At 34.7% G+C, this 72089-nt stretch overlaps 1 protein-coding gene across 1 annotated transcript; it reads right to left on the bottom strand.

Annotated features, from left to right (window-relative positions):
• Nucleotides 1-47678: 47678 nt before the first annotated feature.
• Nucleotides 47679-68927, bottom strand: RGS18 (regulator of G protein signaling 18). The gene is made up of 5 exons (XM_044266851.1): nucleotides 68559-68927; nucleotides 67734-67835; nucleotides 66620-66681; nucleotides 50621-50787; nucleotides 47679-49153 (listed from the first exon to the last, which is right to left on the bottom strand). Exons 1-5 carry the CDS (start codon nucleotides 68675-68677, stop codon nucleotides 48896-48898), a joined length of 708 nt encoding a protein of 235 aa, XP_044122786.1. The 5' UTR covers nucleotides 68678-68927; the 3' UTR covers nucleotides 47679-48895.
• Nucleotides 68928-72089: the final 3162 nt, after the last annotated feature.

Here is a 72089-nt window from a genome sequence, read left to right as displayed (position 1 = left end):
AAATCTATGAGTTTTGCCTTTTTTACTTCCAGATACTAAGAAAAGTGAGAACTGCATGAAAGAAAAAAATCTTGGATTAATACTTGCTCTTTATTTTCCTAACTTTCAAGGAAAATGGTCCTTTTTAGGACCTCAGTTCCAGGCATTCAAATTATTATTAGTTCAACTTTTTTGGAAATCAATATATATTTATTAATGTATTGGCTCCCACAGGTACTAAAAGTAAAGGAGAAAACATTCCATGCAATAATAATTGTAATATTGTTTGATGTTTAAAGCTGTCAGACTATTTTAAAAGTCAATTTCACAGATAATAAGCACTTAAATAGTAGTTATTCTACTACTGGAATGCAATTACATATAAAACTTAAATTTTTCTTTGATTTTACAGAGATAAAATTGGGTATGGCTTGAGCCTTCGATGACATGATAACAAATGCAGCTCACAAAACCACTTTTATTGATTCAATACCTGTACATAGAATGGAATCCCGGGAAGTAAAGACTGAGGTAGAGATTAGTATGTAGGATGTTTATTATGGAGTGCTTTGGGGATCAACGCTGCGGAAGGAAGAAAGGAAGCAGAACTAGGCAGATGTTCAACTGTGAAATCTTTCCAATAAAGGCCTCCATTAATCCTCACAGGGACATTAGAAGTGGGAAGTGGGATTCTTATGTTAATGGCAAGGGATCTAGGCATTTCCCTCTCTCATGTTTATCAGTTATTAAATGAAGAATGCCAGAGGGACCGACAGTGACAGTTGTCCTTTGGCAGGACTCCCAGCAAACAGGGAATATTTACTTCATCCTGGAGAAGGTTCTGGGAGGTATATGCTGTGTAGGGCTTATGCAATGACCAATTAGAGAATCATAATCCAGATCCCCAGTGTTCTGAGTAAGTCATACCAAATAAAATGGAGAATTATATACTCTTTGAAAATCAGCTTTTGTGTTATTGGGTCCAGGCATGGAGAGAGTATCTGAACAAGAAACACTTAATAACCAAGAAGCCAGAACTCCAAGGCATAGGGTATATTCTATTGGATTTACCAAGTCACAAATTTGGGCAGGATCTACAGGTGCACTCCACCCCTACCTTCTGGCCTAGAGAGGTTCCACCACCCCTGCACAGCATCTTACCCCAACCACTGATCCCTCCCAAACAGTAGACTCTGATACGTCAGATGGCTTCAGCCAGAGATGCTTGTACTATAATCTGGATCTGCTGCAGAGCTCTTTCTTCCTTTGTATTTTATACATGTATCATAGCGATTCCTATAACCTAGTTCATGGGTATATTAGTGTGCTAGAACTGTCTAACTTAATACAACAGACTGGGTAACTTAAACAACAGAAATTTACAGCCCAATATTTACAGGGGCTAACAGTCCAAGATCAAGACACAGGAAGGTAAATTTCATTATGAGATCCCTGGGCTTATAGGTGGCTACCCTCTCTCTGTGTGATCCCTTCTTTGTACATATACAAGGAAAGAAAGTTTGAGTGAGCTTTCAGGTGTCTCCTCTTATAAGAACACTTTTCCTATCAAATCAGGATCCCACTGTATGGCCTCATTTAACCTTAATTTCCTTCTTATAAGGCCCTGTATCAAAATACAGGCATCTTGCCTATTAAGGTTTAAACACATGAATTTGGGAAGGAACACAATTTATATATTTTAAATATTTATTTTTATATTTTATATATTTGTAATTTATATTTTACCCATTACCTTCAGGCTGTGATCTCAGAATGCACTCTCCCAGACTCTGCTAACTGTATTTTCAAGGTCCTTTGCCATTCGTTGATGGTATATTCTTTTTACTCACTTTGATTGGGATGTTCCTCTTTGGCTCTTACCACCTGTTATTGGTCTAATAGCCATGGCTGGAAGAAATTCATGATGGAAGCACTTGTTTTCTCTAATAAGTTCAAGAAAATGGGAATCCCAGCTTTTAACATAGAGAAGTGGGCCCATTTTTTGTGTTCAAATAATTCAGGGGGATTTGGAAATTAAAAATTAGGGGGAGGAGGTCAAACCAGAGATTCTTATGCACATTTCAAGGATGTACATTTTCCTAACCAGGGCTCTGAACTTAGTTTGGCAAACCTCCCTTGTTTGGGTATTTCACATCTTTAGAGTTGACTGTATAAGTGTCCTGTAAGAATGACAAAATATAATTCAAGGATGGTTCACAGAGGAATATGCGGAACAATATTATCATCTCTCAATATCCAGCTCACCTTCTCTGTGTTGTTTCTTGGATTCACTCCTTCTGCAGGGGAAGGACATAACTTGTTCAAGCCAATCAAGTGATACGCACTTCCTTTCCCTTGTTGATTTCTGCTGAAAAAGTAATTTCTTAGCACAAATTAGTACAAAACATTTCAAATCCACAAGGATTTATTCAAGAATAAGCATGCAATCCGATTTTGACCAATAAGATGTAAAGTCAGGCTAGTATAGGGATTTCTAGGAAAGGAGAATCTATGATCTTCTTAGAGAGTTTCCAGAAGTGACTCTCTTCTCTTTCTTTGGACATTGAAGTTTGTAGATATAAAATGTAAATTTTTCAGTTCCCACACTCTTAGAAAAGACTGGATATTCTGCAGCTATTGTAACAAGGAATGTCCCATCATTAGTTATAATTTATTAAGTTAATCAAAGACAATACTCCTCACTCACAATACTTCTGAAAACTAATCAAAGACAAACCCCCACTTCCAGAACACTGGAAAGTCAGGAAGAACCAAACTCCAGGAGACATATTCCCAAAGTCAAGTCTTAAATAATGGCCAACAAATAATCTCACCTCTGAAAGTCCACCAATCTCTGAATTCAATGTTTCCTAAAACACTATATAGAATCAACTTTTCTCAGGAAGCATCTGCCTAAAAAGACAGTTCTTCCTTGCTTACTTGCATAATAATTTTATCTCAGATATTGAATGCCAGTCTCTACCTTCAGTGGGATCCAGGAAATGCTATAGCCATTTTGTGTCTATAAAGACTGAGAATTAGAGCAACTCACAGAGCTATTTAGAGCCAAGAGAAACAAGAAGAAATTGATTGAGCTGGAACTACTGGAGTAAACTCATTTAGAAATATCTCCTTCCTTTGGATTTCCAGCTTTGTGAGCTGATAAATTTCTGTCATTATTTAAGCCAGTAAAGTAGTGTTTTCTGTTACTTGAATGCTGATAAAAGAAGTAATGTTTAGCTAATTCCTGAAAGATATATTGGAGCTAATATTTAAGACAGATGGGGAGGGTGTTAGAAACAGAAGGAACAGCAACTAGAAAGGTAAAGGAAGGAATGAAAACGACTGTGTTAGGGAACTTTAAGTATGATTACTCAATATAGTTGGAACTACAAATATATGTGGAGAACTGGGAGAAAAGAAATTATAAAAATTTGAAATTAAAATATAATTTAAGAAAAAGCACATCCAAATCTGTTGTATACATTCTAGGCTCTTATATTTATCTGCTCTCTTGACTGTCCAATTGACTATCTCATATTCCTGATTTATTCAAATTTTTTCTCTCCCACTCCTTTGGGTATTATGATATTCACTTCTCAATAAACAACTCTGTGTTCTCTCTGTTACTCATACTAGATAGCCTCCTTTTTAATCTCCCTCATTTTTCCCCTGTCTATATTTCCCTCTTCAATTTTTTAAAAGATTTATTTATTTATTTGAGAGAGAGAGGTGGGAGAGAGAGAGTGTGTGAGTCAGTGGATGGGCAGAGGGAGAGAATCTCAAGTAGACTCCCATGGAGCACAAAGCTCCACACGGGGTTCCATCTCATGACCCATGAGATTATGACCTGAGCCAAAAGCAAGAGTTGAATATGTAACGGACTGAGCCACCCAGACACCCTCTTCCTCTTGGTTTCAACCTATTCTCCTCACCCATGAATTATTTTAAAGTCATATTATCTTTGTAATACAGTTTCACCTGACATAGAAATGAAAGAATGAAGACTTAAGCAAAACCGAAGACAATTCTGTTCCTTCTGTTCCTGCAATTTGAAGCTGTGGTTCTGAAATTCTACTCAGCCTAGATTGATTATTTGACTTTCATTAACATCAACTTGGAAGTTGAGGTTGTCAACTTTGGGAAGGAGGTGCTTTGTTAGACAATGTGTATGAAGAAGATTTAAAATTACATTTGCGGAAGGAAAGCAAAATAAAATTAAAATGAAGTATATTTGCAGAGAAATAAAGATGGGGGACCAATATGAAAGTAAGAGAGAAGGACAAATGGGATTTCTAATGGTTTTACAGGTTGAGTTCTAGTTCTTTGGGAAGTCTAGTTCAGCCCTACAGAAGGGAAACAATGTGGTTGATTAAAAACATCAGTTAAGAAGCAGAAATGGAATGACCACTCCTCCCAGATCTAACTGACTATGAGAGAAAGAGCCTGAAAGTGGGGAAAACATCATGGTACACCTATGTCTTCACTTGCTCTTTCTTAAGTCCCAGAAGTAGAATGTGTGTTATATTGCTTGTTCAAATAAAATACGAAACCAAGGAGCTTTTTGTCCCATTCACATTTTGGTTTCTGCTAGGAGACTTTCTCGAAGAATGACTCTACTGTGTCATTGATGGCCGCATCAAAAACAAAAACAAAAACAAACAAACAAAAAACAACAACAAAAAAAAACACACAAAAAAACCGGTGGTGTGGAGTGCTTACCTGAAAGGATTGCCCAGAATCTCTTATCTATCTCAAGTAATATGAAATGTACCAAAGTCAGTGAAGCTAGCTGTCCAGTTGGGAGAAGGGGGAGGTTGTTCTTACGGAGGGCAACTGATCCTTAAATTGGAGTTTACAAGCAGACTTGGCAAGGATTAAATCTGAATTATACCCAAACTTAGGAAAATATACAGAGAAGGCCTGAGGAAGAAGAGTTCAGCTCTCCAGAGGTTGTTGCTCCAATGAGCTTGCTTATCAGGTGGTTTTCTGCTCACAGAGGAAACCCTAAGCAAGTCAGCATGAAATATCATCTCTGTAGGGCCAGCAAGGACCAGAGAGTACCATTAGCTACTGAGGGTAGATCTGGGACCTATAACCTCTCATGACCACGTGCCAGAGAAAATTCCCCAGTCTGCGAATCTACCTGAAAGAAACAGTTTAAAAAGGGAAAAAAAAAAAATTAAATTTGAAGGTACTAGATATCGCTAGTGGTCAGGTGGAGTTGGTTTTTTTGTTTTTTTGGTTTTTTCTTCTGCTTCCTATCCTGTGAGGGCTTTAAGGAAGGTCAAATTCTTTCGAGACACCAAGGGAATTACATTTTCTTTGTATATGTGCATAGTAATAGCCAGTACAGTCAGAATAGATTATTTTTGCTGTGATAGCAAATAGTACAGACAAAAATGGGTTACTTATACAGTGTGTCTACCATGGGTCAGCAGAAGTGTTTCCTTCTCATAGCCACTCAGGTACACTGAGGCAGCCAGCATCACAAGCTGTGTTGGTAGCCTGCCAGGGGGAGGAAAGAGGGTTTTGCAATGGCATTTAAATGGCTCTGCTCGGAAGTGTCATTCACCACTCACTACTCATTGCTCAGCACTAGTCAGATTGCTTCACCTAATCACAGAGGGTCCAGGAAGTACCTCTCTACCACATGCCTGGAATGGAGATGAATCAGAAATATTTCTGAGAAAGCACCGATGACTATAATGAGTAACACTGATATCAAAGAAAAAAACATCAATTATCTTGTTGCTCTTTTCCATTTAAGAAACTAAGGTGGAAGGAAATCAGACGGATGTGCTTTATCAGGGTGCATTTATACAAAGGAAAGCCCCAGAGCTGAGTGGAAAGAACTGAGCTCAATTATTCTGCTTAATGAAGTAAGGGAAATACAAAGGTGAGAAAGTCTTGAGGGAGAGACCTGAGTTTCATGCCTATGCGACTAAATGGCTTCTACGAACAGAGGCATCTAATATTTATAACCATTAGTGCTACTGTGAGCTTATCCCTAATGTAACCCAGAACTCTGTCAAGTCTGTACCACCATAAAATGCCTTTTATGAAGGTTTGTTGTTATATGTTTGTCTTGAGAAAATTAAAGGGTTACTTAAACATCTGTGTTTAAAATCTGTTTAAAATTCAAAACCAGGATCTGAATAATATTCCAATATTTTTTCTCTTTGTGCTAGCCCAAATTGCATGCCTGTTAACCAAAACCGAAGTAAATGTTAATGAGGCACTTTATAGAATACATGGTAACCAAGAGAAACTGCATAGATTTCCTATGTCCATAACAAAAGAAGCATGACAATAATATGAGAAAAATTTTTCTAGTGTATTTTACACACTTAACATTTATCCAGACTAATTTTGCTCCATGACCAAGGTAATGATATTTGTTATTTATGGTCTACCTGTATTTTGGATGAGAGGAAACTGGATCATTTCAGTTTCAAATACTTTTTAGTTTTGGACACAAGCCTTTAAATTCACAATACTCTGAATTGCCAAGTAAAAGCTACTATCAGCCTGGAAAATTATGCTCTATAAGAAGAGAATGATATTCTTTAGTTAAATTCTTTCACACATGGAGGATTTTAATCCTTCTATTTCTCAAAAATGTTTTATGAAGCTTAAAGGAGGTATTTTTTAAGAACATCAAGATGTATTATTTAATTTTCCAGATAACTCACATAAACAAACAAACTAAAAATTATTTTTAAGGAGATGTTTGTAAGAAGAAATAAATGTGGCTGTTTTGAAAATGTTCAGTGAGGAATGTAATTCCATTAGCCAGGCTTCTGACATGTGGAAGGGCCAGATGCTCGCACAAATTAAACAGTCAGACAGTCTGCTTTTAACTTGCTCCCTTGGCCAACCTCTCCCCCTCGCCCCCCAGTCCTCATGATGAACGTACAAATGTATGTGTGGCCGCTGTGTATCACAGGCATGTGCCTCCATGTGGCTTGTCTATTTACTCAAGGTATATCGTCTCCTTTGTCCTGCAAATGCAGTGTGGAGAGAGGTAGCCCCTACGCCTCATGTCAGTGCGATGCACTCAGGCTTCACACTTGAGAAAGTGAAGCTTATAATGTCTAAATAAGTATTCTAAGTGGGCAATTTCAGTAAATTGAATGGCAGTCAATGGACCTTTCTACTACTCCCTTCCCTTCATCTATTACCATTACTTCTATGTGGGAGGTTTTCGCTCAGGGCAGATGTTACCGAAGAGCTCATGAATGACAGAAATTTTGAACTCTCTTCCTCCTACAGCCCCAAACGATTCCAGGGACCATACTTTCCGAAAGAATATAACAAGGAAACAGTGTTTTACTATGTGCCACTTTTGTAAGGAGTTTTAAAGTTTTAAAATGTTTTCAAAAGTAACATGTAGATGTTGCTTTACAAAAAAAATGATCAAGTGTTAGATCAGACATTACACTAATTTTTTTTCCTTGAAGGAGGTTTTTTTTTTTTTTTTCAAGTTTTCATTCAAATTCCAGCTAGTTAACGTAGTTTCAGGTGTACAATAGTGACTCAACTCTTCTGTACATCACCTTGTGCTCATCTCGACGAGGGCCCTCCTTTATCTCCATCACCTATTTCAACCCCTCACGTACCTACACTAAATCTTTAATAGCAAATATATTTAAGACCTATGATGTTTTTGTTCAGATGTGTAGGACTCATGATCGTGCTGAAATTTGTAGAAAAGTGAATGAAAACTACATAGACTTGCAAGCACTGTAAAGCTGATTACTAGATTTTATTCCTAGCTCAGTATCTCTCAATTTCTATTTAATTAAAGCCATGAATAGTCTTAATTTTTCTAATTGTTTATCAAACACTTCACATCACCCAGTTATTTTACTGTGACGATTTGATAAAGTGTGTATTATGGTTTTGAGATTCATAGGAAACAAGATATTTCTAAAAATCAAAAGAGGCCAATTTATTTGATATGGTTAATAACTTTTTTCTTCTCAAATAGGCCATAAACAAATTTAATAAGGCTTTAAAGAGATCATCTTAGACCTTTCACTGCACCTTTATTATGTATCTATTTTTAAAATTTGCCTTATAAAGTCTGAGACCACTTTGTGCCTTCAACTCCTAATGAGACACTGAAATTGGAAATATCAACGTATCTAAGTAATAGGACCAGCATTTTATATGCTTCCATGTTTGTTTCAGAACAGTTTGAAATTTTTTGTATTTTTATTATATATATAGACATAATTGGATTAAATCCAACATATCTTGGCTTTGGTTATAATAATGAAGCAGGGAAAATGTTATTGTGTTTCTCTTTCTAAAATTTCTTCCCGCTTGTTATTGTGTTTCTCTTTCTAAAATTTCTTCCCGCTTTAATATTATATATTTATATATCCACACATGTATACAAGTATTAACATATACACATACACACATGCTTACATAAATACATACACATACATAGCCACTTTTAAAATTTATAATTCCTTATTGTTCAATCATCCCTTGGTTCTAGCCTGTCCCCTGCTAGGTCCTTTTTTCTGAGGATATGGAAAAGCAAACAAAAGAAAACAGAAGTAATGCCTTTTCTAATTTGTTTTTTTTTTTTTTTTTTGGTTGTGGTTTAAAAAATATATATTTTTTCACTTGCTGGGAGGCAATTTTTGCTTACCTACTATTTCCAGTTAAGAAGACATCCAAATTGTTAGAAGAGTAGGGTGTGAAAGTTCTTGTCTCCATCAGCTGCACCAGAAACAGTTTGAAGAAAGCAATGTTGGATGGGTTTTGAAGTAAGGGCTTACAAATGAAGTAGAGAGACTCCGCTCTGCCCTAGGAGAGGAGGCTGTTTAAATAACTCTCACTTTGGAACAATCTTTATTGGAACCAAGAGAAAAGATAGATGGAAATTTGGTAAACCAATTTTCCCCTTAAAAAATTACCTAAATTTAGGTTTAAAATGAGACTCTTAAAGAAAATTGCCTCTATTCTTTGCGAAATTTAGGGTTTGCAGATAACAGCAGTCTTTGTGTCAATTGTGACATCATCTACCCTACTTTTTCTAGGTCACGTTATAAAAAGTACCACATTATGTTTCTCAATTAAATATCACCTTTTTTTGAGAACCAAATAATGGAACAAGTTAAGGTAAAGTAGTTGGAAGTTTTAAACCAAAAAGAGTCACATCAGTATGGGTGATTAACAGTATTTACTATAGATATGGCTTTTTTCTTTCATATATGTCGATTCACACTTGTAGATCTTTACATTTTTATTTAAAAATGGTAATGTTGTTCCATATTTTATAATTCATTCTCGTCATTTAATTTTTTCAAAGATTGCTGTTTTCTTTATTTTATTTTTTTTCAGTGTTCCAGAATTCATTGTTTATGCACCACACGCGGTGTTCCATGAAACACGTGCCCTCCTTAATACCCACTACCAGGCTCACCCAACCCCCCATCTCCCTCCCCTCCCAAACCCTCAGTTTGTTTCTCAGAATCCACAGTCTCTCATGGTTTGTCTCTTCTTTTGATTTCCCCCAACTCATTTCTACTCTCCCATCTCCCAGTATCCTCCGTGTTATTCCTTATGCTCCACAAGTAAGTGAAACCATATGATAATTGTCTTTCTCTGCTTGACTTATTTCACTCAGCATAATCTCCTCTAGTCCCATCGATGTTGATACAAAAGTTGTGTATTCATCTTCTCTGATGGAGGCATAATACTCTATCGTGTATATGGACCATATCTTCTTTATATGGACCATATCTTCTTTATCCATTCATCTCTTGAAGGGCATCTTGGCTCTTTCCATAGTTTGGTGACTAAAATGGCCATTGTACTGATTTTTAAACAAAGTGGTATTTTTTAAATTTCACCACCAATGGTTTAAAAAATCCATAAGTATTTTTAGTAAAACACATAAATCTCTTATTTCTATTCTGCTTTTTTAAATTGCCCTACCTAAAAATAACTATAATAACAGTTGTGTGTATCCTTTCCCTTCAAGGTATGGTTTAAGCAGCTAACAATGAACCCAAATTCTTTTTCTTTTTTTTCCTGTTCCTTGTGGTTTTTCTTAACTTTATTTTTTTAGTGTTCCAAGATTCATTGTTTATGCACCACACTCAGTGCTCCATGCAATACGTGCCCTCCTTAATACCCACCACCAGGCTCACCCAACCACCCATCCCCTCCCCTCCAAAACCCTCAGTTTGTTTCTCAGAGTCCACAGTCTCTCATGGTTCATCTCCCCCTTTATTTCCCCCAACTCCCTTTTCCTCTCCTCCCAATGTCCTCTATGTTATTCCTTATGCTCCACAAGTAAGTGAAACCACATGAGAATTGACTCTCTCTGCTTGACTTATTTCACTCAGCATAATCTCTTCCAGTCCCATCCATGTTGATACAAAAGTTGGGTATTCATCCTTTCTGATGGAGGCATAATACTCCATTGTATATATGGACCACATCTTCTTTATCCATCCATCTGTTGAAGGGAATCTTGACTCTTTCCATAGTTTGGCACCTGTGGCCTTTGCTGCAATATTGGGGTACAGGTGGCCCTTCTTTTCACTACATCTATATCTTTGGGGTAAATACCCAGAAGTGCAATTGCAGGGTCATAGGGTGCCTCTATTTTTAATTTCTTAAGGAATCTCCACACTGTTTTCCAAAGTGGCTGCACTGACTTGCATTCCCACCAACAGTGGCAGAGGGTTCTTCTTTCTCCACATCCTCTCCAACACTTATTGTTTACTGTCTTGTTGATTTTGGCCATTCTAAATGGTGTGAGGTGGTATCTCAAAAAAGATTGCCTTTAAAAAAAAAAAAAAAAGATTTATTTATTTATTTTAAAGAGAGAGCAAATGAGCAAGAAGGAGGGACAGGAGGGGAAGGAGAGGGAGAAAGAATCTGAAGCAGACTCCCACACTGAGCACAGAACCTGCAGCCGGACTCCATCCCATGACCACAGGCCACGACCTAGCAAAACCAAGAGTGGGATGCTTAATAGCCTGAGCCACCATAGGCCCCTCAGGATTGAAGATCACTTAAAAAGTCATGTTTGGCAGAGAGAGTCAATTATCGTATGGTTTCACTTATTTGTGGAGCATAACCAATAGCATGGAGGACAAGGGGCGTTAGAGAGGAGTAGGGAATTTGGGTAAATTGGAAGGGGAGGTGAACCATGAGAGACTATGGACTCTGAAAAACAGTCTGAGGGGTTTGAAGTGGCGGGGGAGGGGGTTTGGGGTACCAGGTGGTGGGTATTATAGAGGGCACGGCTTGCATGGAGCACTGGGTGTGGTGAAAAAATAATGAATAATGTTTTTCTGAAAATAAATAAATTGGAAAAAAAATACAAAAAAAAAGTCATGTTTGGAAAACTAAATACTTTATGATTGCTTATCAAATTTGGATGGGTCTAGATTTTTTAAGTACTTTTTCAGAAATAAGAAGTTATCTCCTATACCTAAAGAAGGATATTTTCCTTCGCATCAGGTTTCTCCCTATCTGTTTGGATTTGATCCAAAATCTGATCCAAAACTGTGATCATTCCTTACATTTATGGCAATATGGTAGAAAGAATTCAGGAGCTACTTTGTCTAATATTCAATTTCTATCACTTAGTTAGGATTAAACCATTAATGTCATGAAATGTCCCAAACACAGATTTTTTTTTTTCTTTTGCAAAACAAGGATTGGTCCTGACCATCTCTGAGGCATTCTATTTAGGACATCATAGTTGTTATGAGTAAGGATTGTTTCATTTATAGATACTTTGCTCTTAATAGTAAAAAGTTTCAAGTTTTTGTGAAATTTAATATTCAGCAATAATTCTATACTTCTCTTCTGATATTGTCTAATCCTTCTACAGTATGAAAGACAAAATAATATTAATTACATGATACATTTGTGGAAATGGATATTAATTAAAAATTTAACTCTGGACAAAGCTTCAAATGAAATTTAGATTATTTTAAAAAATTATTCCATAAAAATTGAATAAAAAACAAAAATGGTAACTTTTTCCCAGAAAATCTATTTAGTGCAAACTATTGAGTTTTAATAAAAATATTCACTGTACTTTATCATATCAGGAGATTATGTTGTAATGATTTTTTGCAAGTTTATATTTTTCCTATTGACAATTTAGTTTCATATTCTAAATTCTCATAAAATGTAAATTAAATCAAAGAGTAGGTCAGAAAAGGTACAGTTTTCAGTACTTCTTTCATTTTCCTCCCTTTGTCTTTTTACTGCAGTGTTTGTACTCACATAAAATTCTTCGTCTAAATCCCTTCCCACTCATACCTTCAGGCACTCAGCACCTGCCACCAAATGAAAGTACTTAGGGCCAAATGACAACAATAATTTTAAAAGAAGCTTAAATTAATTTAAAAATGTAATGGAACAGATTATTTATTTATTTAACATAATGTTTGTAGCAAAGGGAACTGAAGGAAAAAAAAACTCTGGATTGAGCAAAGTAAAACAAAACAGTTAATTAAATTCCAAATTAAACTGGGCTAAAACAACTTGAAAATATTACATATTTAAGTCATTTTGCTTGACTTTTCTAAACACTTTATTTCCCTCAACATTTATTTTACCTCTATTTTGAGTATATTTTTCAGCATTTGATTTATTAAGAATTATTTGTAACTAATTTTTTTTAAAGATTTTATTTATTTATTTGACAGAGAGAGATCACAAGAGGCAGGCAGAGAGAGAGGAGGAAGCAGGCTCCCCGCTGAGCACAGAGCCTGACGCGGGACTCAATCCCAGGACCCTGAGATCATGACCCGAGCGGAAGGCAGCGGCTTAACCCACTGAGCCACCCAGGCGCCCTATTTGTAACTAATTTTAAAGGAGAATTTGATGACCAAGATTTCAGGCTTTAGCTGTGACCCTTGACATACATATGAGAAAGGGAAATTTAAGATGATGGTGTCTTTTGTTTTGTACATTATTTCAGGCATCTAGATTATTCCTGGTGCCTAATAAACCTTCCCTATATATTTCTAAATATATAAACATATAAATTTCTTGCTTCAACAGAAGGAACCCGTTTTCCACTGTTTAATTCTTCTCTCTTAAAAGCTCTTCCAACAACATGTTAGGGAATGTGCTCTTGGTCAGACTGTGCAGGCTATTTGCCCTTTTATCTCATAATAATTCTTGCTATGTGTGTGCTGTCCAAGATCAGTTTCTCAGCATGAATAATGGGGACCATTTTAATTGTCTTCTATTTAGACCTTGAATTCTCTGCTTGATTTGCTGATCTAATTATATTATGTCTATATTCATTATGAGTTAGAGCAGTTTTAGTATGTTTCCTATTGCTAGGATCAGAGGATGACTCACATATTCCCTTAGCCCACATGACTGCTGGGCAAGATCTGTGTCTGAGAAGAGACAGTATACTCAGTCTCCATATAAAGTGATATAACTGGTTTTGTGTTATGTGTATATAACATATACATATTTATATTACTATATGTACTCATATATACTGTATGCATATTATATATATACATGAACATATATTCATATTATTATATGTATTTAACCTGTACATTGCATATTTTGAAATATATGATTTATGATGGGTTTTCCCAAAAGGAGACCTTGAAGCAAAAATTCAAATATGGATAATTCATTTAGGAGATTATCTTAGGAACTCTGAAAGAAGAAGAGGGAAAACAGAAATAGGAGGAAGAGAAAAACCAAATAGATGTACATTTATTAATGGTTTATTACTATGGTCAACTGGGGCTTAATCCCATTGAGGGAATTTCTGAGAACCTTGCCTCTAAACTACCTTACCAGGTAATGAGAGCCAAAGGTTTTATGCACAGATTTCCACCCTCAGCAGAAGATTGCTCTTCACACATTTTCTTCATACCTGACACATTCTTGTCAGAAACTGCAATTTTAGATGAACTCAGGTGTATCAAGGGGACGTGAGATAAGATCTCAGCCCTACTGCTACTGTTCGTCCCTTGCATTTCTTACTTTCTGAAAATACTTAATGGCTGTCACTCCAGGATGATGACTAGCTACAAGTTCTTAAAAAGCTTTAAATTAAGAATTAGTGAAGCAAACTATAGTTCTATTAATGAAACTAATCTGATATTATCTGACAACCTAAAGACTAAAGTTCCATGGAAATAATTCCTCAAAGAGATCGCTGAGAGTGGCGATTAAGAGCCATTCCTACCTCCGTCCCATGGTTCTTTGTTGTATGCATTCTAGCTCCTGGACACGCAATGCCTATCTATTTGTCACTGACTCAACATTTATATCACGTTATGGAAGAGATTGCTCCAAGCTAGCAATCTCTTCCTAGTTTTTACCTTAGATAAACCTTTGAGTGTTCATTCCAAAACTTAGGGTGTGACATTCTGGGTGATGTACTATATGATAAGACTAGTGAGTCTTACAAACACCATCATTGTTACATCTCTATTGCTATAAGATGACTTCCTTGGGTCTAAGGCAATATTTTTGTAGTATACCACATCAGGGAATCTGTCAAGATTGGATAGTAGTATTGGTGCAAGAAAGAAAAACATTGTTCTGGGCCACCTGGGTGGCTCAGTCATTAAGCATCTGCCTTCAGCTCAGGTCATGATCCCAGGGTCCTGGGATCAAGGCCCACATTGGGCTCTCTGCTCAGTGGGAAGCCCACTTCTCCCTCTCCCACTCCCCCCGGCTTTTATTCCTTCTCTCTCTGGCTGTTTCTCTCTCTGTCAAATAAATAAATAAAAATCTAAACAAACAAACAAAAACCAACATTGGTCCAGAGTAAGTGTCAGTTGCAGTAAAGATGAACCATTGCTCCCTTCATGATATTAGAGGTTTGGTGTATACAACATGCTACCCACTGGTTCTGTGCTGTTAAAAGTTCAGATGTCCAGCAACATCTGTAACTTTTATATTACAATGTCTGTAACTTTTATAGCCTTGGTAAAATTGTATCATGCCTTTGTGCTCATGCATAGTCTTGTCCCTGTCACCATAGCTACTCTGCTGGTTGGCTAATCAGGCAAGCAATGGGATAGCAATGGATAGAGGCTGACTGACATCTACTGGATGAATCATCTTATCTGTCTTGTTCTTCAGTATCTCCTCTGCAGTAGATGTTCCTTTGTGGACATTGACATGGTACACAAAGACCTTCATACTTTATGTCCATTCACATGGACCCATCCACATTTATCTTCCTTACAACTCTTTTATTAAATCTTTCAGTCTTGTTCCTTCTTGTCCCCTAACCGTCTAACCAAGCCATTTGCCATTGCTGAGCAACTTGTATGTATCTTTATCTCAACCACTTCTTCCTCCCTAAAAGAATTATGATTGAATGCATTGCTCAAAGTTCTTATTACTGGGACAATTTTCCTCATGTCTTTGAGTGGAGCTATGTGTGAGAGTGCCCATTTCTGGCTTTCCCTCAGATATCAAGGTAGTCCATTTGTAACTAGATCTTGGATTTTTTTTCTTTCTTTCTTTCTTCTTTTTTTTTTTTTTTTCCTTCAGTTGAATAGGGAACATCAACAAGACCATTCGTGTGAGTTGAGGGAGAGCCCATTTTGTAACAGAGATAGGTGACAGGTCCATGTAATCACCTGTTCAAGTAACATATTTATGTTCTTTGGATCAAATTGGGCTTCCATTCCCATCATACAGTGGAATTCCCACTATGTGCAACCAAATTATGTCTTAGTGGATGTGATAAAATCTAGCTTATATTGACAGCTCTAGTTTAATTGCAACTTGGCATTCCATAGTCAGACATTCAGTCTCTACTAAAAAGAAGGAGCATACCAGGAGCTCCTTTTTATATGATGAGTAGTTTTGTTTTTTTTTTTCCTTGAGCTCTGCACTTCAATTTTTTTTTTGAAGCATATGACAAATTCCACATAGCATGCTTATGTACGATGAAAACCTCTTGTATAATTGGGTTTCTGAATCACATAGTCCCAAAATCAGAGTGTGTGTACTTCATCCTAAATCTGATAAAGAACCCTCTGCCTTGGGAATTTTGTGATATGTAACTTGAAGAAGTATTAGAGACAATGTTATATGCCACCTCCAAAACTCAAAAAGAACCAGCAGATATCTTTTTCATTGTGGTAAGAATGTGGTAACTTTTCTTTTACCATAGAGAGAATGTCTCCTCATTCCTAAGATCATTGAACATCTAAAAATTACACTAATGGGGCAGGACTCTGATTATTGTAGGGTTTCTCTCTCACCCTCTGGCATGTGTGTGTTTTACCAGGGAATCCATTCTGTTCTTGAGAATCCCTGCTGACCAGGTCCAATTAGTATAAAGTCATCAATATGGTGTACCAGTGAGATGTACTACAAAGATTCAAGACGGTTATTATTTTTTATAGAGAATAGGGGACTTAAAATAGCCCTAGAAAAGTTAGTGAACATGGTTTGATTTCTTTTTCAAGTGAAGATGGTCATCTTTCCTGATTGAAAAATAATATTCTCTAAATCAGGGTTTGGCAAATTATGGCCCATGGACCATCTCTGACCCCAAATCTATTTTTATGAATTATGTTTTATTGGAACATAGTCACAGCCATTTATTTACATGTTGTGCATGGCTGCTTTTGCTGCAATGACAGAATTGAGTAATTGTGACACAGAACATATGGCCTGTAAGTCTAAAATTTTTACTGATATGCCCTTTATGAAGAAATACTGCTGATTCCAGTTCTAGATCAAGAGCTGCATGACCAGTGCCAGAAGCAGTGTTGACCTCAGGCAGAGGATACCACCATATATAGCACAGCAGCTGCAACCTGTCTACTGTTTGCTTAAATTAATGACAATTTATTATCATCTCCATGATCCTTTTTTTTTTTTTTTTTTTTAACCATCTTGGTGTGATGAATGGGGATAGAATGGGAACTTTAATCTTACTACTTGGAACCAATTCCACCCAAGGTACACTATTGTCTCTGACTTACTATTAAAGCCAGTGGGGATAGTTGCAGGGATTTTGATTTGACCTTTTGTACCATAATGACTCCTTTTCCACTGGTCAGAGAGGTTTTGCTAAGCATATCCATCTGAATTATATGCACTGAGACAGGAAAGCAGATACAGAATGGGTCCACCCACTCATGGGACCCTTTGTCAAATGAAAAGGAACTAGGATCTCCCTTGTCACTGACACCTCTAAATCCCCACACTAAAGGAGAATAGTGATAACATTTGTTTTAGCTAGAAGTCTATCAAAACACTAGGTAATTTCCTTTTCCATTCTTATTTGCCCTGATAAACAGCCAGGTTAGGGATATATTTACTCTATATTCTTATGGAATTTCATGGATCTTCCTCAGTGGGACTTGATTTTCTAACTTAATTGCAGACTCTGGATCTGCAGTTGGAATGAATTCTGAAAATTGGTAAAAAAAAAATTGTGTTTTTTTGTTGTGGGGTCTGACTTTAACCATCTCTGCTCACACATTCTTGATTTATTTTTGTTGTTGTTAAAGGCCAAGCCGTATCTTTATTGGATGTAACCATGCAACCATGTTGCATGTTGCATGTTCAGGAGCTTCATAAACCCCTCTTATAAATTCTTCAAAGTTAAGATTGTGATTACTACCTAGACACTGTTGCTTATTATAAAATAAAGCCCACCTTACCTCTGACATCACCTGGTCCCTGCTATTCTAGAATACTATTATCCACACGATGGATGGAGCCCATCGTACGGATCCCAGTTTCATGACCACATCTCATAGCATTAAGACTTCTACAGAGAACAGCCACCACTTTCTCAACTATGTAACTGTCTACCTCTTTAATGTATTTTCTGCTGCCTTAGTGAAGGGGTCTGCTGGGTCTTCTCATGGAACATAGCCAGCTAGTGGGATATCTTATATCAGGTATTAAATCCATTAAAACACACTTAACTCTCAGCCATCAGATCTCTATCTCAGTAATCTCTCAAAGCTGTTCCAACATCTCCAACTAATTTATCATCATCATCATGTCCAAGATTCTGAAAGCATCTCAGCAAACTGACAAAACTAGCTCCAGATTATCTTTGGCAGTAAATTTAATAGTGAATCATTAGAGATTCAGAAGGATATCCCTGTATCAGTAATTCTTCCTGTAACCAGTCTTATGGTCCACCACCCTGCTGGTCCTAATACCCTCAAGATTCTCCCCCATATAGACTCTTCTTATTCCTGCTCACACAAATTTACCAGGTTTTGCAGCTCCCTTAGAATAAACTGCTTCCTCCAATAGATGAGAGACAAAGAGACAAAGAAGGGAGGAAGGGACAAAACGGATGAGGACAGACATTGTCACGAGGCATGTACCTCAGGTGAAGCCTTTGCTTAACCTCTAACCAGGGGCAAAATGGCAGACTTCCATGCACCAAGATCAGAGAATCAGGACACTCAGGCAGCCTAGAGAGTTCAAAAAAACAGGATTCAAACTTCTTAAGAATTCAACTAAATGTTCACATCACAGTCTCAGTGTCTCACTTCTCTGTCAGGACCCTGACGTTAGCATAGGTGACCTGCTAAAGTGTGTATTCAGTCTTCTTTGTATCTCCAAGACTTGTATGATGAAATTGATGATGACAAAATGATCAATTCAATGTGTCCTCAAACTGCTTAAGGGAAATGTCTCATCAAATGATGCTAGTTGATAATTGGTTGTCCCAAGCTTATCATTCTATAGAAAGGCTTCTAGGGCAGATAACTCCACAAACCTCATAGTTACTTTTGCCCTCACATCATTAAGTGCTAGAGCTCTTGCTTAAACTAGTCCTTCTTCTTCTTCCTTTATCTCATCCCAATCCAGAGGAAATGAGAGTTTTAATAATTATGATGATACAGCATTACTAGGTAGCTCCCAGAAGCATGCTCCCGGTTGTCCTCTGCCTGGCAAATGAACCAATTCCTGAATCTTATCTTCAGAAACTATTTTTGGTACGACTCTCAGTTTTGTTCCTTCAAAAGCAGACCTAAGATAAAGACTTGATTTTAAGTATTTTCTATGGGAGATGTTTTCAGAAAGCACAAGTGGAGAAGTGTGGACAGTGAGTTAAGGAAAGGTGAAAAGTGTGGACAGTGAGTTAAGTAAATGGGTTACCATTGTGGGAAGCTGGCGTTGATTATCATAGGGAACATTCTGAGAAACATATATCACATTTTTCTATTAATGCGGAGACTGGAGCATTTATCCATTGTCCCCCTTCTACCATTGTTCAAAGAGCACTCCCAGGAGATGAATTCCTGAATGAAGTGGAACAATCTTTTGTGATGCCAAAGAAAGCCTAAGGCAGAGAAGCAGTAGGGGGAGGCCTTTAAGGTGAGAAACTGTTGTTCTGGGAGTTACAGCAGCAGATAAGCATAAAAGGATGTTGTAATATGAGGTGAGGCATCAACAATGTCTGCTCTATCTATTCACTGAAATGATGGTACCACCCCTCAAAGCTTTTTTGCAAATTTTCATTTGCAGTTGCCTTTATTGTGCTCAGTCTTTGGAACAGCTGTGCTCAGGGGACCAGAAAATGACTCACACCAGACTGGGAGGAATGAATCTCACTATACCAGAGTTAAGAACTGACAATGGTAATTGATAAGCCCCTTCGACTGGTATGCAGGTTTTTCCACAAAGGCTTTTCTTAAGACCATTCATTTAAAGTGGCCAAGTGGGGTGCTTGGGTGGCTCAGTGGGTTAAAACCTTTGCCTTCAGCTCAGGTCATGATCCCAGGGTCCTGGGATCAAGCCCCACATAGGGCTCTCTGCTCAGCAGAAAGCCTACTTGTGATCTCTTTCTGTCAAATAAATAAATAAAATCTTTAAAACATAAATAAATAGGGACGCCTGGGTGGCTCAGTTGGTTAAGCAGCTGCCTTCGGCTCAGGTCATGATCCCAGCGTCCTGGGATCGAGTCCCACATCGGGCTCCTTGCTCGGCAGGGAGCCTGCTTCTCTCTCTGCCTCTGCCTGCCTCTCTGGCTACTTGTGCTCACTCTCGCTCCTCTCTCTCTCTGACAAATAAATAAATAAAATCTTAATAAATAAATAAATAAATAAATAAATAAAACATAAATAAATAAAGTGACCAAGTGACTAGTATTGCTGTTTTTTGGTGTCAGGGATAGTTGACTCACTTTTACTCTGGTGAGCACTTATGTTCTTCATCGCGGAAGCTTTTAAGTGGAAAGTTTACTAGTGAAGGAATTTATCTACCTACTTTTTTTGCACGCTTTTCCCATGTCAAAAAAAAAGGAGCGGGGGGTGGCAGGGGGGAGAACCTAACATCCCTGGAGTATTTCTTAAAAGAAGGACTGACTGAGAAAAGTAAGAAAAAATACAAACCACAAATATTGATAAATATTCTATGCAAAAGTTAAAATAGATAAGGGTTCCTGGGTGGCTCAGTTGGTTAAGTGTCTGCCTTTGGTCAGGTCATGGTCCCGGGGTCCTGGGGTGGAGTCCAATGTTGAGCTCCTTGCCCAGCTAGGAGTTTGCTTCTCCCTCTCCCTCTTGCTCTTCTCCCCTGCTCATGCTTTCTTTCTTGCTTGCTCTCTCTCTCTCTCTCAAGTAAATAAAGACCTTTTTTTTTTTTTTAAAAAAGGTAAAATAGATAATAAACCAGTTAAATATAAAGCTTACATATTTTCTGATTCTCCTGATTTCCTCCTACCATTTTGTATGAAAATGAAATTTTGTTAACCTTATTTTAAACTCACACCACTGCGATTATCACTGAAATGTTCAGTATAGGTGGAGAAGACTGCATTTGAAAACTTTTTCTTGTTTCTTAAAATGTAACTTCCTAGAAATGCAGTTTCCAGAGTTGCTTTGACTAGGGAATACTGTGCAAGATCATCACTGACCCAAGCATTTACTGTCATGGTGTTCACAATAATTTCCAGACTAAATGCTCTGTTATGATTTCCCCTGAATTAAATACAACCTCTTCAGAGCAGCAGAAATTATATTCCTCAGATAACTCCCAGGTTGGGAAACTCCTTTAACTTCTAGTTGCTTCTTCCTCCAATATAAACCTATAATGTGTGCACATTAGTATCTTCTATTACAAATGCATCTTTCCAAATCTGATTTCACTGTGAGTTTTAAATTAATGAACCATTAAAATCCATACTTCTCTACTTTAGATTTCCATTTTTTTTTTTTTTTTAAAGAGAGTGAAAGCAAGAGAAAGAGGTTTAGCAAGCAGGGGGATGGAGAGAGACTCTGCATTGAGCATGGAGCTGGACGTGGAGCTCAGTCATAAGACTCCACAAGACCTGAGCTGAAATCAAGAGTCAGAGGCTCAACCCACTGAGCCATCTATGTGCACATTCCATAAACTTTTTGAAGTAATGAACTTTATCTTCCACAAGAGTTCATAATGATATCTCCATTCTAGGTTAAGTTGGTTTTCCTAATTTTTTCTTATGACTCTTAGACAAAATCTTCCTCCACTTTCCAATGTCTTTTTTCCTTCTCTCTGTTTATATGAATTACATAATCTCTAAAATCCAAATAAAGTGGATTTTTTTTAAAGAAAGTCTTCCCAAATGAAGTCATTTTGTGGTGATATTGTCTAAGCTCAAAGCTTTTGGAAATGCCCTTCTGACATCAAATCTGTGGCTGTCTTGAGTTGCTTTTAAACTCTTGTTTTTTTTTAAATTTTCATGCCTTAATATCAAATATAGTTAATATCTAAAAGAATCAGTGACATAATTTTTTGTTCTTCCATATTTTCTCTTAGTCTTTGATATTTTGCAGCTTGACTAGGATAACCCTTGAAGGTTTTAGTTTTGTTTTGTTTGTTTGTTTTTTTGTTGTTATTTTTGTATTTATTGTGTTAGATGTGCTCTGAGCTTCCTGGATCTGTGGTTTAGTGGCTTAACTAATTAGATCATTAATTTTAGAAAATTCTGTCATTATTTCTTCAAATTTTTCTTGTGTTCCTTTCTGTTTCCTTCTCCTGGGATTTCCATTACAATTTTTAGAAATTCTATTCCATCTTTTTCATTCTTTTTTTCTCTTTACATTTCAGGTTTGGAACTTTCTACTGACATGTCTTCAAGTTCTTTGATTCTTTCCTTGGCCATGTCCAGTCTACTCTTCAACTATACTTTTTTATTTTTATTTTTATTTTTTGAAATGTGTTTGATTTGTAACATTTCCTTTGGTTCTTGGAGATTCCATCCCTCTGTTTCTATTCCAGTCTATTCTTACATGTAGTCTACACACTACCTTTAAATCCTTAACCTATTAATCACAGTTATTTTAAATTATTTGTCTTGATAATTCTAAAATCTCTACCATTTATGAATCTGATTCTCGAGCTTAATTTATCTCATCACATTTTGAATTTTGCCTTTTAGCATGCCTTGCAATTTTTTGTTGAAGCCAGGCATGATGTGCCAGGTAAAAAGAACTGATGCAGATAGACCTTCAGTGTGAAGTTTGATGGTTATCTGACTAGAAGTTAGGTTATGTTTACTGTTGGCTGTAGCTTTGCTGTAAGAAGCTTAGCTTTTCTCTTGCATCATTCTTTTTGTCTCTCCTGTTGTTTTCAGGTATCCCTGGAGACTTAAGTTAAATCTGAAACTTGCTGTTCTTTTATCTATAACTCCCTATTATTTTACAGGAACTCTTTGGAGTTATTAGCACAAAATGTGGAAGCTCCTCTAAGTCTGGACCCCTTTGGAGTTTTTTTAAACTCTCAAGCTAGTCTACACTGAACTTAAAACAACCCATTAAACCAATTATAGTTTAATACATTCCTACTAATATTGGTTCAGCTGTGGGCCTCTGCTTCTAGGCTGATGCTCCTGGTAAGTTGTCATTCTCCATATCCCTCTGTCTAGTTTTCAAGGTAATAGTTTGTCCTGTGACTTCATTTCTGCTGACTCTAAAAAGAGTTGTGATTTTCAGTTTATTCAGCTGGTTTCTTGTTGTAAGGATGAAAGTGAAACTTCCAAGCTTTATACATGTCAGAGTGGGAAGCAGATGTCTTATTTATAAGTATTTTTCCAGGTTATTGGATCTTTATTGCTTTCTCATTCACCTGTGATGTCTCTAGAGCAACCGAGACTGAAATAATACCTGTATCAAATAATCTCACAGAAATGAGAACTGTTGAGAAAGAAAAAGAGGTAAAGCTTAGAAAACAACAACACCAACAATAACAAACTGAACATTCTCATTCTATTTAATTTGTTAAATTCTATTTTCAGGTTAATAAGCTTATGATAAGACATCTAAAATCTTCATTAAATTTTACAAGTACAACCAAAACCCTAGAGGCTCTGCTTTAAAGAACTTTGTTTAAAGTTAATTCCCAGAGTAAAACGATGAATACCCTTTTGCCCATTGAATGAAGGCAGTCCACAGTTTTTATTTCATAGTATCATATGCTCTACTTAATTACACAATTACTTCCATAAAAATAGCCTTCAATTTATTGCACTTTTCCATATTTTGTATACTTTTTGGAGTAACAATAGCAAGTAGATAAATAAATTGAATTGGTATTTTTGGGCAAAATAAGAGAAAAATATGTGTTTCGATTTTGTATTTTCTTGATGTAAAATAAAATGTCAAAACAATTGTAAATTTTATCATGCTTGATGCTAGCATTTCTTTCACTTACATCATCTTTAAGGATGACAGTCTGCTTCCAATGAATTCCCCTCTGCCTGTAAATATGATCACTGTTTTAGAAATTGAAAGAGGAGCATAAAATCAACCAGGGAACTTGCATATAACCTTCCAATAGGGAGAATCTCATAGCTATATATGGGAACTTTTTCTTTAGAAAAAAAATTAACACAAGAGATGATTTATATAACTATAAATAAAATTTTTAAAATATATGCCATAATGAAAAGAAAGATGTAAAAATATCTGAACAAGAAAAAATAAGTTTATTCAGCCCAGGTTGTTTGGGGAATTTTCTGAACCAATTGTGAAGATCCTATAAGCAGTTTAGTCTTTCTCAGAACATGGTTCATGCATCGCCCTGCTGTTCACATTCTCAAAACACACCCTGACTCTATTCTTTTGTCTTAAATGCCATTCATTGTAGTTGCAGTGTTTGGCACTGTGAACGTTTTTCTCCTCTTTGCTTCAGTCCCTTGAGGACCAGGCACAGACGTCGCTATTTCTATATATCACATTCTTTTCACCTCCAGCTGACAACTGAGTATTGTTCCACACATATCCTACCAAAAGGGAAAGTCAATAAAGTTAAAAAGTTGCAATTTTTAATTTAAAGGCATTTCTACAATGTAAAAACACTACCTACTTAGTTTTCCAATAGATTTTCTTTTCATTTATCATATTTTTTGGCTTAGACGGAATTTATGTCTCTATAAATGAAGTTAAAAATGTTCTCAAGGGACGCCTGGGTGGCGCAGTTGGTTGGACGACTGCCTTCGGCTCAGGGCGTGATCCTGGAGTCCCGGGATCGAGTCCCACATCGGGCTCCCAGCTCCATGGGGAGTCTGCTTCGCTCTCTGACCTTCTCCTCACTCATGCTCTCTCTCACTGTCTCTCTCTCTCAAATAAATAAATAAAATCTTAAAAAAAAAAAAAAATGTTCTCAAAAGAATAATTATTTTAACCTGTTAAAAGGAGCATGTGATGTTAGTTAAATACCACTCTAAACTTTTCGAGCTAAAAAGAAATAATCTGGAATGAAATACAACTAATTATACTTACCTACTGGTATGATTAGTGTGCATGGGCATTATTTTGATCTAGTCAAACTTTTTTTTTTTTTTTAATCTAAGCAGCTTCCTAACAAGTGGGAAAATATAGTATGTGCAGTACATGAAGCATTCCCAGCTTTCACTACTGAAGGAAAGTATACCAGAGATGTTGTCTCTCCACTTCATGTTTTCATGGGTTTCAAGGGATTTTAAAACATAATAAAATATGGTTTTTTGAAATGTATTTTGGTAATCTATATGTTAAGCTATTGTGAACAAGCTAAGGCAACTTGAGGACTTTTTTCCAAATAGTATATGATGCACAAAGGGAGTTTTATAATGGGAGAAAAAGAAACTCACAAAAGGAAAGATAAAGGAAAGAAGACTTTCAAATATACTGAAAACAAAGAATAAAATATCTATGAAGTAGAAACCAGGAACAGCTATTCCTAGAGCCAAGCTCTCTGGCATAGAAGTAGGAATATAAATGATAGTCATTATGTTTTCTGCCAATCTGAAATAAAACATTCTAATGGAACATCCACCATTGGAGACCAACATCCAGCCCTCTAGGATCTGGCTTGGCTGAAATGAATGCTACACTAAACAACATTTAATAAGCCATATCAATTTCTCCATGAAAACTTCTTCCTGAAATAGTGCTTTTCTATCCAAGAGCACCTCTCTTTCAGCATTTGTTAAAAGACTACATTTAAAAATTTATACTTTAAAAAATTATACTTTTATCGCCATCATGTGAAGGCTTCCATTGCTTTTTACCTATATATTTTCACCAATTTTTATTTTTAGCCATCTTTCTTGTGAATGAACACATGCATGGACACACACACACACACACACACACACACGTGTTGCACATATATGCCATTGTATTCTAAATCTTCATTTTGCTGATTACCAATGATCTTGAACATGTTTTTACATCTATTTCTATTTGGCTACTATCTATTGTGTTTGTATCTTCATGATGCTTTCCCTTTTTTGTATTGGGTTTTCAGTCTTACGAAGTGATAGACTTTCTTTTCTTTTAAAAAACATACATTCTGGATGTTGCTCTTTATCCTTTATGTATCAAAAGACTTTTCCCTTTCCTTCAACTTGCCTTTTCACTCTCTTAGGAGTATTATGAGTAACAAGATCTTAATTTTAATGTTCACAAATACATCAATATTTATTACAGTTAATCTTTTTTGCCATATTTAAAAAATATTTTCCTAACCCAAGGCCATGAGGATATTCTACTGCATTTTTGTCTAGTAGCTCTATTGTTTGTTTTATTATTATTATTCAAATAAATAAGGATGAGCTATTATTTATAAGTGAATTATTCACTTATTTATTTATTTTAAAGATTTTATTTATTTGACAGACAGAGATCACATGTAGGCAGAGAGGCAGGCAGAGAGAGAAGCGGGCTCCCCACAGAGGAGAGAGCCAGATGTGAGGCTTGATCCCAGGACCCTGGGATCATGACCTGAGCCAAAGGCAGAGGCTTTAACCTACTGAGTCACCAGGCACCCCTATAAGTGAATTATTTAGAAGTGAAAGTTTTTGATAAAGTTTCAATAGAAAAGACAATATACTCTTGAAGAAAACCAGTTGGATGGACATCTTACCAGATATTAACTTATTAAAAAATATAAGTGAAATATTACAGTATTAAAGGAAGTAGATATAAGCAGCCCAACAGTAAAGACCAAAAAGACTTTAAGTGGTCTTTTTATTGAATATCCATTATTTATTTATTTTTAAAAATTTAATTATTTATTTATTTGACAGAGAGAGAGAGAGAGAGAGAGATCATAAGTAGGCAGAGCAGCAGGCAGAGAGAGAGGGGGAAGCAGGCTCCCTGCTGAGCAGAGAGCTTGATGCGGGGCTCAATTCCAGGCCCTGAGGTCATGACCTGAGCTGAATTCAGAGGCTTAATCTACTGAGCCACCCAGGAGCCTCGAATATCCATTATTTAAAAAGTTAGGCCCAACATTCAACCTTAAACAAACTTCAATTTCAGAGGTAGAATAATAAAACAAATAACAGAGGTAAAATAATAACGTTACCATGTTACTATGTGCTTTTTATTTGTACTGCCTTGTTTTGCATATTATTTTAGCTTTCAGCTTTTTTTGGGGAAATATATATCTATTTTAACAATTTTGTTTCTCCTTCTGTTACCACAGTTATTAGATATTCCTTTACCATTTTAAAGATTTTATGCATTTATTTTAGAGAAATACAGAGAGCAGGAGCAGGGAGAGGGGCAGAAGGAGAGAGAGAGAAAGAATCCCACACAGACTCAAGACCCTTTACTTCTTCTCAGCCATTTCTTCATTGCCTCAATCCCCTGTTATAGTTAATTATTATTTAGATCAAGTGTTCTCTACTCAAATGATGGTATAGTTTCTGTATCTTAGAACTGTTTATACACTGACTTTCTATCTGGGATCTTTTTTTTTTAAACAGAGTTTGTTTTTTTTATAGCAGTTGTAGGCTCACAGAAAAATTGAGCAGAAAAGTATGGCCTCTTTGGAGAACAGTGTGGAGATTCCTCAAGAAATTAAAAATAGAGCTTCCCTATGACCTTGCAATTGCACTACTGGGTATTTACCCCAAAGATACAGATGTAGTGAAAAGAAGGGCCATCTGTACCCCAATGTTTATAGCAGCAAAGGCCACGGTTGCCAAACTGTGGAAAGAACCAAGATGCCCTTCAACGGACGAATGGATAAGGAAAATGTGGTCCATATACACTTTGGAATATTATGCCTCCATCAGAAAGGACGAATACCCAACTTTTGTATCAACATGGACGGGACTGGAAGAGATTATGCTGAATGAAATAAGTCAAGCAGAGAGAGTCAATTATCATATGATTTCACTTATTTGTGGAGCATAACAAATAGCATGGAGGACATGGGGAGTTAGAGAGGAGAAGGGAGTTGGGGGAAATTGGAAGGGGAGGTGAACCATGAGAGACTATGGACTCTGAAAAACAATCTGAGGGGTTTGAAGTGGTGGAGGGGTGGGAGGTTGGGGGAACCAGGTGGTGGGTATTGGAGAGGGCACGGATTGCATGGAGTACTGGGTGTGGTGCAAAAATAATGAATACTGTTATGTTGAAAATAAATTTAAAAAATGATTAAAAAAAAAAGACAATATACAGAGTTAACATATACTGCCCCCTCCCACATGCACACCCCCCTCAATTAACATCCCACACAGTATGTTTGTTAAAATGGGTGAACCAACATTGATACATCATTATAACTTGAAGTCAATAATTTACATTAGGATTGGCCCTTGTTGTTTGGTCTATTAGTTTTGACAAATATATAATGACATGTATCCACCTATATAGTATCATACAAAATAGTTTAACTGCCCTAAAATTTCCCAAACCCCTTGCAATCATAGATTTTTTTACTCTCTCCATAGTTTTACCTTTTCCAGAATGTTATACAGTTGAAATCAAATAGCATAGAGCCTTTTCAGACTGACTTCTTTCACTTAACAATATGTATTTAAAGTTCTTCTATGCATGTTTGTGCTTTGAAAGTTCATACCTTTGTAGTACTGAATACAATTCCATCATTTCCATTGTCTGGATGTACCACAGTATATTTATTCATTTACCTACTGTTCTATAAACATATGTGCACAGGTTTATGTGTGGACACAAGTTTTCAGTTCTTTTTGGTAAATACCAAGGAGTATGACTGCTAGAGAGTAGGTAAGAACACATCTAGTCTTATAAGAAAATGAAAAATCTCTGTCTTCCAAAGAGATTGTACCATTTTTCATTCCCACCAACAATGATGTTTCTGTTTTGTGGTTGAAGTTGTTAAGATTTTTTTTCTTTGTTTTTGATTTTCAGCAGTTCTACTATGGCATGATTAGGTGAATTTTGTAATAATCGTGGCTTGAGATATGAGGACCATTTACTTTTCATTAGCTTGGAAAATTCTCAGTTGTTATCTTTTCAAATATTTTATCTTTCCTATTTAGTCTGTCCTTTTTTCCTAGTTTTTTAATTAAAGTAGACATTACAACATTTTACTCTATTCTTCAGTTTCTTAATTGTTTTCTGAAAATGCTATTATTTTTGTCTCTTCAACTTTCAATCTGGATATTTTCTTGTGACTCACCTTTCAGGTTAATAATTTTGTCTTTATCTGTGTTTAGTTTGCTGTTAAATCTACCATTAATATTCACTTTTTTTCTCCACTTTTTTTCAGTCCTAGAATTCTCTTTTGATATTTTTGTAATTCTCAATTTTCTTCCCATATATATATGTATATTTTTTAATCTTTTGGAGAGTGTTGAAGATAGTCACTACATCATTATATAAAGTATCTCAATTTTTGGTGTCTTTTCTTGACCTATTACTATGGTCTTTTTTCCTATTTATTCATCCTTTTATCATCTTAACAATATCCTCTTATTTGGAATTGCATTATGGAAAGTTTATGTCAAAATTTGTCAAGATAAGTTCAGAGTTAAGATGAGGTTATCTGTCCCTAGCGAAGATTCATTTTTCCTTCTGATCTGAAGCTAAAGACTAGTCATATCAGTTATTCTTAATTCAGTTTTTAGGATTGAGGCCTTTAGAAACTAGTGTTCACTTTTTTCCGAGTTCAACCTTCACCCTTACCATTGGGTATAAGACTTCAGGAGGCAAACTCTGTGAAACTGGTTTTATCAAGCATTCCCTCCTTCAGTGCCCTAGATTCCATTTTTGTCTGTATATCTTTTTAAAAATGCCTCTTACTGGGGCGTCTGGGTGGCTCAGTGGGTTAAAGCCCCTGCCTTCGGATCAGTTCAAATAAATAAATAAAATTTAAAAAAAAAAATGCTTCTTACTATCTGAGCATCATAGCAGGCTTGAAGTTCATACAGGAAAAGACCCTAAAATATTGAATTAATCCTCTCTGGAATTTCTTCTTTTCATGGGTCTTAGTCATGTAATTTTTTACTGCTTTGTGAGGATTTCCCCTGACTTAAAGGGAAAATGTTTTCTATACTTCTATATTTTCTAAATATTTTCAGAAGTTTTCTGAATTGCCTAGTCCACCATTATTGTACAGTGGACATATCCCGGTTTCTAAGAATAATTTTTAAAAATTCTAGAGGTAAAAAAGCAAAAAGAAAAAAAAATTTCAAAAAGTAAAAATGAGGGTGCCTGGATGGCTCAGTTGGTTAAGCAACTGCCTTTGGCTCAGGTCATGATCCTGGAGTCCTGGGATCCAGTCCTGCATCGGGCTCCCAGCTCCACAGGGAGTCTGCTTCTCCCTCTGAGACTTCTCCCCTCTCATGCTTTCTCTCTCTCAAGTAAATAAATAAAATCTTTAAAAAAAAAAAAGTAAAAATGAGATTGGCCTCAGAGTTCTCGTTCACAAAATTAAAGCCTAGCAGTTTTTAACATCTCCATAGAATTTAATACAAGAGCAAATAAATGTAAATATACTTATAAAATTTTAGAAGAAAAAAATTTTAAACCTTAAAGTACAATTATTTGAAAGGAAAAAAATGAGAAATTAAATGATATCTACTTCTCCAATTATTTTTGCATAGAAAATAGATCACTTTCCATATTATAGAAGACTTGTATAATAGGTAAAACACAAACAGAATGTAGAAAGAATTGAAATGGAACTAATTCAAATAGTAATCAGGATAAAAAATATTATTTTACTTTATACTCTACTATTATAAAACAAAGATTCTTGAGATTGGTTTGGATAGAAAACCATATTTACACCTGTGCTTACACATACACATATATACCCAAAACCAAATACAAAGAAATTTTAACAGTTAAAAGATAGACAAAATGTACATTAGGTTTTTTAAGTCTGCAATTTAAATGTGAATACTAAGCATCACTTAAGATCTTAAAATTACTATAATTTAAAACTCTAAAATGCTTTGATTGAAGAAAGTACATGATTTTAATTTTATAGTAAATAAATTCAACAACAGAGATATAACTGTGTTCACTATTTTACATTAAATAAACAAGAATCCACTCCACTTTTTTCTAGAAACATTATCATGCAATGTAAGGAGATGTGGTCTTCTGGAATTTGAGATGAGGAGGAAAGAGTAAATATTGATATTGTGACCCAATTAGTTTTCTTAGATATCTGAGTCTTCTTCTGTTCTCTCCCAATGCAGCTTTCTCAAATGTAAAATGGACATTTATTTTTAGAGTTCGTGGGAGGTCAGGAATATACATACATAAATTGTATAGTTGAATTCCTGGTACAAAATAGAGGCTCAAATGATCACGTTACTACTATCATTATTACTAGGATTGTAGTAGTACTTACTTAGCACTTAATTTCATATTGCTTTTAGGCAAATCACTATTATCTAATATTTATAATTATTCTTGTTTTTAAGATATAGTCATGTTTATAATTTTATGTCAATCATCAAAGAGAAGAGACTCATTCTAAAACTTTGTAATTATTTAAACATTCTTTTCTGAGAAACCATATTATGTAGCGATTATCCATATTTATCAGGAGAGTAGAATCAATATTTTTAATATCAAATACATTGCTTCAGAGATTAAGTACAATTTACTGATTTAAATTTAGACTTGGAAAACATCTTCCACTATTATTTTGTTATTTATGAAATTGACCAAGATCTTAATGTGACTGAATTCTGTCATTATGCCTCAGTAAAATCCTCTACTCAATATTTTATTTGAATAAGTAAAAATAGGGGAGGTTTTTATATTGTTTCAGACTGCTCAAAGCTTGATAGATATATGTTAGGTTTATAGAAAAACAAATGGTATTAAAAATGCATAGAGATTTCAAATACTGAATATTTAATTTACTGCCTTGTTTGTACATGTTGATGTCAACTTGTGATATGATTTACAGAGTATAGTAGACCTAAAAAAATTACATTTACAATATGTTTTCAAAATGGAAGGAAAAGTTTTACAGATTCTATGACTTATTTGTAAAGAATACTACAAAATGCTATTGAGAAATATAAAAGAAAAATTTAATGCAAGTGTTCTTGTGAAGAGTAAAATCGTAAAGACGTGGTTTTTTGTAAGTATTCTATAGGTGCAATGCATCTCTAATCAACGGGCTCTGGAGCCATCTGAATTTTTCTTATTTCACCTATATGCTTGGTTATTTACTGGGTGTTTGATAGTTAGTATGTGTAATAGTGTAGCCTTCTATTATGTAACATCACAAGCCCTAATCTCTTTAATTTTTAATTTCCCTGATTTATATTACTATCTACCCAAATAGTCAAGCCAGCAACCAAGGCATAGTCTGTAGCTGTTTTGTGTTCCTCACTGTACCCTCTGAGGAATTACCACGTCTCATTATACGTGAGTCTAAATTGCTCTTCAACCCATCCATTTCCTTATGTCTCCACTGCCAATATATTTCCACCACTTCACCATCATTTTTCCTGGATTATTGCTACAACATTTTAATGATGTCTTTGCCTCTTGTCATATTTTTTTCCAATCTATTTTTCTTTTTTTTTTTTTTTTTAAAGATTTTATTTATTTATTTATTTGAGAGAGACAGTGAGAGAGAGCATGAGCGCGGAGAAGGTCAGAGAGCGAAGCAGACTCCCCATGGAGCTGGGAGCCCGATGTGGGACTCGATCCCGGGACTCCAGGATCACGCCCTGAGCCGAAGGCAGTCGTCCAACCAACTGCGCCACCCAGGCGTCCCCCAATCTATTTTTCTTAATGGTAGCCCTAATGACCTCTCTAAAATTTTTTTCAATTATATCATTCTTCTAGTTCATAAAACTTAATTGTTTTCTTTGAGCGTTAGAATAAAATCTAAACTTCTTAACATGCCTCATAAGTCCAGAAATATCTGACCCTTGCTCACATCTCTAGTTATCACTACCTAGCATATACTCTAGTTTTAACTATACTGGAATTTTCTGTTTCTCAAAGGACTTATGCTTTTCCCTCATCCTGAGCTTTGCAATAGTTTCAGTAGCTGTATTGAGATAATGTTCACATACCATGCAAGTCACCCACTTAAAGTGTACAATTCATGGCTTTCAAGTGTATTCACAGAATTGTACGATCATCGACACAACCAATTTAAAAACATTTGCCTCCCTTCCAAAAGCAACCCCAGACCCATTAGCAATCATTCCTTATCTCCTTTGACTCCCCTCCTCTTTAAACTCCCCCATGCAACACAAACAACCACGAATTTACTTTCTGTCTATTTAGACTTGCAAACTGTGGACATGTCACATATAGAATCATACAACTATGATTTGTGTCAGTGTTCCTTCACTTAACATAATGGTTTCAAATGCATCTATATTGTAGCATGAATAAGTAATTTCATTCCTTTTTGTTGTCAAATAACGTGTCCTTGTATGGATATTGCTACACTTTGTTTCTCAGTTGATGGGTTTTGGGGTTGTTTCCACTTTTTGCTGTTATAAATAGTGCTGCTATGAACATTTGTGCATATGTTTTTGTGTGGACATATGTTTTCAGTTTCTTGGATGTATCATTTTCATAAAACTGTTGAGTCATGTGGTAACTTTTATGTTTCACCTTTTAAGAAACTACTAGGCAGTTTTCCAAAGCCACTGTTCCATTTTACATTTCCACCAGCAGTGTATAAGGATTCTAGTTAATCCACATTTTCACCAGTACTTATTATTTTTTGTCTTTACAATAGGTTCTTTTTTTCCCCTGGAATCCCACCTCCTTTTATGCTAGCCTACTTCTTCCTTTTCCAGAGGACCATGATTCATCCTTCAATTCTTTTTTTTTTTTTAAGATTTTATTTATTTATTTGACAGACAGAGATCACAGGTAGGCAGAGAGGCAGACAGAGAGAGACGGAGGAAGCAGGCTCCGTGCTGAGCAGAAAACCTGATGCGGGGCTCGATCCCAGGATTCTGAGATCATGACCTGAGCCAAAGGCAGAGGCTGTAACCCACTGAGCCACCCAGGCGCCCTCATTCTTCAATTCTTAGTTTAAATGTTAAATGTCAAGGCTTTGTTCCTGACACCCTCAAATGTTAGGTGTCTTCATATTGCTAACTGGCATGGCACAAAATTTATTATAATTAATAGCCCAATTGTTGTCATTACAATCACATTCTAGCCTCTGAGGAACACTATGGTTTTTTTTTTTTTTAATTGCTGGGTCTGAACATCTGAAACAGTATTTAACATTTAAGAGATGCCCAAAAGATTTTCTAAATGACCTAGAGAATAAAAATCAGACTCTAATATCTTTCATGTTTTCTAAAACTCAACAACCATTGAATCCCTTGACTAAAGAGTCAGTCTCTGTCTCTTTGCAGCTGCACCATCCACAAAACTCCCTTCCTTCTGCTTCATGTACCATTATGATCCAGTTGTAGGCATTCTTAGAAAATGATAAGCACTTGCAAATGTCTGGAGTTGGGCTATCTTTTTCTCACACACCTGAAATCCCCCCTTTTCATGTTTTGCATCTATGCAATTCCACCCATTATCCAAGATGTGTCCAAATACCACTTTGGTTTTGAAACAGTCTTGAAAATTTCTTATCCTCCGGGATTCAAGTAATGATGACATTGATGTCTGTACTGTAATATCAAAAGACTGTTCAAGATAAGTGTAAAAACACACTTTTTACAAGCATCTTACAGAGGATTTTTGTGTTACTGTGCCAAAGGATTAGTTGTGATTACCATACTAAAGAGAGACTGCAGGTATTGTGAATTTAGAATAAAGAAGAGAGGCGATTTAACAATAATCTACATCTGTCCAGTGACAACTTGTACCTTTATTTTTTGTTGTGATTACAAAACCTTATATCCATAATAACTAGCTAAAACAGAAGGTGGTCACCTGTTTTCATCAGTTTTCCTTGACTCTCTTCTGTTGTGCATCCTATTATCTTCTTGATAGCTTTAATTTATAATGGTTTTCCACTTTCACCTGGTTTTGAATTATTGAAACTTTTATAGCAGAAATAAAATGTATTTGTTCTGAATGCCCATAATAAGCAGTAAGAACAAAGAATGATACAGTCAATAGATAAAAGATAGTCCACAGATAAAAGAAAGTAGAAGCAAGGCATAAAATGTCACCTTACAAATTCTGAGGGAAGATGTGGTCTGACTTTTTATATACACGACTAATATATTGAGCATATTTAATGAATTTACTAATCACAACAACTTTGTGAGTGTACAGTGTTTATGTTTTATTCATTCTTTGTCATTCCTATCATATTTTATGGCTAAAATAACTTCCTATTAGGTTAAGAATAAATCTTCTTTGACTGAAAGAGCACTAAATCTTTAGTTTTTTTTCAGCAGTTTGTGCCTATTAACAAATTTGAACTGAAAGAAAACTGTGTATCCTTTCATTTGATATTATAAAAGGTAATTAGATTATTTGCTAGGAAATTACTTTTCGGAATTAACTCTCTTTATGGTTATTATTTTTCCCTTTGGCAGGACTTCTCCAATTTAATGGGCTTCCAATACTTTTGGCAACCACATAAAAACTCCACGGTGGGATGAGTCAACATTGCACAGGTAAAACTTTGGAAATTTATGGGAATGGATATCTGAATTTCTGAAAATTGAAATACTAGGAAAAACATTCCTCTCAAATTATCATCCTTATTCATATAGTGTTACAATTCTGTAGTGTGAAAGGAAGTGGTTTTCTACTTGTTTTCTAAACTGCAAGTAAGATAGCATGTGTATGGGACAGTGACAGAATAATATTGATAGGTTTTTAGTAAAGAAAAGATGTATCACGGCAGCTACTGTGTCCTGGGACTTCTTCCTTTCCCCTGCTACAACCTGTCCTGGGAAACTGAGCAAACAATATAAATTTATCCTTACAAAAACATCAAATTTATATAGATTTGTGTGTACGTGTGGTATCCATTAAAATAAACTGCCACTGCCTCTTCTACACCAAGTCTTCTTGAGCTGACCACATTTTGTATCCCAGACATGTGAAGGCTCTTGAAGAAGCAGCAGTGTCATAACTGTGAAAAAGAAAAGAATCCTTTTATGTTTCTAAAAACATGAACTATTCATTTTGGAATAGAGTACCTCAGCTGAACCCAGAACCCATACAACCCATGTCAACTCCAGCTTTGAGATGTTGGTGCAAGTGTCTGGATTGTCCATGAGAAGCTGATGTTGTAGAAGTGTCCAGACATTTGCACTAAAATAAATATAAACTTGACTTCAGTAGTACAAGCACTGTAAAGCTGATAGAGACAAGGGTCTCTTCCTCAGAGCTGGCATCAGTCCTAAAATTAGGATCCATTAATGTCTTCTGGGGATTAACAACTTGGCTTCCAGGTAGACATGCCTATAAAAATATAGGTGACATGGGGCATCTGGGTGCCTCAGTGGGTTAAGGCCTCTGCTTTCGGCTCAGGTCATGATCCCAGGGTCCTGGGATCGAGCCCCATGTAGGGCTCTCTGCTCAGCGGGGAGCCTGCTTCCCTCTCTCTCTGCCTGCCTCTCTGCCAACTTGTGATCTCTGTCAAATAAATTTAAAAAAATTTAAAAAAAAGAATGACTTCTTTTAAAAAAAAATATAGGTGGCTTCTTGTACACATTTTTTTCTTGTGGCCATACCACTCTCTAACTCTTCAGAATAATTCAAAGTAAATTATGCTAGCATGTGAAAGATTTTGTGGGTTTGGATGAGAGTAAGAAGTAAATCTTAGTGTTATTTACCTTCTCACTTTGATACTTTTCTTGACTGCCAAGCAAAGGTGTGGGTGACATTTGAAGTATGGTTAACTGATTTGGAATAAGCGTTTTTTTACATAATTCTAGAGGCTTTTAAAAATATGAGTGGGATTTGCACAGCAGGTGGTGAATGGCAGCTGTTTAGGCAGAATAGGAACAAGAATATCAGACACCTCCACATTATAAGTCTCAAAAACAAAATATGCTGGGTTTGGTGTATGACAATGCATATAAAATTACCTATTATTTTCCCTCCTTTTAAAAAAAAGTTCTGGTTATTTTTTCCTGTAGTTTGCATTTAATACAAGACTAAAAATATTTTTTATAAAATTAATTTGATTTTGAACCCTAAATAAGCCCTTTCATCAATGGTATAATTGTAGCTTTAAATGTTTCCATCTTTGTGCATCTCACGTATTGTTTTGATTAGGAAAGTAATAGGGAGGAATATTGTCATTGGATTTGACTTGGAATCTGACTTTTAGATTTTATTTATTTATTTGACAGACAGAGATCACAAGTAGGAAGAGAGGCAGGCAGAGAGAGAGAGGAGGAAGCAGGCTCCCTGCTGAGCAGAGAGCCTGATGCTGGGCTTGATCCCAGGACCCCGGGATCATGACCTGAGCCGAAGGCAGAGGCTTTAACCCACTGAGCCACCCAGGCGCCCTGGAATCTGACTTTTTTAAAAAAAGATTTCATTTATTTATTTATTTGAGAGAGAGACTGAGAGCATGGGGGAAGGGAGGGGAGGGACACTGAGAGAGGGAGAAACAGACTCGCCATGGAGCAGGGAGCCCAATGCAGGGCTTCATGCCAGGACCCTGGGATCCTGACCTGAGTTAAAAGCAGACACTTAACCAACTGAGCCACCCAAGTGCCCCCTGGAATCTGACTTCTAATTCCATCTCAAACTCTAGCATCTTAAAGCATTTAAAACAGGGGTGGATATTTAAAATGTTTAGTATAAAGTTTTAGAAAAGTTTGTTTCTGCTTTTTTAGCCCTTTCATTCATTGATTCAAACTTATTTCAATTTCTACTATATATGAGAGACTGTGGTGATGCAAAGATGAATAAACCATAGTTAGAATCTTCAATGAACCTTCCATATAGGGAGGATGAGAGGGACGTAATAGAAATAACCATAAATATGTGTAGAGGATAATTGCATCAAAATGTTGTATAAGGCTTGAAAGAATATGGAGCTTTTACTAGTACACAGCAAAAAACCAAAATCAAGAGTCATTGACTTCTCAGATGACAAAAAATTACTGATGATAAACTAAAAAAGCTTTCCTGTATTAAGTAGGTAATATGAGCCTTGAACATTGTGGCTATTGAACAATTAATTGGACAAATATATTACCTCACTTAGTTCTCCAAACAAATGAAGTAGGAATAATTATTTTCATTTTACAGGCAAGAAAATTTAGGAGTAAAAAGCCATTCGCAGCTTGGGCAGATCTATACAACAATTAAGTTTTAGAACAGAAATTTAAAGCTGGCTTCATTATATTTCAGTACTAGATGTGATTGATAGATATATATCTATCAATCACCTTTATCCACACATCTATCAATGGACACTTAGGCTGCTTCCATAATTTGGTTATTGTAAATAATGCTAGAATAGCCAAAATTGTTATCCTCAAATTCAGAGTATCTTCATTAAGTGAGTTAATTCATATTGAAATAAAAATTTGGGTTATTCTGTAAAGAGTTCTCCTTACCTGGTCTGTACAATTTATCCTTAACTGATCCATTAAAATCCATCTATGAGGTATAAATCATGACTTTCAAAAGATAATATAAGAGTAAATTGAGATGAATGGAATTACATTTTATATAAAAGCCTGAGATACTGCCATTTAAACAGTTAAATACATATAAACACATAAATATATACCACATATAAAAATATTATAAAATTATACAAGTGTTTCTATAAACAAATGTACAAGTATCTCAGTATATACATTCCAAGATCCCCCTCCTACAGCCTACATCCAGATGTGGTTCATTTTAACTCAGCTACCAGTGATTCAGAACAACATGTACATAATCCCGCAGACATAGTTCAACTATATTATAGGTTAAATAGAAATGTGCATATTTTGTGTTAAATAAGCTACTCATTGAACTGTGTGATTGGGAAAATCTATTTTGAGTTCTAAAAACCCAGTTTACTAATGAAATCCTGAAATAGGAACCACCATGCCCTATTCTGACACCCCACTTTCACCACAGGAAAAAAGAAGAAGAAGAAGAAGAAAACAATAGTATTTCTGCAAATATTTTTATTTCTAAATAAACACATTCTCTATTTTCATTTATGTAATTGATATTTATTTTGTGTTGGTATCAGCATGAGTCAGGTGCTATGGTGAGTTTTTCATCTATATCATTTCATTGTTGCCCATATTAAAATTAGAAAATTGAAATTTCAGTGTTCCTAATCCACCTGCATCCATGAAACACAATTCTGACCTACGGGGTTAGGCAGACCCTTGGGAGGGTGTCCTTTCAGGCAGCAGAGGTGGCTGCCTGGAGAGGAAACCCCTTGTGTTCTTCCTTCATCTCTCTCTTCTCTCTGCTGGACAAGCAGACCTCAGGCCTACATTGCCACAGCACACTGCAATCACAAAAACAAAAGGCATTCAAAAAGAACAATAGAGCAATAAAATAAATGGAACCTAGCTCAGAGATGTCAGATTGAGCCAACAGACAGAACTGGCATGAGAAAAATGAGGCTGTTACTTTTTCTTTAAGCTGCTTTCAGCTTCTGACTAATAAAATTACACAGGTAGAAGAGGAAGAACTAGCACAAAACATGGGGCCGAGCACTCCAACACCAGTATGTTTTTCTATTTTGCCTGAAATCTAAGAATTAAGGAATTCTTAGATTTCATGGAAAGACAAATAAACAAAGTCACAAAGGCCAAAGTATTATTGTTATAAGCAAAGTTTCATAAGCACTTATGATTCTTTTGACAGCATCCTGGATTTTGGGGAGCTAATCTTGGAATAATTCCGTTGCCTTCCTACAACTTGCAAACCCTACCCTCATCCTCTTGTAATCTGTCTCCCAGTGGATAAGACAAAATTTGGTCACAAGATAAAGGGGTAAAATGCTCAAAAAACCTAGAAAAAGCATAGGCCATTACATGAAAGATATTTACTTCCTAAATTCATGCCTTTTATTTTGTATGTTTGTTTTCAGTGGTCGTAAAATTATTTTAAATGTTAGTAATTCTAATGTACATTAAATCATTCTTCAGAAGTTCAAATATGTAATACCAAGCAAGCTGCTTATAAAACAGTTTTTACTATGCATCAGTTTCCAAACCACAATTATAATAGATGTTTCTAGAAATGTCTACTGGTTTCTGTTATGGAGATTTACTCCATAAGAACAATAGTATCCTCTGATTGGCATTTTACTATTGTACTGCAAGCTAAAGACAGGTAGGTGTGTATATACATGATATGAAAAACAAGTATTTTATTTTTTAACCAATGTTCTTTTTCAAATAGGTTTCTTTGGACTTTTTGGAAAACAAAAAGTGTCTGTTCCTTTGTAGTGCTCATTTTTTCCATCTCTAGTTGCAACCTGACTCAAAGGTTTTACTTCCTATAGTCATTAAGTATGGCAGCAGGCAATTGGACTTTAGAATTTCAATGTAAATTGTCTTTTTTGGAGACCTATAGGAATTGGTAAAACAATAATAAAGTGATTAGTTTAGACAATATTCCAGCCTGATATTTATCTCAGGAATTCTAAATGTGACTACTAATGCTAGTATTAAATATATTAAATATAAGGTTGTATTTTAATTTACTATACTACTTGAAATTCTAAAACCATAATCAACTGAGTCTGATGTCTGTTAAAACTAAAAATAAAATTATGCTGGTAAAAATGTAATTTAACATTCATTTCTAGCACTAATCATTGCCTAACATTTTAAAAGATGGAGGAAGATATTTGACTTGATGAAATCACTAAAAATTAAGTCTGTTCTTAAATAAATAGGACACTATGTATCCACAATATTTGGATAAGGGTGACTATAAATAAGATAACTAAAATGTCTTTTGTTAATAGTAATCTTTTGCATTTACAAAGTGCGCTTCTTTCAAGAGGCTGGAAGTGCTTTTTAAATATCTTTGTACTGCTTCACTCTGTGAAAAATGAAACATCTCTTTAAAAATGTCATTGTAAAAAGAATTTTCTCTATGGGAATAAATGACCTAACATTGAATAAATAGCCCCTGAAAATCTATTGCTCCCTTTGTCTGCCTCAAAGTGTACAGTCAGTCAGATCAATGGTCCTATTGAACTTTGCACTGGTCTGAAATCATCTGATGTATTTGATCAATGTTAGGTGTAATGTTTTAAAAGGAGTAATTGATCATGTCTAATTTATCAGTTCATGTATCCCAAGCATTTTTTCTATGTCTATGATATGTAATTGTTGTTCAATAAATACATAGTACCTGAATTAATATCAAAAGATGATTATGTAAATGCCATGAAAGGTGTATACATAAAGGGTTTGAAAGTTTAAAGAAATGTATTCTTGTTTTTATTATTTCATAACAATCTACCACAAATGTAGCAGTGGGTCAGGATTCTGGCTTGAACTTAATTGGTTCTCTTCTCAGGATCTCACCAGGCTGAAATCAAGGAATTGGCTAGGGTTGTGTAACTATGGGAGGGATTATCCCATCATAGTTTGCAACATATATAAACTACCAAGGGAGTGAGTGTTAGGTTAGATGCACATTCAAGTGTAGATGATTATATAAGGTCTATACACTGGGAGCAAGAATCTTGGGGGCCAGCTTAGAATTCTGCCCATCATAATAAATAAGTATGTACACACACACAGACACACACACACACACACACACACACCCTGAGGCAAAAATCAAAGAGATCCCTCATTTAAATATTACTACCATTTTTCTACTGTTGTCTCTTTTTAGGAATAGAGAGAAGGAAAAATGATTGGTGATTTTTTTCTACCTATAGTTCAGCTATTTGAACTTGTTTTGTAGAATAATAGCTAACATGTATTGAGTGTTTATTATGTGTCAGACACTAACCTAAACTTTTTTAGATACATTAGTTCATTTAGCCTTCCAGAAACTCTGTAAAAGAGGTAACATTATTACCAATTTTTTATAATAGACAACAGATACAAAGATATCATTAGTCAAAACGCTGGTAAGTGGCAATGATAGGTAAGATACAATGTTTAATATATATTGTATATTCAGTGAATAGTTATTAATTTCATTATTGTCTAGAATTTTTAGAAAAGGAAACAGTATAGAAAAACTAAAAGGACACAAATATACATATTCACTTAACTAATGCTGTTGTTGTTTTATATTAGGACTGCTCTAGGATGGGATGCATCCCAGAGGAGAATAAAATCAAATTGTGGGGGGTGGGGGTTGGGGGTGGTGTCTGGGTGACTCAGTCAGCTAATTGTCTGCCTTTGGCTCAGGTCATGATCCCAGGATCCTGCGATCAAGCTCCATGGTAAGCTTTCTGCTCAGCGGGAAGACAGCTTCTTCTCCCTCTGCCTCTGCCCCTCCCTCTCCATTCATGCTCTGTTTCTTTCTTTCTGTCTCTCTCAAATTAATAAATAAAATCATTAAAAAAACCTCAAATTGGGAAAGAACTTTTAATTCAGAGTATCTTTGGTTTAGCAGTAATTGTTGCATTCCTGCTCAACTTCTCAATATATTGACCTAGGGATCCCGGGGGGCGGGGAGACAAAAGCTTAAAATGACCATAAAACTCAAACAGAAGTAAACCACCACAGGATAAGATCTCCAGTCATTCTCAGAAGTGAATGAGAGCCATTTAACTCAAACTTCCTTTAGTAGCGTAAACCTAACTTTGACCCCATGGTAAAGAAGCTAACTAAAATCATGTAAGAAGACACTTTGCTCCTCTCAAAGCTTGATTTTGGCTATTCCAACAGAAATATGAGCAACGTTTTCTCCAGTTCCCAAAGGCTGATTTTATTACCATATACCCAACCCCCCAATATCAATGTCCCACCAATTCATTTTTTTCCCCACCATCGGGGCAGAGATTCCAAAGCCCAGAAAGTCACTAAGAATCAGACTTTATGTCAGGTTTGCTCTAGCAGGTGGTGGTGGCTATGGAAGGATAGAGGAACCTACCAGAGGCAAAGAGGCATTATAAGAAGTTTAATAACAAGACCTAAATGCTATAGGAAAAAAACCGAGAACAAGACATGTCATGAAATGTGCTTTTTTAGGCATTATGCCAATTCTGAGCAGCAGAGAAATGAGATCATATTTCTGAATTAATATTTTATAGGACCCTTTGTATAATTTCAAGAAACTCTTCCACCTGCTCAGTAAGAATAATGAAAATCAGACTTTATAAGTTATTATTAGTTATTGTGATTTAAAGGGAAGAGGGTTAGGAATCAATTTAATGACCTGAGGAAACACTGTAATTCTACAATACTTTTATTAAAATAATTTGATTTTAAGATAAAGAAGAAACAGATCAACAGGCATCTGCCACACTTCTGTGAATAAGAATGCAATTTTAATCTTGTTCAAATTGATAAACGTGGAGCATAATCAATAAAGGCATGTGTGTTTGGTTGCCATGGTCAAAAAAATACTAATATAAGTTTGATGAGAGGCAAGGAGGCAATCAGAATAAATATAAAATTGACATATAATTACTTGATTAGAACTGCAGAGAGAATTATGTTAGTGGTTGACCAACTTAGCTTTGATAAACATATACAAGAGGCCATAAAAACAATTGCTAACGCTCAGACTTTGTCATTATTCTACAGGATTGTCTCTTCATGTCTCTCAGAATGAAAGTATGTTAGTTGACATCATCACAAAAACTTTGTTGTAATTGTTGAGCCATTTCCTATAATAATTGCTTTTTTAGCCCTGAGGTTAGTTTTTAAAGCTTGAATTATGAATATTTCATATTATATTATTTTCATATTCCACGTGCATGCCTCATGCAAATTAACTTTCTTACAGCCTCACACTGACCTTTACTTCATTGAAGGAAATTAAATTGTAAAATGAATCTGCTTAGGAAAATCTTTTTCAAAAAATGTCTCTTTCTCTACGTTGTTGAGGTTCACCAGAAGCCTTTAGCATTCCAAGTCATAAATCCTATTATATAATGAAATGAAAATCTAGTTAATTGATAGAAAATTAAAATATTTTGTTTGTCTCAGGATGAAAAATGAAATAACAATGTTGGAATATTGGAATATGGTAGAAAAGAAAAAAAGTAACTACAACAATTAGCTCTTAATATTTTCAGGATTTCAAGATGCTTATCTAACCATATATTGGCCTATTTGACATTTTCCTCGGCTGCTTGAAAATTGATGAAACACACACTGAAACAAAGACATTTCAGTTCTGTAAATATCTGAAAATCCCGTATTTGTACTTCCAATAATATATTCATATATTAAGAAATAAAAAATACCTTAAATACTTAGAAACAAAATTTTGCATGTTACTACATAATAAAACTATTTTCTGTTTTATCTGAGAGTGCTTTCAGAACAGGGTTTTTTTTTTTTTTTTTTAAGATTTTATTTATTTGAGAGAGAGAGTACATGAGTGGGCAGAGGGACAGGCAAACTCCCTGCAGTCAAGTTCAGAGCCCAAGGGTGAAGGGAGGCACCATCCCAGTACTCTGAGATCATGACCTGAGCTGAAACCAAGACAGACGCTTAACTGACTGAGCCACCCAGGTGCTCCTTCAAAACAGATTTTAATCTCTGATGATTTGCAAGGAAAAGAAAAATACAGGTAGGTATTTTCTATTCACAAAATCTCAGCTGCCTCCTAAATTTTACATATGTAACCTTCTGAGGCCTGGTGGCACTGATGTCCTGTATACTAAAGAAGGAGAAAAACTTTGGGTTTCCTGTGCACTGTTTATTTTAAATTCACATTGCATCTTATTTTCAATATATTACATCGGCTTTACTTCCTTTATCTAAGCATCCTGATTCAATTTTCATAGTAGAGTGTTTTTTAATGTAACATCATGCATGGAATCGAAAATAGAAGCACTGGTATTTATTTTCACACCAAGAAAGTTTTGTTTGTATGCCAGGCTTCAAGGGAACACACCTATAAAAACAGAGTGTGTAGATTTTAGAATAATCTTGATAAATTATTACTTAGTTTAGGAAGATGAAGTCTGAGAGATAGAATAACCAACTCTGTAAAATCAAGAGATCCAATTTCTTTTTCAGGAATTTTAATTTTAAAAGAAGTAGAAGACAGAATAATAGTATATAAAGTCATGACATTCTCAAGCTTGTTGACTTCAGGGGGTAGAAAAAAAATATATAGATTCTATAATTGTTTAGTAAATTCTATGACTCAGTTACATGTAACATTAATAAATACCCAAAACTCTTTCTCATTTGAGGAATTTTTCATAGATATTTATTTTCTATTTTTCCAACCTCCCTTTTCCTCCCTCCCATTCTGTCACAGCCTACATTTACTTCTCTATGATTTTTTATTTTACTAGGATGTTAAATGCTCCTTTAATTTATGTGGCAAAATTAGAGGTTTTAAAGAGAGTATATTCATCAAAAACTTTCAAATGTATAACTGCGATTTTACATTTGATTTCAGAACCCTTCTTTTTTTTTTCTCATTGATGTAAAATATGGTCTGAATTATCACTTATCCTTTGAAAAGACTTGAGCAAACAACTCATATCTTTGCTCAAGACTTAGCCTTATAACATGGAAGAGAAAATTTAACGTCTGTGGTTAAAACTTATAATTTAAATGTTCATTTTTTATATCATTAATTTTAACCACTGTTACTCATTCTAGTATTTATATGTAGCATATATAAAGTATGAAAGAAGCAATGAGATTTTTTATAAAACAAAATAATAAATCAGTGGCTCCAATTAAATTTTATTAAAATGATTCAACCAAATATCCAAAAATTAAGGTAGCTTCTATTTAAAAATGAATTTAAGAGATTAACAAATAATATATGACACATATCCTCAGTATAAAAGTCAAATACCACACTACCTAAATGTAGTTTTATATAAAGCATAGCTTTCAGCTGAACATTGTACTATGCAAATTTTATCAGGCAACATACCATGAAGAAAGTTTCTTTCTCTCTCCCTTTCACTCTTTAAATCACCTCTGAATGTCCAAACACAGTGTTCAATAAATATTTGTTCATACATACAACATGCTACAGAAGATGGGCTGGCTATGCTATATTGCCTTTCATTACTTCAGGTAATGTAAATGAATAAATTTGTGGTTAAAATGGTAAGTATTTTTGTGTTTGCTTCCCCTTTATAGACCAATGATAATGAAAAAGCAAGAAATTTAAATACAGTTGGTGTCACACAGTGAAAATAAATTTAATGTGTTTAATTTTAGTTAACGTTATGGTTAAGTCTGAGCATTTGGGGGAGTATATATCTTGAATATGCTTTGTCCTGTTTTTGTTTTTGTTTTTTTTCTCCAGGGAACATCGCACATAATTAAAAAGATTTTTTTCAGCTTTGTCTTTAAAAGAATATTTAAATTTATAATTTTCCAATATATTTTTATGTGCTAAATCTCATTATTTACTTTTCTATGTGGGGTAAAATGATAAAAGACTTGGTAAGAGCAAGAGTTATCTCCATGTTTATCCAAAAAAAGCTCATTATTCTCAAAGGATATTTATTTGATTTTAACATAAAAATTAGGAAAATTTATAATTAAAATATGATATTTAAATTCCAAGAATAATTCCCATATTTCTGTTTACACACTAAGCCAATATACATACTTGGTACTTTACAAACATTTTTAAATTTAATCATCTTAGGATCACTGTAAATGTTTTACTTCAATATTATAAATGAGAAGTTGAAATTCAAAATAATTAGGAAGCTTACCAATATACTATACTTGATAAGTGGCAGAGCCAAGATTCAAATAAATATATGCCACATTCAGATAACAGTATGCCTTTACTCTTTCCTGAAAAGTGAGCTTTCCTCATAATGCTTCCTTTTGCTTCCATTTGATTCCATAGTCATTTATTGAGCTTCTATCATGTATAGAATATGAGAGCATGGGTACTGACTTTTGTCTATGAGCTTCAAGATACTCCAAATTATCGTCTATCCATTTAAAGATATTGGTTAAAAAAAATGTAAGCTGTATTTCCTGTTGTTTCTTTCCTTTCACTTATGTCTAAGGTTTCTACAAAATTATACTTTACTACTAGATAAGTATCTCATATTAATATTTAGTCTGAAGTTTTCCTTCATTAACCATACTTATTTATACCTTTCCTTGCTTGCATGTCAATCAAGAGGTGCTTCGGAGAATATCAAGTGGTCTACTTAGAGACCAAAATGTAGAAGCCATAGAGGATAGAGGATTAGAATCAGAAACGCTGAGCCTTTATATTTAAAAAAATGTGTAAGGTAAAGATGCTCAAACGTAAATGAATTTCTGAAGCACACACATCTGTTTAGGTAGTCCAAGCATTGAGGTTCTCAAGGTCTCCAGCTTCCATTGTATTTCTGTAATGCCTTCAGCCAGTGCTCAGTATTGTCTGCACATTTTTACTTGGCTTTTTCACTTCTTTAATTGTTCATTTTGATTCCTGTTTGTGACCATGTTTTCTTTGAAGTCAGACATTAAGTTCATCAAAAAGTCCTTCTATGTTTTTGAAGGGTCCCACTGAATTCTTTAAACAAGATATTGGAAAAGTATTACAAATGAAAAAGCTGCATAATATTTATTTGTGGTCCTAATCAGCCCATGATTTTTCCAGTGAGATCAGAAAGCTTGTATATCAAATCATAACTGTGCATAAAGCAATCAGCCTCTTTGAAAAAACACTTTTACAGAAAAAGAAAATACAAAGCAGCCAAAGAAAAATTAAAAATCACTTTCTTAATTGGTTTTTGAAATGCATGATACCTTGTTTTCATATTTATAACAGTATAAAGAATTGAATTAGCATTAAGATCAGTGACAAAACACTTTAATTCTTTCTATCCCAATATCATTCTAAAATAAGAAAATACGTCTGTGTGTAGTTTGATGATAGAAAGGATAATCAACTATCAGCAAGAGCACTTAGTGACCAAACAAACATTAATTGTATGAATGAAGAAGTTAAAAATATTTATTAGTATAGGTGATCTGCAGTTTTTATATTTTACATTTCAACTAAAATAACATTTGCCACAGCCAAATGTATGGCATCTTTAAATACACACATATTCATGCAACACACATTTAAGATAAAATATTTCCCTAAAGCAGATACATATATACTTACTACATACTCTTATTTGAATGATATAGTATTAAATGACTCAATGAGACTTGGAAGAAAAACAATCAATGGGGAATTACTTTATTTACAGGATACAATGTAGCAGATGCACAAGTCTCCAGAGTCTTGGACTCCTTGTTTCTTTACCTCCTCTCATTTCTAATTCTTACCCCAGTCCTAAAAGTCCAAAAAAGAAACCTAACTACTTCTGGGATAAACCTCCTCTGGGCCTCATCCAAACTACTAATTGCCCACTACTTTAGTAGCAATTTCTGCTAGCAGATGAGAAGAGGCTCCTAGTTCCAACCTTGGAGCTATATATAATACGGTCAGGTTTTTACGACTACTAGAAATGTGCTCCGCTTACTGGGTAAGCCTCTGTTCATTTAAGGATGAACCCAAATGTTGATCCCATTTTCAGTTATCAATGTGGGTCATGTTTAACCTGGAAGTTCTAAAGAGGTGAATGTGTCTTCCCCAAAGATCCTGTTTCTGGCTTATAACTAGAAGTGATACATTGTTTATTCTTGAACCAGGGTTAGTAGCCCAAGAACAATGATTGTCCTCTCCTATTATAAGAACTAGATCACTTCTACTCTCTATGACTGAGATCGAAAGAGTCTTTGTCATTATGGAAAATGTGTTCTGAATATATGATATCTGAACATTAACTTTTTTTATATGTAGAAAAATTATCCAAAGTAGATATTTGGTCTAAGTATTGACAATTTTGCAAAAGCTTAACTTTAACTCAACTTTATGGTCTTATAACACATTCTTATTACTTCTTTACTTTCTTTCCATTAAGTAATATGTTTTTCTGACTATGACTGGAATTAAGTCAAATGGAGGCTTTAGGAATATATTGGCAGATATAGTAGGTGTTGTCATAATGTTAAGTTTTGATTTCCATTTTTAAAATCCTTTGACACAATGCATTTTATTTTAAAACATGTACTCATTTGTTAGAAGTAAACATGCTATATTTTAAAAGCAGATTACAGGTTTGCCACCAAAATGAACACAATTAATTTTCTTTATAACCAAATGGCAACATCTGACTTTACATCTTGGAACTCCGTACAGGTGAATGAGCGTGATCGTCTTCTAAGATTTGTTGGTCTCTGAGGTCTTCCTTCTGTCAAGTCTAAATATATGTCAGATTTCAGAAAACGTGTATAACTGTCTTGTTCCATAAGCTGATACACTCTGCTTTGCGCAGCATCAAAACTGTGTAGGGTAGGTTGGGTGATGCTCTTGGTAATGACTTCTTTGGTGTGAAAATCAAGGTTAACCTGGATGATAATAATAACAAAAAGTATGATTACGGTCAATCTACTTAAGTAAACACTTTTGAAAAACAAACAGTGCAGGACTGATCCAATGTTGGAGTGGGCATAAAGCACTTGGTTGCTTTTGTGATTTTTTTGTTTGTTTGTTTGTTTGTTTGTTTTTTTGGTTATAAGTCTAAGGATCCAGTGATTTACTCTGGGGTGACATTTCATCTGGCTCTTCTCTTCCTTTGCTCCTGGTCCTTCTTACTCTCTGCTGATTTAGAATAATGAAATATTGTAAATATCATTAAGACCATCAACATGGAAATTAAACTATTTTGAATGAGGGCAAAGGGTGACTTGGGGGCATATATGGGATTTCCATGCAGGGCTTTTGTTTTATCCCCATGCTCTTTTCATTTTATTATGATGCTTTCTTACAGGCAAGTGTATACTAAAAATGGATATCTTTTAAAGATAAAAAAATCCTTTAATGGTTTTTATCAGAGAACTACCACTATATCTGATTCTGATAGATGTTAAGTTTTCATTTAGGGTTCCTTCCTTTTCCCTCAGGGGTAACACTATACAACTAGCTGCTTTTTAAAAAAATTGTTTATAAAATTGGCCTTGGGAAAAACAGAACAGATTGGCCCTGTGGAAACACAGAACAGATTGAGACTTACTGATACAAGAAAAACAATCATCATTCCATGTAAAATGATATCCATATAAACAATGCTACCTCATGGACATATTAATTTATAGTGAAACAGAACTCTTAACAGTGGTATACTACCAGTCCTACCATTTCAGCAAAGAAACACTATTTAGTGAACACATAATATAATATAGAAACTCTATTTAAATTATTTTTGAGGGCAGTCAGGTAATATTCGCTAGTTGTATAATTTTATTGCTATAGTTTCAGCAGTTGTATCACACAATTATCTCACACTGTGCTTGTAGCCAGAATCACGACTATTTTTTCACTTGAACCACTGTCAAATTAGGTTTTGCTCATCTATCAATTATGAAACTTTCTTTAGCCTATCTTAAAACGGAGGAATAATTATTTTGGGGCAATCAAAACTTCGCATAGGTAGATGAGCTCACAAAAAATGGTACATTATACCAACTTTTTAATTTGTCTTGTCACTTATAGAAATTGTTTTGCTAAGACATTGCTTATGCTTAGGTGATTAATATGGATAAGTGAATGAATCTAAAGGCTGCAAGTAATTGTATTTACTCTTAGTCTAGAATAAAAATAACCCCAAGGAATGACTTCAGTTATACTTTAACTTTCATGGCGAAGTCTTACAATGCATTTTGTTCATATGTAGGAATTTATATAAATATCTGAATTTGCTTCAATAAAATCTTGACCTTTCTGATAGAATATATGAGGATACCGACTCGATAAAGACAGAGTCTCTCAAAAAATTTTCAAGCAGTTTTAAATTTTTACAATTATCTTTACTGTACCTCTTGTGGAGCATCATTCTGTATAAATTTCTCATATATTGCTTTTGCTTTAACAATAATTTGTTGAGGGTCTTTACTTTTCTTGAAATCTTCACAGGCTATCCAAAATTCAATGTTTTCCTCACTGAATTCAGTTTTAAGGAATGTGGTAAAAGTCTTCAGTCCATCTACCAGGAAAGAAGTGATATATTTTAACTATACAATATTAATGCTGAGGAATTGGATTATGTGATTTTCCCCCTCCAAATATGTATACATTCCAGTTAGTTAACATGCAGTGTGATATTGGTTTCTGGTGTAGAATTTAGTAATTCATCACTTACATACAACATCTAGTGTTCATCACAAGTCCCCATATTAATACCAACACATCTCTCCACCCACTTCTCCTTCTGTATTGTATTACTTGATATTAAAGTATAACTGCCAATATTAACAGAATAGCTATGTCTTCCCTCTAATGCAGTGAAGATACACACTTCTGCACACTCTATGTGAGAGACCTCATATAAATTAGCTGTAATCTTCACAATTATGTAAAGTATTAATCCTGTTGAAATGAGGCTGATTATGCTACATAGACCTATCATACATGGACCTGAACAAGAGGGACAAACCCCTACTCTGGACCTTGCTTTGGGTATCTTTTCCTCAGTGCCTTCCTCAGGGATGTGGGGGCTATTCTATGGAACCAAGAAACTATTCCACCTGGAGCCCATTCTTTCCTCAATCCCCCCGCCCCCACTGCTAGACTATGCTTCTATACTCAGGACCCTGGAATTCCCTGTCTAAAAGCTCTAAGTTACCAGGGTTTGTACAGTCCTCTTCCCTAAGTTCATCGACTAAAGGCACACAGACTCAAAAGTATGTGTACCCTTAGGATAAGACTTGAATTTGAAGGTGGAGGTGTCTACCCAAATATGCAAAGAGGACTTTCACAGTATGGAATTGAACCATGAGTAGAAAGAGAAGGAAGGTAGACATGTTGCTAATAGAACTGTGTAAAGTCTGAGAATTTTATATTTAAGCCTAATGGTTACACAGTACATTTATAAAAATAATAAGATGAACTATGTATTTTTAACAGTTTGTTAGCTTGACTTATTGCTCTTAAGCATTTAGATATTTAGTATGGGGTCTCCATTTTTACTTCTGTTCTGAGCTCCATCAATATTAGACATTGGTATCTTGTGGAAGATGGTCAGTGTTCAAATTCATGTTTAGCAAGTTACTATGTAGTCCTGAGTGGAATACTTTTCTTTCTTTGCCTCAGTTTTTCAATATTTAAAATTAACATAATCATGACACCTACCTGATCGGGCTGTTTAAACAATTAAAAACATTGATTTCTGGGAAAGATGGAGTAGGAAAACCTTCACCTTTTCCCACAGACACAACTAGATAGCATCCATATAAGTGTAAGTAACCTGGAGAATGACCTAAGGCCTGGCAGAACTGACTCTCCACAGCTAAATGCAGATCCACAAGACTGTGTGCAGGAGGGAGGGACACTGCAGGCACAGAGAGGGGAGAGAAACAGACCCTCATGCCAGACACCCCAGGCTCAGCCACAATAGAAGAGCACATAACACACATAGGAGACACCCCTGAAGTGCCAGGTTCTCGGGAATAGGGAACATTGCACTAGAGGAAACCACAGGACTTCTTCATAAGACCAGTACTTTCAAGAGCAGATGTAGTTGACTTCCCTAAAACATAGAAACAGACACAGACCATTGGACAAAATAAAGACAGGGGATATGTCTCAAATGAAAGAACAGTACAGGGGCGCCTGGGTGGCTCAGTGGGTTAAGCCGCGGCCTTCGGCTCGGGTCATGATCTCAGGGTCCTGGGATCGAGTCCCGCATCGGGCTCTCTGCTCAGCAGGGAGCCTGCTTCCTCCTCTCTCTCTGCCTGCCTCTCTGCCTACTTGTGATCTCTCTCTGTCAAATAAATAAATAAAATCTTAAGAAAAAAAGAAAAAAGAAAGAACAGTACAAAAAAGGAAAAATAGACTTAGGGAACTCAGCACTATCAAGTGTAATAACTTTTTCATTATATGGATCCCAGAAGAAAAAGAGAAAGGGGGGAAGAAAATTTATTTGAGAAATGATAACCAAAAAATTCCCCAATCCAAGAAGGAAACAGAAACCAAGATCTAGGGGGCACAGAGAGGCCCTAATAAAGTTAACCAAGGAGGTCCATACCAAGACACACAGTCATTAAAATGGCAAAGGAGAGATAAAAGAGATTCCCAGACAAACAAAAATTAAAAGAATTCATGACCACTAAATCATTCCTACAAAAAAAAAATGTTAAAAGGATCTCTTTGAATTAAAAGGAAAGACCAGAAGTAGGAATAAGAAAAGTAGAAAGCATAAAAACAGTAAAGTATATCTATAAAAACTGGTTAAGGGATTCGCAAAATAAATGGATACAAAGTATGATACCAAATACCTAAAACATGGAGGGTGGGGGAGAGGAGTAAAGTATGCATTCAAATGTAAGCAGCCATCAACTTAATATAGATTGTTATATACATTAGATATTAGATGAAAACTTAAAGGTAACCACAAATCAAAACAAAAAATAGATATGCAAAAAATAAAGACAAAGGAATCCAAGTATATCATTAAAGAAAGCAAACAAACCATGAGAGAAGAAAGCAAGAGAGGGGAGAATTAAAAGTATTACAACATGCAAAGTATAAGTGATTCTGGGAAAATTGCATAGCTTTTTACAAAAGAATGAAACTCAACCATTCTCTTACACCATACACAAAGATAAACTCTAAATGGATGAATGACGTCAATGTGAGACAGGAATCCATCAAAATCCTAGAGGGAAAGCATAGGGAGTAAAAACTTAGACACTGGCCACAGCAACTTCTTTCAAGACACGTCTCCAAAGATAAGGGAAATGAAAGAGAAAATGAACTTATGGGACTTCATCAAGATAAAAAGCTTCTGCTCCACAAAGGAAACAGCCAATGAAACAAAGAGACAACCCACAGAATTGGAGAAGATATTTGCAAATGACACTACAGACAAAGGGGTGATATCCAAGATCTATAAAAAATTTCTCAAACTCAACACCCAAAAAGCAAAAAATCATGTCAAAAAATGGGCAGAAGACATGAGCAGACACTTCTCCAAATAAGACAAACAAATGGCTAACAGACACATGAAAAAGTGTTCATCATCATTAGCCATTAGGGAAACTCAAATCAAAACCACATTAAGATACCACCTCATACCAGTTAGAATGGCAATAATTGACAAGGCAAGAAACTACAAATGTTGGAGAGGTTGTGGAGAAAGGGGAATCCTCTTACACTGCTGGTGGGAATGCAAATTGGTACAACCACTTTGGAAAACAATCTGGAGGTTCCACAAAAAATTAAAAATAGAGCTACCCTATGACCCTGCAATTACACTCCTGGGTATTTGCCCCAGAGATACAGATGTGGTGAAAAGAAAGGCCATATGCACCCCAATGTTCATAGCAGCAAAGTTCACAATAGTCAAACCATGGAAAGAGCTGAGATGCCCTTCATAGACGAATGGATAAAGAAGATGTGGTCCATATGTACAATGGACTATTACTCAGCCATCAGAAAGGGTGAATAACCAACTTTTGCATCAACATGGATGGGGCTGGAGGAGATTAAGGTGAGGGAAGTAAGTCAGTTAAAGAAAGTCAACTATCATATGGTTTCACTTACTTGTCGAACATAAGGAATAATATGGAGGACATTAGGAGAAAGAAGGGAAAAATGAAGGGGCAGAAATCGGAAGAGGAGAAGAACCATGAGAGACTGTGGACTCCAAGAAACAAACTGAAGGTTTTAGTGAGGAGGGGTGTCGGGGGATGGGTTAGCCTGGTGATAGGTATTAAGGAGTGCTCGGATTACATGGAGCACTGGGTGCTATATGCAAACAATGAATCCTGGAACACTACATCAAAAAATAATGTACTGTATGGTGACTAATATAACACAATAAAAAAATAAAGATTTTATTAGTTTTGAACATATTCACAAAGTTGTACACCCATCAAAATAAAAAAAAAACATGCAAAGTGCTTAAAATGGTGACTGGCACATAGTATTATACTTTGTGGGTTTTGATGATGATGATGTTAATGGTCTTGATGACTATCATTTATTTAAGGCTCAGTCAGGTAAAGTTTACATAGTTAGAATATGACAGAATCAGAATTCATCCCTAAGACAAATTGACTTTAAAACTAGTGCTCATTCAACTTTTTATGATATTCTACTTCTTTTGGCTTATACATATTTTTTAAAAAATTAAACCTTTATTTTGAGAAAATTATAAATTCACATGTAGGAGAGAATAGAGATCCCATGTACTCTTTATCCAGTTTCCACCAATGTAGCATTTTGCAAAACTATACAGTTATTGTTGAATGGTACAAGGGCTAGAAGTGCCAACCCCCCACCGCATGCAGTCAGAAACCCACTTACAGCTTTTGACACCTCAAAAACTTAACTGCTAATAGTTTACTATTGACAAGAACTATCACAATTAACCAGTCAATTAACATATATTTCGCATATTATGTGTATGGTATACAGTATTCTTAGAATAAAGTAAGCCAGATAAAAGAAGCTACTAATAAGAAAATCACAAGAAAGAGAAAAGGTTAGGTTAAAATCTAATGGTAACTACATTTAAAGTATTGTCCTGTATTTACTTACAAAATCCAAGAGTAATTAGACCTGTATAGTTCAAACCTCAGTTGTTTAAGGGTTAACTCTAATAAAATATCACAAGTAAGATAATGACATACTACTATTTATTTACCCATTGAAAAACATAAAGAAGTGGGTTTTAAAAATTTATTTCATTTAGAGCAGAATTATTTCTTAAATAAATTATTTTGACAACCTTCTAATTAGTGACCTTTACTCTAGTGACCCTTGTTCCCACACCCTCATAGTTTATTATTGACATTCTAGTCAATAGTATATTTCTATATACAGACTTCATCATGTTTCTTTACTTTTTAATATTTTCCAGTAGTGCCTTTCATCTCTTTCCACTATCTTTTTCACAATTTAAACTTCAGGAACTTAAAACATTGTGCTATAGTTGCTCGTTCACTTGTGATTCTCACGCTTTTTAAGATTCATGAGATGAAAACTCTTGTCTAATTTGCCACCAAACTTTGGAGTTGTGGCTCCACAAGGACCATGATTTTGTTACAAACATTACACTAAAGCCACAGGTCTTATACTAGTATTGAGGCAAATCACAAAGAGATGGCTTCAAAGCATCAAATTGGCCAGAAAATTTGTGGGGGATATAATGGGCTGCCAGAAAAATAATCCAAAACTCTTTAAAGGAAGGGAACATAGTCTAGACTCCTCTATCTTCTTTTATGCTCACATACAATAAAAATTTATTAGGCATGAAAGAAATGCCTAAAGTGACCCATTTTTAATAACAAAAGGAGTCAATAGAAACTGACAACAAGGTATCCAAAATATTTGAAATAGCATACAGGACAGTAAAAAAGCTATTATTGATTTGTTGAGGAACATAAATGTTAAAAAAGACATACTGAGTGAATAGATGCAAAAACTCAGCAGAGAAACTGAAACTATAGAAACAATCAAATGGAAAGAATTGGAATAAACTAGGGTAAAAAATTCATCGAATGGACATGACAAAAAATTAAAGACTACATAAGAAAGGGTGAGTCAAGTAGAAGAGAGCTGAATAGAAATTATTTAATCTGAGGAAAAGTAAAGAGGTAAAGGGTAACAACAGCAAAATTATGGGACAACCAGAAAATAAGATGTTAGCTATATCAATGATAACATTACATTTAAATGGACTATATACTCCAATTAAAGGTCAGAGATCATTAGACAGATTAAAAATTAAAACTAGACTTTATATTGGCTACAAGACACATGTTAAAAACAAAATGCTACGGCAAAATAAAAAAATAAAAATGATACACAATATAGGTGGTTAGCATAAGAAATCTGTGTAAAAACAATCTGATGTGGCCTGACAAAGTGACTTCAAAATAAAGAGTATTTCCATTTCATAATTATAAAGTGGTCAACTATTACTACTAAATAATAATCCTAATATATATGGACTTAGTTGCAGAGCTCTGAAATACATGAAGCAAACTGGCAGAACTGAAAGAAGTAGAAATATTTACAATTACAGTTGGAGATTTTAATTCTGTTCACTTATAAATTTATAGAACATGTAGACAGAATATTAATAAGGTTATATTAAATTTATCATTATTGGGGCACCTGGGTGGCTCAGTGGGTTAAAGCCTCTGCCTTCAGCTCAGGTCATGATCCCAGGGTCCTGGGATGGAGCCCTGTATTGGGCTCCCTGCTCAGCAGGGAGCCTGCTTCCGCCTCTCTCTCCCTGCCTCTCTACTTACTTGTGATCTCTGTCTGTCAAATAAATAAATAAAATCTTCTAAAAAAATTAATAAATAAAAAAAAATTAACACTATTTTTCAAGTTGACCTAATTGACAATTATAAAACACTCTGCCCAACACATTTTCAAGAGCATAAGGAAGAATATCCATGATAGACACATGGTATGTAGGATGTAAAATAAATCTAAATGTCAAAAGAATGATATTTTATAGAGTATGTCCTTTGCCCGCAAAGGTTTTAATACAAAATTAATACTGGTAACATAGCTACAAAAGCCTCCAACTATTTGGAAATAAACACATATAAATTCATAGGTCAAATAAGGAATTACAAAAGAAATTATGATATATATATAGTTGGATTATAAGGAAAGTACAGCACATCAAAATTAGAGGAGTTCAGCTTAAATAGTATTTAGAGGGAAATTTATTGCATGTAAATCTATACTAATAAAAAAAGAAGGGTATAAAGATAAGATATAAGTTTCTACCTTAAGAAGCTTGAAAATAAGAACAATTAAAGCCACGGTAAGTAGAAGGGGAAAATAATAAAAATAGAGGAGAAATCTACATTAATAGAAAAAAACATAGAGAAAATTAGCAAAATCAAAAAGTTGGTTCCTTGGAATATTAGTAAAATAGAACCCCTAGCAAGGTTGTTTCATAGTATAAAGCAAATCAGGAATATTACCACATATCTGACAGATATCACAAAGATAATAAATATTATGAACAGTTTTACACCAATAAATGTAACTTAAATAAAATGGGAAAATTGTTAAAAAAAAAAAACCTACCCAAAGTGACACTGAAGAAGTGAAAAATCTGATGACCTTAATCCAGTTAATGAACCGACTTTATAATAAAAATATTCTCCCCTCCCCCTAGCAAATTTTGGGTTCAGATTTAGTGAATTTTATCAAACACTTAAGAAAAAGTATTCTAATTTTATACAACTCCTTCCAGAAAACAGTGGAGGGATGAATACTTTCCACATCATTTTTTTTAAAGTTTTTTTTTTTAATGTATTTATTTGACAGAGAGAAATCACAAGTAAATGGAGAGGCAGGCAGAGAGAGGAAGGGAAGCAGGCTCCCTGCTGAGCAGAGAGCCCGATGCGGGACTCGATCCCAGGACCCTGAGATCATGACCTGAGCCGAAGGCAGCGGCTTAACCCACTGAGCCACCCAGGCGCCCCTCCACATCATTTTAATACCAAAACCTGATACTCCTTCCTCCCCAGAAATAAATAAAATAAGTATTAAGAAAGAAAGAAAAGGAAAACTATAGACCAATATCCATCATGATCAGAGATGCAAAAATTATAAACAAAAAGACTAAAAGACTTACATTTAGCAATGTATGAAAGGAGAAGCAAACGTTCTAACATCATGGTTAAAAGAATTGTGAAATAAAGTGATAGCTTTCTTTCCTCAACTCATTTTCATTTAGGTTCTGTCGGGGACTGCCTCCGGCCAGGAAAATCCCTGCCATTACAAGATGGTGCTTGGCTCACTGCCAGCAAAATACGCTGCAAGTAAACAACGAACGTTCTGGTGAAGCTCGCCTAAAGGAGGACATAGTCATTGGCTGTTTCAAATTTAATCAGCATAGTAACAGGACTCTCATTGGCTCTCCCCATTGTTTGGCCCCTTATTGGTCACCCTGCTCGCTGATTGGTCATGTAAACGTATATAAGTGTGTAGACTTGCGGAGAGAGAAGATACATCTGAACCAGGGCTTGTTGTCCTTGCAGGTCGAGGGCGACAAGGTTCATTTCTTATATTCACTACTCTTTAGAATGATTCTTTATGGTCAGTGATGGCTTCTAATATAGAATGTTCCATACAGAGTGAAGCAAGAAGAATGAATCTCTATGGTGGAATTACAGAAATTGAGAGATTTTGCATTTAGAGAGGTTTTGAGGGCTAAGGGGTGCTTATATACACTATCGCATTTAACCTTTACAACATATGCTAGGAATATGCCTTATATTCATTTTCATAGATGAGGAAACCGAGATTCAGATAAGTTCAACTTCCCCAGATCTCACTTTTCGAACAAACAAAGTTGTAGAAGTGTATCTTTCTTAGGAAGGCAACGTTTTCTGTGGCAGGTAGAGTAACAGCCCTCCATAGATGTCCATGTCCTAATTCCCAAAACCTGCGAACATGTTACCTTACATAGGAAAAAGGAGCTTTGCAGATGTGGGTATGATTAGGGACCATGAAATGGGTAAAGTACCCTGCATTATCTAGGTGGGTAATCTAACCCAGTCTGAGCACATGAGTCCTTAAAAGTGGAAGAGGAAGGCAAAAGAGTGGGACAGGGAGATACATGAAAAGGACCGTTACTGACCTTGAAGATGAAAGACGGTCATAAGCCAAAAAATGTGGTGGCTTCTAGAGGGTATGAATTGTATTGAGTTTAGAGCCAGCAACATAAAGGAGACCTTGGTCCAAAACTCCAAAGAACTGAATTCTACTAAAAACCTGGAAAGGGATTCTGCCCTACACCCTCCAGAAGAGACAATCACACCTTGATTTTTTTTTTCCCTGATAAGACCTATACTGTACTTCTGACCTACAAAACTGTAAGGTACTATATTTGTGTTTTTTTAAATCACTAAAGTTAGGGAAATTTGTTATAGCAGCAAGGGGAAACTAATACAATCCTCAAACTATGTTTTTTATTTCCCCATATATATTTTTATATTTCATCAATATATTTTTTTATTTCTCATATATATAGAACTTGTCCTCTTTATCATGAAGCACCATTTTTTATGTCATAAGCAATTTAAAAAAATATGTTAGAGATACAGAAACAAAATGACATGACAACCCATAGACACTTGCAAAGTATTGAATATGAGATGATTTCAACCACTACCATGAAAAAAAGAATCATGCAGCTCTATCCCACTGTTCCTTCCATTGGTGTTTTCACTGGACTAAGGGGAGGTTTTTTTTTTTTTTCTCTATGAATTAATCCTGAGCACCAGGTGGTAGTTAAATGTTTGTGAAGAAACTAGGAAGACAAGCAAGGGTCAGGCTACAAGAATTTGAGAAGCTATCATTTAAGACGGAAAAGCAAGTCAGAACTTGTTAAGCACCACCTTTTTAAACAGTTCCTCTAATCACTGAGAATAAGCAAGAATGATCAATGTAGGATATTTAACAACTTTTCTTATTTTTTAGTTTGTGTTTGATTTTCAAGGGTTATTTCTTAATGCTGTGTACTGTACTTTTCTCCAAATGTAGAAGGGAAATATAAATGGATAAAGATTTTTTGAAGTATTTTGATACATAGAAGATTTTCCTCAAATACCTAAGTATGTATATGTTTCAGAGTCAAAATAAAATGCCTGCAATCTTGCAATGAGACTATAGTCTGTTCTAGATTAAACCTAGTTTGGAAAGAGGAAATTAAGTATAAGCATTATTGGGACTGTAAATAAAGTCACACTGACCCAAGGGAAGGAAAAAACTTTTCTGATTTCAACTTTTGCTATCCATATGTCATGTATAAGTATGGTTGATCAGTTTTTAAATGCCAAATTATTCCTAAAGTGAGTTAATAATGTTATAATTTTGGGAGAATATGACCATTACTTTTCCTATTAATAGATCTCAATTATAATAAAGTAAAGGAACCATCCATATGTCAGGCAACTGAAATTATTACATATTAAAAATAACTTTCTTCACCTTTTATTTATAAAACACCTAGTATGAACATGAGGACTGTATTATATACTGAAATGCAGTAATATTAATTATAATAGACATTTTAGGTGTTTGCTAAGGTCTTGATACATTGCTATATGCCTTTTATTGGCCCAGCTCCATTTAATTTTCGTGTCAGCCCTACTGGAGCAACCTATTTTTACAGATGAAGAAGTTGAGGTACAAAGAGTTAAGTTGCACACTGAAAAAAGCAAAAGAAAATAAAATTAAAAAAAAAAAAAAAAGAGCTAAGTTCTCCTAAGTTTACAGCTGGTAAAATACAGTGCAGAAGCTAGAACCCAGATGTTTTTTGTTCAAAGTTATAAGCTGCCATCAAACAACAAACTCCCTGCTGCTGAGGAATATGGAAATCAATGGGTGGGCAAGACAGGCATTTATAACCCAAGGACAAATGAAGGACATTTGTGGGGGTTGTTTATTCTATTTGGAGCAGCAGAGGAAAAACAATTTGCATGGAATCCAAATAGAAACTTTCAAAATAATAAAATAAATGTTTCTTAATATATGGCTCTTTACTAATGCACAAAATATAAGTGTCAACTATGTGCCAGCCACTGTGCTCTGGGATATGCATAAGAACTTTGTTACATGATTAGTCTTGAGTTTCATACAGACGTTCAGAATGAAGTCACAGAACTAACAGTGGGGAAAGTGCTATGTGCTAAACAATGGGTTAATTGAAGTGAATGGGTTAATTGAAGTGAATGGGTTCAGTTGGCAAAATATGAATATATAATAAGGAAGAATAAGTACTGATTCAAGAAATGAATTAATAATGAAGGAGAAAGTAGTTCATTTATTTAAAGGCTTAAGTAAATTACTTTTTAAAAAGTAACATGCCATGTCGTGCAAGATTATCCCAGCACTTCAGTTACTTCCTGTTTCTCTTACTCACTTTGGGCAGCTACATTAAGTCAGGTCACAACGGAACCATTTGCACACAGAAGGAGTAACTTACCAAACAGTCCTTTAGAAGGCAGCAGTGGTGAATGCAGCTGCCAAAAGAGCTTGATGGAACCTGGGATTAGAATTCACACTGGAAGAAGCTGACTCAATGTGTCATACAAATATGAAATGCTTGTGATTGCATGTTTCTAAATTGAAACTCTGGCATCTGTTGGAGAATTTTTCTGATGCCAAGAAATCAAATGAAACAAAAAGTCAAGAAACTCTCAGGTTGGCAACCCAAGTACAGTATTACTAGGTTGCATGTTTCCCCCTTAAATATTTGGCTTCATAGCTCTTGACCTGACACAGAATGTTGTGGTTACTTTTGCAATAATGATGTATTTATGTGATCCATTTATAATGTAGACTGGATTTTACTTACTTTTATCCTGAGACAGATTAAGAAATTGAGTGTTAGTTATTGTTAGTTATGGGTCAGCCTGATTCAGAAATTTCACTTTGCAGAACACTGGAATCCTTTATCTTGCAGAAAATCAGTAACTGAAAATTGGGAAGAGCAAGCTGAAAAGCCACAAGGTAAAACGCGTAAGGAGAAGTACTCATTTCCTTCTGCAAAAGTGAAGTACTCATTTCCTTGCAGGCTTTATTCAAAGTCAGTAGTAAGTATTTTCCACAGTATAATTGGTTTATATTTTTAAAGCGAGGGGGAGCCATGACTTACATATCCTACTTCCCTCATCATTATGAATTATTCTCAGAATCAAGTGTAGTAGAACCACAATAGAGGTTGCAAAAAAGTCCAAGCAAATATTCATTAATGAAAAGGTAAAAAAATTGGAATTATTTGCAATGACCAGGAAATGTACAGGTACGTAGTAGTTGGAATATTTTCTTTACCGAGACTCCCTGCAGGAAATAACATCCTCTTTCACACATTTTTAGTTAGCTGATTGAAGATGTGATGGTTAGAAAATCTCTATTTATGATCAAGTACTCTTAAATATTCTAGGTGTGTCCCTATAAAACCCTGCAAAACTTTCAATAAAGTTTACCAGCAACTACATAAGTTCAAACTCGGACCTGTTATCTTCTCACAAATCTTGTGCTCCCACTTCTTTTTCTCATCTGGAAAAGGCACTGTCACCTTCCTATTAATATGGAATAAAATCTAGAGATTTTTGGCTCATCCTTTTTCTTCATCTCACTTCACAATACACACACAGATTCAATCAGTCACCAAGTTCATCCGTTTTCTTTCCAAAATAGCCCTTACTTTGAGGTTAGCTTTTATATTTGTAACAATCTTGTAGGTAGTCCATATTACATGTATGGAATTCTACTTTTCTGTCCATCAGTTTTCTAACAAACTTTCTGAACTTTGTCCCCAATTTGACTTTCCAATGTGTTTATTCACTAGTCTGCCCCAGTGAAAGTGAACTGGTTTATTTTCCAAGTTATGTCAAAATCTCTTGTTTCTCTAGCCATTTTCCTGCCTTTTTCTCAGCTCAGGAGTTATTTTTTCTTCCGCCTGTTGAAATCCTGAATAACCCCGTATAATCTCTTTTAATAATTTTTAAAAGGTTACACGATACATTGCAAGTTACATAGCATTTTTAAAACTATTTAGCTAATTATTTTCAAACATATATTAGTCAGCAGAATTATTTTACTTTCAAAGATATCTTATGTGGAACCATATACATATATGTACACAAACACACAATATACACATACATATATTACCACTAGAATTGATTTGCTAACTTTATATTAGTAACATTTACTTTTATAAAGTCAATTAATAAGAAGACATAACTAAATTTGAAATTGGTGATTATGAATCATATATAATCTGATATAGCATTTAGAAATCATTGATTTTGTACGTATAATTAAATTATAAATTTTTATGATTCACAATTTCAGATAAATTTGTCAATAAATAAGGATGTATGCTAATATCTGTATAGAAACAAGAGGAACAGTTTATTTTAGAATAGACTTAGATTTATGGAAAAGTTATGAAGACAGTGCAGTGTCCTTATACCTCACAACCAAGTTTCCTCCTATTAACAACATCTCATATTGGCAAAGTACGTGTTATAATTGATAAACAAATACTGATACACCTTTATTAACTAAAGTCCATACTTTGTTTAGATTTTCTTGGATTTTATCGTCTGTTTTTTTTTTTAATTTTTAAAAGAGCTAAACTACATTTGAAGGATGAAATTTGAATGAAATAGCCAAATTATCAAAACACTCCATGGATTCTGTCATTTCTGTGGAATATAGCTAAAACCATGCTCTTTCTGTTTTAGTCTCATCGGTCTATTGTCTGTCACCCTAAGCCTCCTTTTCTTTTTTCAAATTGTTTCACAACAAAGAGTTACTTTATTTTTAATTCCCTAAATAAATTGCACTGGTTAATCCCCCATGCTTATGTTGGTTCTGCACTTGGATGGCCTCTCTCCTTGTCCAGCTAGTGAATTTTGATTAAACTCCCTAAAATCTAGAGTAAGAACCATCTATTTTGTGGTTCCATTTCTAAAGTTGCTAATAATTAGCATATATTACTTTTAATATCAGCCATTTTTGTCAAAATAATAATCAAATTTCTATTGTATATTGATTTGTATTTAGTTTGAGTTATCACTGCATTTCTCATTTGGCTAAATTTAATACAATTTCCTTTTCCTTTATATAGACATGACATACAGAATTTAAGAAACTTACTCATTTAACCACAGGGGAATTTTGTAAAATTTGATACTGTAAAGTCTTTCTTGAAGTGCATATATGTGCGTGTGTGTGTGTGTATTAATGAGTATAAGATCTTTCCTTCCTTTTTTTGTTTGCCTGGAGTCAAGACAGTAGAAATGAACTGAATTTAACCATTGCAACCAAAAGACTTTTTAAACTGATTATTATATGCTTTATAATTTAATATTACAATAAGCTTTGCAATTAAAAATAATTGGATTTTGGAGGGATTGATTAAAAGGATACTAGTAACATAATTTTTTTGTGAATTCAATATAATTTAATTAGCACTTTGATCAAGAGCAATGATAATAATGTCCAAGTGGGTCAATGGGGCTGACTTTCATTATCATGTTGAACCCTCGTGATTCAAATTGCTGCTATTTTACAGTTCTTTAATATTTCCACCAGCAGAGAAGCTAGAGAGAGAAGCAGATTCAATTTTTTCCATTCAGTTTTGACTACTTGTAATACAGAATGATTACAGAATGCCGGGGGAAATTTTTCTGTAGGGCTAATTACCCTTGCTGAAGCTTTCTTCTCTCTGTATGGGTCATGAGAGTAAGATGAAATTATTATGTACCAATTTATTAAGTTCAATAAATAAATACAGCTTATATCTTTCTTATAATTGAAATTTTACCTTGTAAGTGATTTCACCCAGTTGGGAATTAACTGGAAAATAGGAAAAGATTATTAAATTTATTGTTGAGGGGCACCTGGGTGGCCCATTTGGCTAAGGGGTTGCCTTTGGCTCAGGTCCTGATCTTAGGGTCCTGGGATAGAGTCCTGGATCAGGCTCCCTGCTCAATGAAGAGCTTGTTTCTCCCTCTCCCTCTGCTTGCCGCTCAGCCTACTTGTGCTCTCTCTAACTCTCTGTCAAATAAATAAATAAAGTCTTCAAAAAATAAATTTATTGCTGATAATTATTATTTTTCATAATAGAAGTAATAATTTACACTCGTGTAGGGTTGGTTATTGGTTTCTTATTCATCATCTCACTTAATCCTGAGAGAAATCCATTCCTTTTGGAACTAAAGACATTGTTATCTCCATTTACAGTTGAAGAAGCTGAAAGTCAGAGAAAGTAGGAAGATTAACTAAGACTATGCAACCATTATGTAGTGCAAGAGAATCAGAGCTCAGATCTCAAAGGAACAGTGGGCTAAACTTTTCCTAGAAATAAATTTGTTTATATTATTTAAACACTTAATATTTATCCAGTGATGTGATGGGTTTGAGCCTCCAGAGATGAAAAGACATTTGCTTCCTTATAATAAACTGTCAAATTAATTTAAAAAAAAGGGGGGGGGAGAGAGAGAGAGAGAGAAACAATCTAGGAAGCCTGTCCTGAATCATGGCTTATCATTGTTGAGCAGTCAAATAAAAACTTAATATTTGTTCTCATCTTCCACCTCACCTAAAAAGCTCCATCGTAAATATCCACCTGATTCTCAGCTCTTCTACAAAATTCTACTTTAAAATTTTACTTTAAAAATAGATGATTGAGGGGCGCCTGGGTGGCTCAGTGGGTTAAGCCGCTGCCTTCGGCTCAGGTCATGATCTCAGGATCCTGGGATCGAGTCCCGCATCGGGCTCTCTGCTCAGCAGGGAGCCTGCTTCCTCCTCTCTCTCTCTGCCTGCCTCTCTGCCTACTTGTAATCTCTCTCTGTCAAATAAATAAAATCTTTAAAAAAAAATAGATGATTGATATGAAGAGTGAAATATTTACAAAATTTGAAAAAAAAGTATTTTCATGATGGTTACCTGAATTTCCAATGAAAGAACTACTTTAAATTTTAGATCAATAAAATTAACATGTGTAATCAGGTATTTTAAAATGAAGGATCTCATTAAAAGAATCAATAAATTTAAAAATTTGAAACCATTAATCACAACACAAAGAGGTAATATTTTAACCACAATAAGTATTTTTAGTAAAATCAGAATATTTAAAAAATTTTCCATTTGTTTACTATTCTATTATTTAGTTATTTCTCTTGATCAGAAACTCAGATTGCTGTAAATTACTAATCAGACTACATTTTTATGACAGCCTGTTTTGTATAGTTATGTGCACACTTTGCATAATTATCCATTAAAATGTAAAGCATTTGGGGAAAAACACCACTAACCTTTATGGGAAAGCAGTTTGTCAAATGATTCACCCCATATCACTGCTTCTTCAGGGGAGACTCTGTTCAAGAAAAAATATTTGTAATGGAGTATGCAGAAAGTCTGTTTCTGGATCTGCTCTAACACACTTTTTAACACTGCTCTTTTCAGTCATAGGGTTTCTTCTTTTATTACTATGTAATGAAAGTTGCATTTACATTCGAAACTTCAAAAACATTTGTCAACTTTTTTATTGATTTTGCCTATCAAACAATATGTTAAAATAACATTAAATATTTTCTCCCGAGTGTATAAATTATTTTATTTAAAATTAATCATGTGTCAGGTTAAGAACAAAGAAAAAGAGATCAGGTCAATTATCTTTTTTTCTTTATTCATCTCTGCATATCCAGTTTAATTCAGCAAATAGAAGAACCTAAACTAACAGTAACTTTTAGCCAAACTTTTTTTTTAACTGCAATTTCCTTGAAGCTCTTAACACAACATGCAACAATTTTTTTTTTTTTTAAACAGACACAGGAAGTTTGGCTAATGAGTTTCTAAAGGGATAAGAAATATGTTTAAAAACTTGAAATACAACAAATATTTTATAGTAACAATTTAAAAGGTTGAATATATTTGTCATTTCATTATTGGAAAAATTTGTATTTTAGTATTTAAGTATATAAGTACATAAGATCACTTCATTTTCTGTTTGAATGGCTAAAAATGACAAAACATCCCTTTTCATGCCTTTTGCTTTTATACCTAGAGGCATTTTTTCAAACTACTAAGGGAGGAAATGAATAGCTCTCCTCTATGACAATATTACGTTCTGAAACTCTTAAATTAATGAGTATTTCATCAGTTTATAAGGAGTAAAATATATCATTTAAAATTGACAGGTATATAATTTTAAAAGCGCACCTTTAAATTTTTATAAGGTTATTTAATTTAAGCCATTAAAGTGTTTTAATTTTATGGAATATTCCTAGTTTTTTGAAATGAGATCTCTAACCTTCCTTATATTACTGTGTAATTTCCAATAAAATGGAAATCCCTAATTTCCTCTTTCTTAAACCTTTAATGATAGAATCAGCAAAATCTTCCCTCAAATAATTAAAAGTTATTCACCTTGTTTCTTTGGCCAAGTGCCCAGATCTACTGGAGTGGGTTTCTTCATGAAACTCAGGTTTCTGCACAAGAAGACTTAACCTATTTCTTTTTTCCTTAGCTCTGAAAATGAAAAAGTGTTAGCTTCAGGACAATTTGGATGACAATTAAAATATTTCCTTCTAACTGTCAAATAAATTTGGGATTGGTAATCACCTGAACACCTTTTCTCACCAACATTCACCCCCACACACACACTCACAATTGCTTTTTCCTAGTGAATTTCATTCAATTTGCAGAGGAATTAGGATAGCGTATGTGAAATATATTTTGCTTTTTTCCCCCTCAGTGATTGTAAAGTATTTGAGATTATATTTCAATTAAGATTGTCACTAGTTGTTTTGTGTGGTTAAAATTGTTGCATTTTTTCGAAAAGAAAAACATTTTAGGGGAGCCTGGATGGCTTAGTTGGTTAATCATCTGTCCTGGGCTCAGGTCATGATCCGGATGTCATAGGATCTAGACTTACATCAGGGTCCCTGCTTGGTGGGGGTTGGGGAGGACTACTTTTTCCTCTGCCCCTCCTTCTGCCCTTCTCCCTGGTCATGCTCCTTCTCTCTCTCTCTCTTTCCATCAAATAAATAAAATCTTAAAAAAACAAAACCAAACCCAACACTTTAGATTTAACAGATGTTTACTCCTAATAAACAAAGACCTTTTTCCCAGTTGTAACACTACATTCAATATATTTTCAACCACATACTTTAAAAATAAGTGCTAACAAATATTCAACATCAATCATGTTTTTAAAAGTATAAAACTGATTTTAAAAATTATGATTTTTACCTGATTTTCGCTTCTTTGCTTGTTTCTTCTTTTCCTGAACCATGTATTAACTTGAAAAAAGCTTTTTCTTTTGATTCACACATATTTAATTGAGGAAAGAAAACCAATGATGTTTCCATCTTCTCTCTCTAAAATGAAGAGATGTCTAATTTATTACATCCTTCCCCTGTTAATGCTATTTCATAGTTGTACATGGTGTAATAAAAAGTTATCTTAACTCTGTCAGCAGTGCTTAAAAAAATAAAGTAAAAATAGAGTCAAGAGCTGTGTTTCTCTCTCCACAAAAAAGTAGAACTGAGGAACAGAAGTACAATTTGGTCCTAAGTTGTTTAAGGAAATGATACTACAAATTTGCAAAATGACTCTTGGTCTCTAAGATAAAGACGGGTATTACAACAGTGCAACTTCTCTTTCTAGTTTGTGCAACCAGAATGAGGCTTTAGTAGACCCAAATGACACTGTCATTTCCCACAGGAACTTTAAAAAAAATTTTTTTTTAAAGATTTTATTTATTTATTTGACAAAGAGACTCAGAGAGAGCAAGCATGAGCAGACGGAGGGACAGAAGGAGAGAGTGAAGCAGGCTCTCTGCTGAGCAGGAAGCCTAATGCAGAGCTCGATCCCAGGACCCTGGGAACCTGACCTAAGCTGAAGGCAGATGCTTAACCGACTGAGCCACCCACCCACCCCTAAAAAATTCTTAAATGTGTATAGTATGTATTTAAATATGTTGTGGTGAAGTATTACATTGAACACTAAATTTTTTAAACTAAATTTTTTAAACTTATTTTAATTACAATGAATTAAGTAAATTACATTTAATTGACACAATGGAATGTAATGTAAGTTACATTTGCTAACATATTGTATCAAAGTAAGGATATAGATGGAGTTTTATAGTTGAAAGAGACAGTGGAAATCATTTCATTCAATAATTTTTAAGCACAGGTTCATGGAATGATTTTAGACATTCAAGAAATTTTTATCAGTCCATGGTGAAAATGGGGAAAAAAGATAATATGTAATTTTTTTCTTTTCTTTTATCTTTTTCTTTTTTTTAGGATTTATTTATTCGAGAGGGAGAGAGAGAGGTGCATGTGAGTGGGGATAGGATCAGAATGAGAGGGAGAGAGAGAATCCTCAAACAGACTCCCTGCTCAAATGCAGACCCTTCCTGGGGCTCTATCCCAGGACACTGAGATTAAGACCTGAGCTGAAATAGAGAGTCAGATGCTCAACTGACTGAGCCACCCAAGTGCCCTGTAAATTTTTTTCTTAAACCACATATATATTTATATGAAGGAATTCATTATTTTGAATTTGCCTTTCTATCTTTTTTATTGTTACAATGTCCTTTTTAATGAAAGATTGTAACTAGAGATTGCAGTTTGTATATTTGTTATTTTATGTCCTTATTAAAAAAGAAATGGAAACCTGAATTTGGTTCAGCCTCTGCTTCTTTTACTGTTTCATGACTACTCTAATATCTAAGAAATACTGATGTAGTCCATAATTCACATTTTATAGAAAAGGAAACCAAGAATGATAGATATTAAGTGATTTATTCTTGCAAAGTCCTGGAGGTCAGTGGAATAGAAGATCTGGAATTATTAGAGCCTTTGATAACTAGAGCATGTGATTTCGTCTTTCTAAGATAACTTTGATCTCCAGTAGTGAATACTTCAATTCCTCTAAAATTATACATATTAAAAAACAAGTTAACAAATGTAAAAGAAATCTGTTTTATTTTTAGTCTGTTCAAGTTATTGATTTCAAGAAAGTAGTTTCAAGACACTTTTCAAGAAAGTAGTTGCACGGATACCAGCTAAGGAGCTCAAAACATTTGCAGAATTGAAATTAAAGAATATTTAGTACATATTTATACACACTCGTTCCTGATTCTATAACTTTCACTTTGAACATTTTTAAATTCACCTTAGCGGAAAATTGACTGTAAAAAGACTATAGTTGAAGTACCATATCCAGAAGAGAGACAGAAACTTAGTGATGCTTTTCATAAGATTGGTTGAAACTGTGTGCAAGGTGTGCTACCTGCAAGCTGACAGAACTATGGAAAGAGATATTGTGAAAATACAGACGCAAGGAAACTGCAATAAAGGTCTGTATAAAGGTGTAAAAAAGAATTAGAAGATGTGTGTATTTACTCTTTGTGTATGCAAAGAGGTGGAAACAGGAGAGGAAGAAAATGGGTGGATGCTGCAGGGTGACCAGCTAATAATCACTTTTGGGTACAATTATCTCTTAAATAAATATTAAATGAGAACAAATTGTCTTTTAAATTTACCTACATATTTAACATTTCCAGCTTCTTCACTTTGTGCAGAAGTGCACAAGTCCATCTGGAACATTGTCCTTTAGCTTTATGACCTTCAACATTTTCTGAAATGAAGGTCTGCTGAAAACACATTTGCTTAGCTCTTGATATTCTGAAAATATTTCTTTAAAATTTTTTTTTCCTCTTCAGTTGGAAGGACATTTTCACAGGATAGAACTCTAGATTGACAGTTGCTTTTTTTTTTTTTAATCTTCAGCAATTTTCAAGATGTTGCATTGTTGTCTTCTGGCCACCATTTCTCCTGTTGAGAAGTCACTGGTAATTTGTTTAATAGACTTACATTTTAATGTAAGAGTGTGACCACTTTTCAGATTTCTTCTTTATCTTTGATTTCTAAAGATTTGGTTAGTATATGAAAGGTGTTAATTCTACTTGGGATTTATTGAGTTTTTTGGATTTGTGGGTTTATAGGTTTTGTCAAAGTTAGAAACTTTTGGGTATTAGCTCTCCACTTTGTTGCCATTTATCTCATCTTCAGAGACTCAAATTACAAATATGTTTGACCCCTTGACACTGCTTCACTGGTCACTTAGGAAATATTAATTTTTTTGCCTCTTTTCTGTCTATTTCCCAGACATTTTTCATTGCAGTGTCTTCAAGAATAGTCACTGATCTTTTCTTGCCACAGTGCCTTATTTGTTTTAAGCTTTTCCAGCAATGTTTTTATTTCAGCTGCAGAGATTTGATTTTTTTTATCATTTGAATTTTTTTATCTTCTTTTTTATGTATTACTTAACATATTGAAAATACCTATACTGAAGCTCTTTTCTGAAAATTTCATCTCTGTGTTTTGGGTCTGCTTTCATATAGGATTTTCTTCCTGATGGTAACACATTTTCCCAATCCATCAGATGTCCAATAACTATTTATTGGATGCCAGACATTTGAGTTTCATGATATTAAGTATCAGGATTTTGTTAGTCTTCATTTAATGATGATGGAGTTGAAACCGACTAGCAGTTATGTAAGTATCGACTTTGTCTTTAAAGACTTTTATTTAAACTTTGATATCGTGGACATAGACTAGCCTTAATTATTAAAGTATGATGACTCTTAATTTATAATGAATTACCAGGGTATTCATTAAAACTTTATTATATTTGAATATTAAGAAATTGGATGTCCTCAGCCCTGTGTGAGCTCCAAAAATTATTAACTTATATCTTATGTTAAGT

The sequence above is a fragment of the Neovison vison genome, chromosome 10 (assembly GCF_020171115.1).
Source record: "Neovison vison isolate M4711 chromosome 10, ASM_NN_V1, whole genome shotgun sequence".
NCBI classification, from domain to species: Eukaryota; Metazoa; Chordata; class Mammalia; order Carnivora; family Mustelidae; genus Neogale; species Neogale vison.
The sequence above is the reverse complement of the archived record's forward strand: the minus strand, read 5'-3'. Positions and strand labels throughout refer to the sequence as shown.

Coding starts and splice junctions, on each gene's coding strand:
- RGS18 (XM_044266851.1), bottom strand. CDS start 68,677: ATGGAAACATCATTGGTTTTCTTTCCTCAATTAAATATGTGTGAATCA. Junction 50,788..66,619: donor CAAACTGCTTTCCCATAAAG/GTTAGTGGTGTT, acceptor CTTTCCTGGTAG/ATGGACTGAAGACTTTTACC. Junction 49,154..50,620: donor AGAATGATGCTCCACAAGAG/GTACAGTAAAGA, acceptor ATTATCATCCAG/GTTAACCTTGATTTTCACAC.